The sequence below is a fragment of the Misgurnus anguillicaudatus genome, chromosome 19 (assembly GCF_027580225.2).
Source record: "Misgurnus anguillicaudatus chromosome 19, ASM2758022v2, whole genome shotgun sequence".
NCBI classification, from domain to species: domain Eukaryota; kingdom Metazoa; phylum Chordata; class Actinopteri; order Cypriniformes; family Cobitidae; genus Misgurnus; species Misgurnus anguillicaudatus.
In genome coordinates this window covers 40,040,296-40,112,384 of record NC_073355.2, presented here as the reverse complement: position 1 = coordinate 40,112,384, position 72,089 = coordinate 40,040,296, and the positions used below count along the sequence as shown (strand labels likewise).

The window sequence follows — 72,089 nt, the reverse complement described above, 5'->3', positions numbered from 1 at the left end:
GAACACCACTGCTTCGTTCTCATTGGTAGTCACTTCCGAAATGTGCTCAACATGTGCATAAAGTTAAACTTTTCTTAACTTTCTCGCGTCGCTGGACACACCCATACGGTTGCCAACGGTCACTGCTGCCGGAAGTCCCCAGGTTTCTATTGAAACGAATGAGATTGCGTCGCTCTGCTACTGCTGGCTGTCTGAATGGGGCGTTAATTAAAGAGATGGGCGACACACAGTGATAACATTGGTAGACACAAATTTGACCCCTCAAACGCGGCTGGTGTGAACCCACAGTCCTAGGACAGCTAAGAGGCTGAATAACAACAGGAGAACCTGGCATGCCAGTCTGCGCAGTGGGCGCGACCTTAGGCCTTCCTGGTGTGAATGATGTAAGAGACCACCGACATATTGTCTAATCTAACCAGTAAAACATGGCCTTGTAAACACAATTTTTAGTGACCAGCAATATAATAGCTTTTACAATCAGTCTGTTATCAAACAGTTCAAGTAAACCCTTAGAAATTAAAAAGAATGCAATGCAGTCAAGCTTTTCTCATGTAATGGAAGCGTTTTGTTCAGCATTTAGTGCAAATATTTGTATATTTAGCCTGCCGAGAAGAGCCGTGTATTTCATTGCATTTCGCTGCTTTGTTTACATGTTCAATGACAAAGTTGAACAGAATGGGGACCAGTAGGTATATTATAACTTCGGTTTGATTAATCCCAGTTTACTGAAGTTCAGGCGCGAAAGCGAATTGTGATCGCAAATTGCGTCAGAGCGTGGTTCAAATGGCCAGACATTAATTGCACAACCACTCGTTAGTGATGGGCGATTTTTAAACACTGCTTCATGAAGCATAAAAACATTTACACAATTTTTTCCCCGAATCAGTTCAGTTTCAAACTGGCCAAGTCACCTGATTTTGACAAATGAGGCTTCGTTACGTCATAAGTGTTTCGAAATGTCTTGGTTCACCACTAGGGGGAGTTGATCACAAATGACCAGTGTCTAAAGGCGCTTTTCCATTGCATAGTACCCCACGGTTTGGTTTGGGTCAGGTCGGGTCAGCTTAACTCATTTTGGCTTGGTTAGCTTTTCCATCGAGTTTAGTAACACTTCGCAGTGGGAGGGATTATAGGCGTGTCGTTATATTTGCACTGCCTACTGCTGTGACATCATATAAGTGAGATGTTGTTGTAATACATCCCCATACATTCATTTAACGTTATTTCTCAGTCCACCATAAATAAATGTTTACACATCACGTTTATCACTACCTCTGTCTCACATGACAGTTTCTGTACAAACACTCGTGGCGTCAGTCGACGCGCTTCGCTGAGCCTTATTTAAGTTGCATTTAAGCATATACAGTATGCGGACGTGCGCGTCGCGAATGTTCCACCACAGACTGCAAGTCTGGAAAAAACTGGTTAGGGGTTCCTGATTCTCAACCTGTGGATGTTTTTCATCGCTAAAATTGGAGTTTGGGAACTTATAGCAGATGACAACATGTTTGCTCGAGACAGCGCAAGCTAGCATGAGAGTAAAGCTAATCTTTGACATTATAGCAATGACGCTGGCAGTAACGATTCTCTCAGACTATTCGGTGATCTACGTGATCTGTTTTTGTGTCACATTTTGGTATCCAGAACCCCAACCGAGGTGGTACTAAAAAAAGTACACCCAGTGGAAAAGCCCCCAAAAGTAAGCTAACCCAACCCAAACCAAACCGTGGGGTACTAAACAATGGGAAAGCGCCATAATATGGTTAGGTGAACTCGAGTCAGTTTTACTATGCAAGTTCATAAAACATTCATACTTCTGACTGATAACGCTACCATTTTGCCTACTTTTTGTTTATAGACAGATTTAATGCAAACATGTGCATAATTAAAAGGGAGTTAGAGTGTTAATAATTTGCCCTCAATAAAACATAAAAAGAATACACTTTTACTTAATTAAGTTAAATAATAATTTTTTTGTAAAAACATGTTTTTAGAAAAACCTTTGCAATTATTTTGTATAAAGTGTCAAATGTTTGTGATCTTGTTGCTTTTACAGTGTTTTCACCAGCAGGTGGCGCCATTTTTAGGTGTTTTGAACACTTCAAACACTGAATAATATTTCAAAGGAAATGATTCAGTTGATTCGAAGCTTCGAAAAGCTTTGTTTCTCCCATCACTACCACTCGCCTTCATCTGCCTTCGTTAAAACCTTCTGATGTGCGCAGCAGGGTTACATGAATGTCTGAGCGGCACCAGCGATAGATCGAGAGCAATATGATAGGCATGTGAGAGGACTGTGTGTCATAGCGCTTCAAACAACTGCGAATAAAAAACACAGACTTAAGTGAAATTTATAGTCGTGTGTAAGTTCTAGGACGTAGCTACGCCATAGGCTATGCGTAGGCTGTCACATACCTCACCAAAAATTCACGTCCGTTCTATGTGGACCGCAAGCGCTGTAACTGGTCAACTAGTCAGGTTCACAGGCATTCCCGCTTGTGAGGTTAAGAACAAAGTTGAGGTATGATCCCTGCTGGAAAAAACAAAGACCAGCATATTTTGTGTTTTGGTGCTGGTATGCTGGTGATCACCAGCTAAACCAGCACCAGACCAGCATGGACTAGCATGGGAAATTTTCAGCAGGGATTTAACTTAAACTGCAACCAAAGTCACTGTTTATTTACCTCCATCTCTGCTGGTCTTCTCAAATCATACACAACAAGCTGCTGCTGCTTCTTTGTTTGTGGATTTAGCTAAGCTGCTACATCTTCTTCGGCGTTGTGCTGCTACTACTGTGGGTAACATGCATGTCGAGGCTTTGCCAGAGAACTTACACAGAGCTATAGTGAGCTCTTGAGTTACTGAACCACAACACAGTGCTGCACTCAGGAAACTATGTAAAACTGCCATCCAGAGGGACATTGCTGTATGTATGAATGAAGTAGTAAAACTTGTTTCACTACATTTCAGAAAATGAAACTGTATAATGCACTCCACACTACATTACTATGCCTACTTTACTGCATTGTGATGATGGTGATAAGAGGAGTTCAACATGTACTTTAAAAACCGTTCTTATTGTATTTTTATATTTGCCATATTCCTTCATTATGTTGGTTTATTCAAATTACATGTAGAGCTACATAACTCGTTGAACCACAACACACTGAACATTTGCCCACTTCAACTTTATAACACTGCCATCTAGTAGGACATTGCTGTAATATCTTGTTATAATATTTTTGTGGCTTAAAGGGATAGTTCGGCCAAAAATGATATTAAACCCATGATTTACTCACCCCCAAGCTGTCCGAGTTGCATATGTCCATCGTTTTTCAGACAAACACATTTTCGGATATTTTAGAATTTTTTTTTTCGATCTTTCAGTTGATTAAATGTGAAGTTACGGGTTCCATGACCTTCAAGTCCAAAAAAAGTGCGTCCATCCTTCACAAAATAAATCCAAACGTCTCCAGGATGATAAACAAAGGTCTTCTGAGGGTAATCCGCACAATGTTGTTGTAGAAATATACGTATTTAAAACTTTATTAACGTAAATAACTACCTTCCGGTTGCGCCGCCATCTTAGACTCCTCTGTATTCAGGAGAGAGTATTAGCATAGTGTACGCACTTTTCTTAGTGACGTACAAATTCGGAGGGCGGGGGCACAGAGCAGCAGCAGAGTAGTCTCCGTACGCTGCGTAAAGCTCTCATCCTGAATGCGGACGCGACTAAGATGGCGGCGCTACCAGAAGGTAGTTATTTACGTTAATAAAGTTCTAAATATGAATACCTCTACAACAACACCACGCGGATCACCCTCAGAAGACCTTTGTTTATCATCCTGGAGCCGTTTGGATTTATTTTGTAAAGGATGGATGCACATTTTTTGGACTCGAAGGTCGTGGACCCCGCAACCCCACATTTAATCAACTGAAAGATCTAAAACATTTTCTAAAATATCCGAAAATGTGTTTGTCTGAAAAACGATGGACATATGCAACTCGGACAGCTTGGGGGTGGGTAGATCATGAGTTTAATATCATTTTTGTCAGAACTATCCCTTTAATGAAGGAAATTGAATTGAATAACAAACAGACTTAAAATGCTTTTTGGTCCCCACACATGATAATTACCAGGTACACACACACACACACACACACACACACACACACACACACACACACACACACACACACACACACACACACACACACACACACACACACACACACACATTCTGGTTTCTATGTTTTGTGGGGACATTCCATAGACGTAATGCATTTTATTCTGTACAAACTGTATATTCTATTCCCCTTACCTACCCCATTCCCTAACCCCAACCATCACAGAAACCCTTTTACTATTTCACATTTTCAAGAAACATCATTCTGTTTGATTTATAAGCTTGTTTCCTCATAGGGACCCTCATTTTTGTCCCCACAAGGTCACAAAAATACTGGTATTCCTATCTTTGTGGGGACCAATTGTCCCCACAACGTGATAATTACCAGGCAGGTACACACACACACACACACACACACACACACACACACACACACACACACACACACACACACACACACACACACACACACACACACACACACACACACACACACACGCGCACACGAGGTGAAACCTCTAGTGTCCTGTATATGACATACTAATCAATGGTTGCCTACACTGTAAAAAAAATTTGCCTTCCTAACTCAAAATTTTCTAGTGACTGGTAACATTGACATTTTTAACTTGGGCCAATAGATTTTCTGTGAATGGAATTTTATCAATTGTGGCAACAATCTTTAAACATTAGCTCAATGGAAAATAACAGGTTGAGCCAATTGAAAATAAGAAACCACGTTTTTTGCCCAATTAACTTTTTAAAATTGTGGTAACATTCTTTTTTTAATTTACCCAATCTGAAAATGTATATTGGTAAAATTATATTGGTAAGGAACCATGCTGAATTGTTTATTTCCCGTTGTCCTAATAGAAAAAGAAACACACAAACTATTTTGTAACATTTTATTCATTTTTTATTTATTTGTAATACCTTAAAATTGTAAACATACAGAAATGGTCTGCATACAATTGCACAATAATTATTTTTAATAAAAAGTTTAGAAAATATATTTTACAAATATCTCCAAAAACACCTATATAAAAGTGGGGAGGGTTCCTCACCCAATGTTAATCACAATTTCACTTGAATTTAACATTCTCACACGAAGAAAAGAGCTTATGAAACTACTTTAAACACTTAAACATTTAAACAATGCCTCATAACAGTTTAACATTAAACACCTAAAACATTCTACAAATTGAAGTCATAAAGTCTCACAAATTTTCCAGCACAACCGGCTCACTGGAAATGAATCTTGACATGGATCAGCAACTGCTCAGTGTTTCACGAATTCCCATTTTCATGTCACGCGTGTAAATCACCAAAGCCTTGGTACTCTGTAAGAAGTAAAAAAGTCTCACTGAGTGTACATGTACCAAATGAAGCCAATGTAATAAATAAAATCAGATCAATATAGAATATCCTCAAAGTTTACACTTCTGAACATAGCAATATAGCTAATAGCAGACGTTTTTCTGTTCAACATTATGAAAATAAAACAGTTTTAATATAGAAGTACAGTTATTTTGGTATTGAAATTTTTTTTTATTACTATAGTTTCACTTAAAATATACTTTAGTGAGACTATGGTAAATGTGTGGTTATATGCTTATCCAACACAAACAATAGTAAAACTATGGTTAATTTTCTAAGAGATGAATTGTTCAAGCAAACCTATAGGTACTAATGTTAAGCTACTTCGTGTTGGTTTTATATTCGATTACTTACAGTACAGTCAACGCGCTGATTATTTAAACATCTCGTCCGTTTTGGGCGGTGTCCTTGCACTTATCTGAGACTTGCGCCGTTGAGTATAAACAGCAGCTTTACAACACCAGCTGATAGAGAGCGTCCTATTCATATCTACCCCTCGACGATTTCCTGATGCAAGATGACGACAGCAGTATGCGCGGCGCAGATCGATTGACACATGAGATCAATGTATCGCGAGAGTAATAAGCTTTTGAATGGCTCTCGCGGAACTTTGATGTCATAGGTTGATTTGTCTGCGCAGTGCTGCATACAGTCAAATACATGTAAAAAATGCGGCCGTTTCGTGAAGTCCAGGCCAAATACAGAAGCCCCCACACTCGTTATATATTCATTTATTTAAAAAACACGACAATTTCTCTCTAGAAAGGTGCAGGTTGCAAGCAGCCTTTCATGTCTATGTGTGCACGTGTGGGAGCGGCCCAGCGGCTCTTAATAAAAAAACGCACCTAAATCTCGAAAAAGCTAACAGTTTTCATACAAATATGTTATATAAGAAATACAAATATAATATACTCACTGTGAAAGTTGTAGTGACCTTGCCATTTCCTCACTAAATGAAGCGTTGCTCCGTGCGTTACACTGAGGAGAAAACATCATATGCTTTTTTTTGTATGCTGTAATTATTCAGATTTTCACTCAGTTTAACTAGACTTTAAATGACTTTAAAAATACTTAAAAATTACTTAAATGTAAATATTTAAGTACTTACCATAACTTTATTGTAGAAAATGTCGATCATCAACTCCCACGCATCCACACTGAAGCCAATGGACTCTATGCATGGCGGTGCTTGGCGTATTTCCGGTGAAATCTCAGGATGCTGGACTACTTCCGCCAGGCATAGAGCTCAATGATATTCAGGAACGTTGGTTGCCAAAATAGCCAAAATAACACTGCAAATTTTGTTGATGCTTGTTTAATTTACATAGAAATAACTTATACTTCACATTTAATACCATAATGACATTTAAACGTATGAAAGTATATTTTTATAGACGGGAGAACCGAACTTCTAGCCACCACTGGTGTGTGTCATAGTGTTTACAGCATTAGACTCAAGCATGACAACTTCTACACTGCTACCCTGTATCTGCATTAACACTAGTTTTAGATAGAAATTGCACTGATAACAGTGCTATTCATCTGTTGTTGATATACTTATGAATTTTGTATAATTGTTATCATCAGTACTAGCGAAGATAACATCTGTGGTTATACAAGCAAAATGTTAGAACAGTAAAAAACGTGTATTTTGCGCATTTATGTATGCTTTATTAATAACAAATGCAAAAGACAAATAGAAAATTCATATCAATGACAACAAGAATAACTTCAGAGAAAAATAAAACACACACACAACAAACTAAATACACGGGGTATTAAAATAAACAAACAGCACAAGAAATAAACAAATAATGGAATAGATTTCTTAAATGGACTTTACCATAGTCAATAGTTCTTTTTGCATTGTTATTTATATCCTATAAAGTTCCAAGATATAACTCAAAAATATCCAAGTAAAAATGTTTTGACAATCGACGTGAATATACAAAAAAAAAAAGGTATTAAACGTCACATTTAATATCAGTCCTGCTGCAGTTCGTGTTGCTTTTTCCTAATATATCAGTGAGATTTCATTTACGTCTTTTAATTTACCTGACACTTTAAGATAACATTACAAAGACATTAATCCTGAATCATAAAAACAGCACAATGTAAGCTCTGCTAGTATGATGAACATATCATAATGATTACAGAGATAAGACGACTTGCAACCTTTCTCGAGTTTGCACATCTGGACAATTCTTCACACATCACAGGTTGTAAATTTGGGTAAATCCAGCAAACAACGAGTACATTTAGCGATTCTGCCGTCACTCCGCTTTAAATCTCCCGTACCGGAAACTAAAGAGCGGCTTTGAGTCAAACGCGGAAGTTAAGCGTGCATAGAGTCCATTAAATTCAGGTGCATTCCCATACGCTTTTCTGGCTGAACTATGTTCAGTCAACTCAGATTTTTCATTTGACACGATAAATTGGCTGAGCAGAGTTTAATATGTTCTGTGAATATAAATTTTAGTTTTAAGCCAATTCTTTATGTTTTAATTACCACAATGCATATTTTTGTTTGGGGAGAATTTTTTGAAAGCAATATGTTGCGTCAATACTTAACTTTCAGTTTCCAAAATTTTTTAAAATATAAATTTTTTACAGTGTATGTGAAAATCACTAAATTAATTTGTGCCCGTGTCACAATCACTACACATGCAAATTATTTGTAACCAAACCGTTCATGAGCTCCATTCACTTAGTATACTTTTTCCTGCTATGGAAGTGAATGGAGCTCATGATCAGTTTGGTTATGACCAAACAAAATGTTTATTTATGTTTGTATATGATATCAATTTCCCCAAATTTCCAAATAATTCCCATTAATTCCTGTAAATTCCCATAAATTCCCATCAAGTTTCCAATTTGTAAGATTTTCAAAATTCCCCAGATTAAGTTCCCATGGAAAGTATCCGGAAATGTACTGGAAACTTTCTGGCCCTTTGCAACCCTAAACATAACAAAGTATTGTACTGTAGCAGTAACATTAATGCAAAACATCAAATATAATACAACCCCAAAACAGAAAAAGTTGGGACACTGTAGAAATTGTGAGTAAAAAAGGAATGGAATAATTTACAAATCTCATAAACTTATATTTTATTCACAGTAGAATATAGATACCATATCAAATGTTGAAAGTAAGATATTTTGAAATGTCATGCCAAATATTGGCTCATTTTGGATTTCATGAGAGCCACACCCTCCAAAAAAAGTTGGGACAGGCAGCAACAAGAGGCCAGAAAACTCAAATGTACATACAAGGAACAGCTGAAAGACCAATTTGCAACTTATTAGGTCAATTGGCAACATGATTGGGTATAAAAAGAGCCTCTCAGAATGGCAGTGTCTCTCAGAGGTCAAGATGGGCTGAGAATCACCAATTCCCCCAATGCTGCAGCGAAAAAAAGTTTTCTAAGTTTCTCAGAGAAAAATTGCAAAGAGTTTGAAGTTATCATCATCTACAGTGCATAATACCATTCAAAGATTCAGAGAATCTGGAACAATCTCTGTGCATAAGGGTCAAAGCTGGAAAACCATACTGGATGCCCTTGATCTTCGGGCCCTTAGACGGCACTGCATCACATACAGGAATGCTACTGTAATGGAAATCATAACATGGGCTCTGGAATACGTCCAGAAAACATTGTCAGTGAACACAATCCACCGTGTCATTCGCAGTTGCCAGCTAAAACTCTATAGGTCAAAAAAGAAGCCATATCTAAACATGATCCAGAAGCACAGGCGTTTTCCCTGGGCAAGGGTCATTTAAAATGGACTTTGGCAAAGTGGAAAACTGTTCTGTGGTCCAACGAATTAAAATTTTTCAAGTTCTTTTTGAAAAACTTGGGATGCCATTTCATCCGGACTAAAGAGGACAATGACAACCCAAGTTGTTATTAGCGCTCTTTTCAGAAGCCTGCATCTCTGATGGTTTGGGGTTGCATGAGTACGTGTGGCATGGGCAGCTTACACATCTGGAAAGGCACCATCAATGCTGAAAGGTTTATCCAAGTTCTAGATACATATGATCCCATTCAGACGTCGTCTCTTTCAGGGAAGACCTTGCATTTTCCAACATGACAATCCCAGACCACATACTGCATCAATTACAATGTCAAGACTGCATAGATGAAGGATCTAAGTACTGAAATGGCCAGCCTGCAGTCCAGATCTGTCACCCACAGAAAACATTCGCCGGATCATAAAGAGGAAGATGTGACAAAGAAGACCTAAGACAGTTGAGCAACTAGAAGCCTGTAATAGACAAGAATGGGACAACATTCCTATTCCTAAACATTGGTCCTCCTCCAGCTGTTCCTTATATGTACATTTAACTTTTCTGGCCTCTTATTGCTACCTGTCCCAACTTTTTTTGGAATGTGTAGCTCTCATAAAATCCAAAATGAGCCAATATTTGGCATGACATTTCAAAATGTATCACTTTCAACATTTGATTTGTTATTTATATTCTACTGTGAATAAAATATAAGTTTATGAGATTTGTAAATTATTCCATTCCTTTTTTACGCACAATTTCTACTGTGTCCCAACTTTTTCTGTTTTGGGGTTGTAGTTAAACCGAGGCACAAACCTTTCTGCTGAAAACAATCTGTTATTTAACCTGTTTAAATGTTTATTTATAAATATCAGGGGCACAGTGGATCTCAGGCCAAAGCTGTGATGAATTCATTCCATCTGTCTTTTTAGATTTATTTATAATAATACCATAGTAACAAATTAACCATAGTTCAACAAAAAATGACTAATATGGTTATACAAATGGTTATACAACCATGTATATTGATTATAGTTCTACAAATCAACCTACCAAAAACCATGGTCATTATACTTGATATGCTACTATAATAAAACCATGGTTAATTAAGCGCAACACAATTATGGCAGGTATTAAAGTTACATGAGGATGAGAAAATGAAGGACTACTTGCCACATAATAATAAATAATTAGCCACAAAATATAGATTTTTAATATTTTATTAGCTAATTTATAACAAATGCAAATCTGACAAAGTTGTGTATGCAGCAAAACAACAGATATGCAACAGACGTATTAAGCTGCTAATTTGACATATAATAATAATAATAATAATAATAATAAAAAAACTGAAAACAGTTCTTATTCAAGGTCCTTAAAGCTGCAACTTTTGTTTCTCTATTACCATCTCTGTTTAAAACATGAAGTTGAAGGTTACTTTATTTTCTGTCTGCTGAAACTGAATGAAGTCAAACATTCCTTGCAGAATTGTACCTGACAGCTCAATTGTTATAAGCGTACCAGCAACAGTTTGTTCAAAGTTAAATGAACTTTAAACATTACCAAGTCTTTGTCTTTACAGAATAAAACTATAAAATACCAGCCTCATACAAAGCATTCTGGGAACCAGAAATCCTCATCAACCTTTTTCTGTTTTTTTTTTCTTTCAGATTTTGGTTCTCAGAATGCTTTGCATGAGGCTGTTATTTAAAAGTTTTATTCTGTAAAGACAAAGACTTAATGTTTTTTAATGTTCATTTAACTTTTAAAAAAAACCGTTGTCAGTAAATAGCATAAATTTAAATCTACAGTAAGTTACTGGCAAACAACTGCCCAATACTTATTGCATGACGACAAAAGGTACTGAAGGTACCTGTTTTTTCATTTAGCCTTGTTGTACTGAGAATTTTATTTAATATTTTAGTTTGTATTAGTTAGTTAACCCATGTGATATCACATCATTAAAATCTGTTTATTGGCGGTTGTCTTGAAAATATTTGGCTCGAGAGAATATCACAGTATAAATGTGGAAATATTTTGTGTTGATATTATCTTGTTTATCTGTTGCTGGATTTGCATTTAAAAATTACAGCCTTTGAAAAGCATTTTAAACAACCTGGATTATTTCAGCGTTTAAATTGCTAACGTATTGTTGTTATCTGTGCACGTCCGTGCATTAGTTTAGTATGGTGGAGTCTGTACACATTGGTAGAGTATGCACACATTTTATTTATATATAATGTTGTGTTATGGAGCTGATCATATTGAGAATGTTTTTCTTGTAAGGTCATAGGAAATTTTCGTGAAACGCCGCCACTGAGAAAGACTGACATTGTGATATATCTGGGGCTTTGCTAATACCATTGCACAGTTTAAAGTACTTTTTAGACCAGAGCTCTTTAACACAAACACAGTGTTACACCAGGCACCCTTCTTTATTTCAGTGACTTTAAATTTCTCATATGGGGGAATCAACACCTCTTTCTCATAACTTAACATAGAGTATTCTGACACATCAGCACCTTGACAAGTCAGAATTTCAAAACAAGATTTAGTTCCAAAACGTTTTGCTATTTCACGATCAACAGAGGAGGACGCAAATGAGCCAAAACGAATCTTTTTTTTCAGAACATTCTCATTAAGCTTAACACTGGTACCACGATAAGTTAATTTACATCCCTGTTGTGTTTTCTTTAGAATCTCTATCGCTTCTGTCAACAAAAAGTGAAGTGAATACCATCTGTATGTCTTTTTTTCGTATTTTTGTTTACCAGTTCTAACATCAAGATTGAACTCTTTATATAGCCCATGATTTTTTGTAGGTTTAGAGTAACTGTACATATAAATTGCAATTAAGTGGTACATTTTTAATTTATGTTTAATATTTAGTTTTGCAGGCATTTCTTCTATACTGTTTAACAAAGCTTTTCCAAATTTAGATATGTCAGCAGAAATGTCTTTGCGTAGATATTCACTTCTCACCAGAGATTCCATTTCCTTTTCACAACCATAATACCAGTCATCAACTGAATCCAGTGCCATATCCAGTTTATATGTCTGTCCATCAACAGGCACTCTGTCATCCTATAGCAAGAAGAAATAATTACTTCAGATCATCAGTAATCATGATTGTACAGTAATATACACACATAATCCAATCTTACCTGTCCTAGGACAACTTTACTGGTGACAATGAGAATAAGAGCTGCAGTGGTCAACATCCTGATGTAGTCTGAATCCTCAGATGCACAACAAATGGAAATCAGGTATGCATAAAGTAAAGTGATGATCCTGCAGGACTAAAAATACAACATGTTACAAAGGCAAAGCAATCAAGACCACAGCAATTGCTTAAAAATCCACGTGAAACTTACTTAAAAAAGTGCAATTGCTTAATTTATTAAATGTATACTTTACAGACATCCTTTATGAGATGATAACATTTAGAGTAGCAAACCTTTTCAGATGTTAAGAGCTTCAGGTGATTTTTGTTCCAGTTTCAAAGTTAAGTGTCAAGGTCTCAGGTGCTTGAACAGAGAGTGGCAGTGGAAAAGAAACTATGAGTGTTTTATACTTAAGAAAGAAGTAGGCGGGTCAAAGGTTTCTAAGCTAAGAAAACCTCCCCATTTCTAAGGGGGCATTTCACAAGACTTTTTAAAGATGTAAAATAAATCTTTGGTGTCCCCAGAGTACATATGTGAAGTTTTAGCTAAAAAATATATCCTAAGCACTGAAAATAAAGCAATTTATTTTACAGTATGTGTACTTACCTTGTACATATATGGTAAATATGTTGTACTTACAGACAAATGTGTGGTACTTACTTTTGAATATCTACATGGTAATTAAATGGTCTCATTACTGTACTTACCAGTGGCACATACTTGGTAGTTATTATGTAACTCTAGGTAAGTACTGGGTAATAGCAGATACAGTACATACTTATAGTGTAGGTATACTGTAACTAACAGGAAACACTATTGTACTTACAAATGAACGTACAATAAAAGTTATAGACAACTAGGGTTGCCAACTTTTTTCTCACTGTGATATACGCCAAAATGTCCTAGTAAAGTTGAAAATGATTAAATTCTTCAGATTGATGCGTTTTAGGCAGGTCTGGATCAGCGATCTCTTCAGAATTGAGACCAAACTTTGTAACTATGCCGATCTTATACAAACAGCTAAGTAACAGACTATATAAAAAAACAAACAGAAAATCGTATTATTTGACACTGTTAAACGTGTACTGAATGTGCTGGGGATCTGTGATTGGATAAAAGGTGTCGTGATCAGCACTGCTGTGTCACGGCTAGTCCGTGACATGTTTTATGTTTCGCACTTATCCGTTTCACCTGGACTCTCATGGACTAATTACGCCAACACACCACACGTGTTGTTTGTTTGATTGTGTTTGTATTTATACGCCTTTGTTCCGTCAGCCTGCGCCGGATGATTGTCATTACTACCCTGTCTGTTCCCTGTGTCACATTTTGGATGTTCCTATGTTTGCTTACCTGTACTCCTCGTGTTTTGTTCCAGTTTTATTATTAAATGTTATTTATTTGTCCGAACTCTGCGTTTGTGTCCTCCCTCCACTCCCGCGTCGTGACATGCTGCTGCTGACATCAAAGTACCGCGAGAGCATTTCGATAGGGGCTTCTGTAGGATTTCTCGAATCCCTCTCGCGGGATTTTAATGTTATCTGCCTGTCGCTGTGGCGCCACATGAAGTCAAGCCTGTTGTATCAGTCACTGGTTAGATCAAGCATAGCAGTCAAAAAACGGGACGCGGGATGTCCCGTACGGGACAAATAAATTAGACGGATGTCCCAGCTAATCCGGGAGAGTTGGCAACCCTATAGACAACAATGCATCTTATTTTATGGTTTTACTAGTTAATATAACTAACAGTGGCATATGTATACCATGCTATATCTTGCTTTATGTATAGGTGGTAGATCCTATGTAATAACTTTGTAAAATGCAGCACTTTATTTTACTGTCCTCTTTCCATGTAGTAATATGGACATACTAGTGAATGTACCCAGTAGTTAATGCGTCCGGTATTCAATGGTTGGAGTTGCCTCACAGTGGCATATGCATACTATGCTATAATTTAGGTGGTAGGTCCTATGTAATAACTGTGTAAAATGCAAAACTTTATTTTACAGTCCTGTTTCTATGCAGTTACTATGGACCTACTAGTGAATGTACCCAGTAAGTAACGCATATGATATTTAATGCTTGGGTTTAAAGAGTACAATAAAGGACAAAGATATTGAGTAAAAAATGGCACATCAGTGATGTTTGTTGTTAGTTATAATATACATACACTATAAGTACCTTTCATTTACTTACACTGACCTGTAAGTACTACACACTTACCATGTATATAGAATTTGTAAGTACAATAATGTTTCTCATTAGTTCAGTAGACATACACTATATGTGCTGATCATGAACGTACACTGGTCTGTATGTACTACACACTTACCATGTACATACAATTTGTAAGTACAGTAGTGTTTTATATCAGTTGCAGTATACCTACACTATAAGTATGTATCTGGTATTACCCCGTACTTATCTAAAGTTAAATAATAAATACCAAGAATATACCACTGGTAAGTACAGTAATCATACCATTTAATTACCGTGTAGATCAGTGTTCCCCAAATTTTACCCTGGAGGGCCGGAGCACTACGGAGTTTAGGTTTAACCCTAATGAAACTTACCCACCTCTGATTTTCTAGTGATCATGAAGACCTTGATTAGCTTGCTTAGGTGTGTTCGATTAGGGTTAGAGCTAATCTCTGCCGTGCTCCGGCCGTCCAGGGTAAGATTTGGGGAACCCAGGTGTAGACACATTTACCACACATTTACCATATATGTACAAGGTAAGTACACGTACTGTAAAATAAAGTGCTACCGTTAAGGATATTATATTTTGGGTGTGTCCTTTAAAATGCACATGAGCTGATGAAATGCAAACACCGATCACCATAATGTTGGTTTGTTGAAATTGAAACTCAATTGTGCTGTCAATTATTCTCTCTCTCATGTGTGCATTGGGCTAAGGGGGTCTGTCCATCTTGTATTCCACTCTGAGAATTTGCTTACCCTACCTTGATGTTGAAATTTTGTCAAATTTATGTTGAAAACTGTGCCTTGGTGGAATCCACAGCCATATTAACAAGATGTTCAAGTGAAACCACAAATGAACATTATTCTCAGAAAGCAAATAATGACAATGAGTATGCTGAGTATCATAATGAGTATGGTGTGAATGTTCTTCACACATTGACCATAGAAGGCAAAGGTGTTTAAAGCTGTTTTCTTCTGTTACATTTTTTGTATTTTTTTTACATCTTTCATCTGTTTTAATAATCTGGTTATTCTGTTTCCACAGCCTTTTCACTAAAATGCTGAACATTCAATACTAAATCAGTGAAGTTTGAATCTTGACAGTATTAGTTTACTGCAAGGTTCGTGGTTATCTGGTTATCATGGCTCTGTTGGTAACCCCTGGTGGTAGAGATCATTGCCACACCATTTGACTGCACAGAGCAATGGCGACAACCATTTACACATATCAGTGTCCTCTTACACAAATTTTTTTTCAAACAATATTTAAATCGCAGATATTTATTTAAATTCTAGGAGATGAGAACATATACAATCCCATGTTGAGGACTTTGTATGCCATCAGCCAATCAGAGCTCTCATGTTGTATAAATAAATGCTGCATGGCAATGTGCATTTATCTCTACACTCCGGTGATGTACGTTCCTAGAAGTTGTAAGATTTCCAGTAATTTACTGGTAATCGCTATGTGTAAATTGAGAATAAGGATAATGGCATTTAGAATGGACAATGTCAGAACGCGACAGTTTCTTGCCAATCATAATGTTTTGATACAGATGACTACAGGCACTGTTTATGGACGCTTCCATACGCACGCTGCTTAAAAGTTGACGTTAACGACACCTGAAGTTAACGTCCACAACTCTTTACAAAAGTTGTTTAAAACAGCTTACCATCTATTTGCCTAAAAAGACGCAGGTTCCGTTTGAAGTCGCCTAATGCAATGTTGTTTGGTCACGAGCAACTTCGCTACTGTCAGTGTTTGCCACAGAAGTGAAAACAACAAAATGCGGACCGTGGATATGAAATCATACTCGCCATCGTTTACAAATACAACACTGAACTTGTCACGTGGCAGTTTAGAGGTAACTTCCGCTTTCTCACCGAGTTTACCGGTATTTTGGTACTGATGTGTGAATGATAATTTACTGGTAAAAAGACAGAACGTCACTGCAAGTTTGAACAGCACATTTTTGTATTTACTGGTAAATTTATTTTGGTAAATTTATGGTAATTTACCAAAATTACTGTGTGAAAGAGGTTATAGTCCATTTGCATGTTACAGTATCAAGGAAAAAGCCAAATAAGAAGCAGTTTTTTGTTTGAATTGTTAAATATAGCTCCTCACCATGCTCCATCTTTGTTTTTACTAATTCCAGTTTTTTTTTACCTGATGGGAGGAGTTTCTAGCAGACCAATGCTGCGTAAGGTTTGTGTCTATTGTATGACGCAGAAGTATACATTGTGCTGTAGGATTCACATGTATGCGTAGGCTACCTAGTACAACGGCGCAGAAGTATAAATTGTGCTGTAGGCTAGAGCATACATCCGGCGCAGAAGTATAAATTGGGCTGTAGAATACACATTTATGCGTAGGCTACCTAGTACAACTGATGCAGAAGTATAAATTGGGCTGTAGGATTTACATTTATGCGTAGGATGCCTAGTTTAACTGACGCAGAAGTATAAATTGGGCTGTATGATTAACATTAATGCGTAGGCTACCTAGAATAACCGACGCAGAAGTATTTGAGCTGTAGGATTCACACTTATGCATAGGTTACCAAGTACAACCGACACAGAAGTATAAATTGGGCTGTAGGATTCACATTTATGCATAGGCTACCTAGTACAACCAACGCAGAAGTATAAATTGGGCTGTAGGATTCACATTTATGCATAGGCTACCTAGTATAATCGATGAAGAAGTATAAATTGGGCTGTAGGATCCACATTTATGCGCAGGATACCTAGTATAACTGACACAGAAGTATAAATTGGGCTGTAGGATTAACATTTATGCATAGGCTACCTGGTATAACTGACGCAGAAGTATTTGGGCTGTAGGATTCACATTTATGCAAAGGCTACCTAGTACAACCAACGCAGAAGTATAAGTTAGACTGTAGGATTCGCATTTATGCATAGGCTACCTAGTACAACTGACGCAGAAGTATAAATTAGACTTTAGGATTCGCATTTATGCATAGGATACCTAGTACAACCGACGCAGAAGTATAAATTAGACTGTAGGATTCGCATTTATGCATAGGCTACCTAGTACAACTGACGCAGAAGTATAAATTAGACTGTAGGATTCGCATTTATGCATAGGATACCTAGTACAACCGACGCAGAGGTATAAATTAGACTGTAGGATTCGCATTTTTTTTTTTTTTTTTTTTATTTGGTTTATTTGCACAGATACAAAAATATATACAATAAAAACAAAATACAATCCATATATTGTGCAGGGAGAGGCAAAAAACCCAAAGGGCTTATTTAAAGCCTCCACCTAAACAAAACAACAACAAAACTAAACAAAATATAAAATTAAAAAAAGAATAATAATAATAAACATCAAAACTATATAGAGTAGATAAAATACATAAAACCTCAATAAACAAAAACACAATTACAAATCAGCAATAAAATTATTCTTTATACATCTTTTATAACTTTTTAAAGAAGAACATTTTTCTGCTAAATGAAATAAATTATTCCACAATTTAATACCCCTAAATCGTATAGAATATTGACCTCTACAAGTAAGAATTTTAGGGAAATGAAAATCTGCACATTGACGAGTTAAGTAACTGTGAACCTGTGAATTAACTTTAAAATACCCTGTAAATTGCTCTGGAATTTTACCTTCACCTGAATATATTTTATAAATAAAGACACAAATTTGAGAAATGTTGATATCATAAACAGTAAGAACTTGAAGTTTTTGAAATAGAGGAGCCGATGAGGTATATGAATTGGATCGGGTTGCAACCCTTACAAAACGTTTCTGAAGGGAAAAAATTTTATTAAGAGTGGTAGGAAAAGTGCTCGCCCAAACTATATTACAATATGAGAGATACGGATAAATTAAACTATAATAAAGAGTAAGAAGACACTCTGTCGTAATAAGATGCCTAACCCTCCTTATTATTCCAGTAGATTTATGCATTTTCCTACTTACATAATCAACTTGTTCCCTCCAACTCAAACTCTCGTCAACAAAAACTCCTAAAAACTTTACAGTTGACACTTGGGGCAACTCAATAGATTCAACTGTGATTTTTGCTAAGTCCTTAGGGTATAATTTTTTTCCACTAAAAATAATAAAATTAGATTTTTTTAAGTTTAGCGATAATTTATTTAAATTAAACCAATTAGCATAAGCAGTTAGGCCATCATTTACACTCTTAATCAATAAATTAAAATTTGAATGAGAAAAAATTAAGGTGGTATCATCTGCAAACATTATTGGGGTAAGAATATTTGAAACATTTGATAGATCATTTATATATATAAGAAATAGTAAGGGTCCAAGAATGGACCCCTGAGGAACCCCACAAAGTAATCTTGCTGTATTAGAATAGTAACCATTAACACAAACAAACTGTCTTCTATTAGAGATGTAATTTTTTAACCACTTATATGAAAAATCATGAAAGCCATATTTGTACAACTTTTCCAATAAAATATAATGATTAACTGTGTCAAACGCTTTTGACAAGTCAATAAAAATACTACAAGTGAATTCATGATTTTCAAGTGCAAGAGTAACATTGTCAATCAGGTGAAGCAGAGCCATATAAGTAGAATGGTTTTTTCGGAATCCATACTGATGTTTATAAAGAATAGAATTAGAATTTAAGTGACATAAAATCCTTTTATATACAATTTTTTCTAAGATTTTTGAAAAACATGGTAAAATAGATATAGGTCTATAGTTGTTAAAACATTGAGGATCATCTGCTTTAAACAGAGGAATAACTTTGGCTAATTTTAAATCTTCTGGTACTATGCCTGTTTTTAAAGAAAGAGAAAAGATATGAGCAAGCGGATGTAATATTAAGCCTTTCACCTGTTTGACAAGAAAAACAGAAATATTGTCATATCCAGCTGAAGATAACTTTAAATCATCAATTATTTCACTTATTTCATCAATCTCAGGTGATTTAAAGATCGAGATAACAGGAAAATTTCCTGATAAATAATCCAAAGGTTTGCCACTACCAACAGGAATATTATTAGCCAATGTTTGACCAATGTTAACAAAAAAATCATTAAATTTTTGAGCTATATCATATGGATTATTATAGGACCTGTCACCATCCACAAAATCTGAAGGTAGCTTTGAAGTAATCTTCTCTTTTTGCAGCACCTGATTTATAACTTTCCATGTTGTTTTAATATCATTTGAACACCTCTTAAATTTTTCACTAAAATATTGCTTTTTTGCACATCTAATAGACTGATTATATTTATTCCTATAAGATTTATAAACCCCTAAAGTGAGAGGTGTAGGATTTAAAACATATTTTTTATAGAGTTTGTTCTTAGTCCTCAACATCTTTTGTAAACTAACTGTATACCAAGGTTTTTTAAAATGATTGGTTTTCTTTACAGAGCTACTAACTGGAAAGCATTTATTAAAACTAGAGCTAATAATAGTCATAAATTGTTGATATGCTCTTTCAGCATCATGTTCTTCATACAGATTATCCCAGGAAGTACTAGCAATCAAATCTTTAAATTTAGAAATATCTACATTATTCATGATTCTCTTTTGCTGTATATCTTTTGAAAGTTTAACTCTGTTAACCCTAATTTCAGAATAATGAAATATGGGAAAATGATCGGATAAGTCTGAATATAAAACACCAGATTTAATTCCTTCGCTTATAGAATTAGTTAAGATATTATCAATCAATGTTACTGATTTTTCTGTAACTCTTGTAGGTTTATGAATTAGAGGAAAATTATAACTAGAATAAAGAATATTAAGAAAATCTGCAGTAGGGGTATCAGATTTATTTAAGAGATTTATGTTAAAATCTCCTAGAATATAACAGTATTTATGCTCATTATTTATCAAATCAAGTGAATTGGCCAAACTTTCATTAAAATCTTGTATACTAGAATCAGGTGGTCGGTAAATAACCCCAACAATGATGTTCTTTCCTCCAGAACCAGTAAAAAGCTTGACAAATAAAGATTCCACCTCATTTCTATCTGATTTTAAAGTGAGATCATCCCTAATTTTAAATTCATACTCTTCATAAATAAACAAAGAAACACTACCTCCCGATCTATTTTCTCTAACATAATGAACAGAATTATAATTAGACAAATTAAAAATGTGTTTAGAATTCGTAGTAAGCCATGTTTCAGATAAAGCAATAACAGAAAACTTAAGTTTTAATAAAAATAAATAGTGAATGAAATTGTCATAATTCCTAGAAAGACTTCTTATATTTAAATGAAAAGTAGAAAACATATTAGCCGGCAAAGATCTACATAATTCATTAAACTTCGTTTCGGTATAAAAAGTACAAAAATTTGAAGCACCCAATGATGAAAAAAAATTTGAGTCTGGGTCAACAAAAACGTTATAAGGATCAGATGTAGAAAAATCAAAAGGTTTAAAGGTCTCAGCTTCAAAATCAAGTTTGTTAGAATCAATAGTGTATTTAAAGAATAAACAGATATGTAATTACTAATAAAAGAATACTATAAGTGGTTATGTTATCAAATTTAATGAACCAAACTCTAAGCATTTGGCTTTCTTTGTGTTAGTTGATTTTGGAAAGGTGGATGAACAATAAGTTTGTCATATCTCAGATATGCAATATCACCTCTCTCACGGGCTGCCTTCATTGCTGGAAGTAGTTCTCTCCTTCTTTGTCGAATGGTTTCAGGAAAGTCTTCATTTATGAAGATGCCTGTGCCCTTTAAGTTCTTAGCTTTATCCAAAACTGCAAGTTTATCCTTCAGCCGCAAGAATCTAACAACAATGGGTCGGGGTTTCTCTAACAATGCCCTTTGATTCCCAACTCTATGAGCCCATTCCAGCTCTATTTTCCGCTGATCCAGCTGTAGATTTTCACTAAAAAGTTTTCTCACTTTTTCTTCAGATTCAGACACATATTCTCTTGTAGATTCTTTCAAGCCATCCACAACAATATTATGGCGTCTTGACTGACCCTCCAGATGTTCTGTCTTGTCTGAAGTTGTGATCAAACTTTTACCAATTGTATCCAGATCCTTCCTGGTTTCCTTACAATTTGTAGACCAAGTTTTACAGTTGCTTTTAAGATCATCAAGTTCTTTTTGAGTCATTTCTAGACTCACCTTAAAATCATAAACCTGCTTTGACAGGTCATCAATTCTCCTGTTTGAAGAATCAACTATGATTTGTACACAGGTTTTGAAGCTTTTTTCTTGTTGATCAAGCAAGGTTCTGTAGAAATCTTTTTGCTGTTCCAACAATTCACGTACTTGGGTCATGGTAACATAATCCTCAGTATTGTTGTTTGTTGCTTTAGGTGGCATGGCTTGGTCTTCAAGGCCTGTTAGGCCCAAAGCTCACCTACAGCCAAAAATCTTCCACAAAAGATTATTAAAGTCCACAATTTAGTAATTTAAACTTGATTTATCTCCTCTTAACACTCTCTTTAAAAAAAGAATGTCGTTTTGGACAGGATTCTTCGGATTATTGTTCGATTGAAAACCTTGCACAGCTCAGAAAAGCACGACAGCAGCCATTTTGTATGTAATGATCTTCAATGCATAGGCTACCTAGTACAACTGACGCAGAAGTATAAATTGGGCTGTAGGATTCGCATTTATGCATAGGCTACCTAGTACAACCGACGCTGAAGTATAAATTGGGTTGTAGGATTCACATTTATACGTAGGCTACCTAGTACAACCGACGCAGAAGAATTGTGCTGTAGGATCGAGTTTCGCCATAGCCCCCAGTTTGAGAACCACTACATTAATGTATTGATATCAGGGCAAACTGATGGCAGATCATTGATATATAGACTAAACAAAATCGGGCCAAGTATCGATACTTGTGGTACCCCTGCAGATAGATTAAGAACTAATGAACAATGGTTGTTTACAGAGACGTATTGAGTTCTACCAGTTAAATATGACTCAATCCATTTGATTGCAGAAGGGGAAAAATCTAAAGTAGATAGTTTGGCAATAAGTACCTGTTGGTTAAAGGCGCTCTAAGCGAATTCACGCATTTTAGACCATAAAACATTTTTTGTTACATACAGCAAACATCTCCTCACTATCTGCTTGCTGCTTGTCTGCTGATCAAACTGTAAAAAAACGCGATCTCTGTAGACAGCCCAGGCTCCACAAACTGCAATACAAACAAAGTGGCCAAACCTACAAACAGAAACCATAACAAAGTGTTCCAGCCAATAAACGACAAGAAGGATTTGAGTGTGGGGGTTGGGCGCGTTCATGAAAGCACGGAAGGGAGGGGGAGGAGTTAGCTACGCTCCGTTTGTTTGAAAACAGTTTAAACATCAACAAGAAGTGACATCACACAGATTCGCTCAGAGCGCCTTTAACTGTGTCGAAGGCTTTACGCAGGTCTACAACCAACAAAACTTCCCTTGTCAACCATTGCTAGGACAGTTTCTAAAAAGAGACAGTTAGCTGTTTCTGCAGAGTGATGGGCCCTGAAGCCAAACATCGAATGAAGAGTAATTCACTGTTATTAAGGAAAGAGACAAGCTGCTCTGATACACATTTTCAGCAACCTTGGAGACCACAGGTAAAATACTGATTGGGTGATAGTTAGATAAAATCAAAGGGTCATTTGACTTAAATATGGGAGATACAATTGCAGTCTTCCAAATAGTTGGAAATTTCCCTTTTAGTACTGACTGATTAAAGGGTTCATAGCGTGAAAATCAGACTTTTTCCATTTTTAAGTGCTATAATTGGGTCCCCAGTGCTTCTATCAACCTAGAAAATGTAATCAAGATTAACCCAGTAACTTTTTTTGGGTAAGCCATTTTCTGCAAGCGTGTGAAAAATTAGGTCGTTCAGAATTTGCCTGTTTTGTGAGGTAGGTAGTAAGGCGAATTACAATAATACCGCCCCCTTTATCTGCAATATCCAACCACAGCACTGCCATAGTGCAGAGAGAAAGAGAGAAAGGAAAAAGTACTTGACAGCACAATTGAGTTTCAATTACAACAAACCACCATCATTGTGATCAGTGTTTGCACTTCACTCGCTCATTTGCATTTTAAAGGATACACCCAAAAACGGCTCACTTTTGCTCAGGCCTACAAATGATCAATTTTTACATGCTATAATAAATTAGCTGTGGAGTATTTTGAGCTAAAACTTCACATACACACTCTGGGGACAGCAAAGATTTATTTTACATCTTAAAAATATGTCATAATATGACCCCTTTAACAATTTGTGTGATAGGGTAGGCTAGATGGTAATTCAGGGATTTACGGATTTTAGAATCCATTCCATAAATATCTATTGCTGTTGAGTATTTAAAAAAGTTAATAATTGCCCGAGTTTTTTTTTCAGAAATAGGTTGAATGATAAAAGATGGCTTACTTTTATCTATTTCAACAATATCTCCAGTTATTAGAGAAAAATTCTCAGCAATTTCATTCACAGCATTATTTAAATATTCATTAAAAGCTACAGCTATTTTGGATCTTGTATTAATTTACCATTCAAGTTCAGCTCTAACCAGTTTCTAAGCCTGTTGCTGATTCCCATCACATTCTTAATCTGTTCCCAGATCAGCTTTGTATTACCCTTTCCCTCATTAATGAGTTTTATAAAAAACTGGCTTTAGCTTTTCTGATCACTTTAATTGCTTGAATACGTAATGAAGCAAGCACAGGAAAGCTGTTAAAACAATGGCCATGTGCTCAACACAACATAACATGAAGACAACAAAATGTGTGATGATCCGACTGAGGACATGACAGTAAAGCTTGAGGATTAATGCCTCTGCAAAATTAGCTTAAAAAAGTGAATATGTTGCTCCTTGCAAAGAGGTATTTTCAGACCCCAACACATATCGTCATTTAAAAAGTTATTCTAGTGTGCTTTAGTTTGTGGTCAAGATGACAACCACAGCAACCTACTGTGTAGATAAAAGACATTCAAGTATTGTTACAAAAACATTGAAGCAAATATGCAACAGTGCAAATCAAAAAGGTGATAATGTGTAATGTAGGCTAAATGTTGATAGGTTAAATGGTCATAATTTCATAGTTTGTGGATTTATATCAGATATAATGTCATAAGAACAATCTTTGAATAAAGTGTCAAACAAAGTGTCAAAAAACATGCTAAGAGTGCAAATAAACAAGACGTAAAAGGGAAACCACAGATGAAGGTGGTTTTTCAAAAAGCTCATGGTGAGAATGAGTAAGCTGTGTATGGTGAGACATTAATAAGAATTGTAATAGGTTAGAAAGAAACGCATGTGTAAAAAGTACATGTTAACATGTAATACCTTTTTAATCGGTTACAATATTTTTTAAATTATTTTGTATTTTCTTAAAGGACAGCAAAACTGGTAATTTACCCTATGATAATCGCATGTTTTAAAATAAAAACTATATCATTGATTGTAGCACAGTCAAACTGCAGAATAAACAGGTTCACTCATAGTGTATGTAAAAATATTTCATATGCCATTAAAATCCATTACTGTTTACCAAAACCCAAAACAATACTTGCTTGGTTTCTGAAGAACAAAAAAGGTTTCTTAATCCATATAGTTATTTTATAACACTGTGACCTAATGTTAGTTGTTGTGCAGTTACATTAAACCTTTACAATGTTAAGGCTATTTTATAAAATAAATGGTCTTGGAACATTAATACTTTTTTGTGGGACAACTGCATATCTTTACTTGTACATTAAAGCAATAAGCCCCAAGAAGCAGTGGGTTACCAGTGCATTTTATAACAGCTAAGGGGGTTTTAGGCACTCCACTTTGCGTCGTGCCTAAAACCCCCTTAGCTGCTATAAAACGCACTGTAACCCCACTGTGTCACTGACAGAAGACAACGGAGACAGATATATATATATAAAATGCAACAAAGTTTATTGAATGATGAAGTAAATGCAGAAAGTTGGTAAATAATGATGATATCCAAGGGGAATCCACAGACACACAGACACACTAGGGAAGAGGTAATCCAGATGATGATGATGATGATGATGGTGCTCAGGAGAAGTTCTGAAAAGACACATAGGTTAGTGAGTCAGGTAATCACAGGAACAGTAGCGTACGTGTGACGAGACCGGATGGTGTCTGTGTGTTTGTGGCTGGTATTTGAAGTGAGGACTTGATGAGGGGTGACAGGTGCAGCTGATTAGTATTCGGGTGATTGTGATCTGTTCTGATGAGGGGTGTGCGTGGAAGGACCTGGCAAATCCGTGACAGTACCCCCCCCCCCCCCCCCGAGGGTCCGCTCCTGAGGACCCCTGGGCTCTAGGACGCCGAGGAGGACGGCCTCTGGGTCTGGGAGCTGGTTTGTCCGGATGAGCCTGATGGAAATCGTTGAGGAGTCCTGGGTCAAGGATGTCATCACGAGGAACCCAGGATCTCTCTTCTGGTCCATATCCCTCCCAGTCCACCAGGTATTCAAGCTGCCCACCTCACCGTCTGGAGTCTAGGAGCTGCCTGACGGTGTATATGGTCTCATCTTCATCCAGAGGGGGGGGCTTCTTCACCAGGTCCTGTGGGAGGAACAGAAGAAACGACAGGTGAGTAGAATGGTTTCAACTGTGATACATGAAAGACAGGGTGGATCCGGTAGTGTGCTGGAAGACGGAGTTGAAATGCTACCGGATTGACCTCCTTGATGATGGTGAATGGGCCAATGTACCTGGGACTCAGCTTTTTACAGGGTAGTCTGAGACGGATGTTTTGGGTAGACAACCAAACCTTGTTCCCAACTTGAAAGTTCGGTGTAGGGGCCCTTCTGGAATCTGCTTGTTGTTGATGACGGCGGATTGAAGGTGATGGTGAGCTGTGTCCCAGACCCTCTCGCTCTCTTGGAACCAGTGCTGCACTGATGGTACATCGGAGGGTTCCTTAGTCCAGGGAAACATGGGCGGCTGGTACCCGAGTACGCACTGGAAAGGGGTGAGACCTGTAGCCTGCTGGTGTAGAGAGTTCTGTGCGTACTCAGCCCAGGGTAGAAACTGGCTCCAAGAGTCCTGGTGGTTATGGCAGAAGGTTTGGAGGAAGCGACCCACTTCTTGGATCTTGCATTCCGTTTGTCCATTGGTTTGGGGGTGATAACCTGAGGAGAGACTCACAGTCACATCTAAGAGTTTAAAAAATTCCTTCCAGACTCTTGATATGAATTGAGGACCTCTGTCTGAGACAATGTCTTCTGGGAGGCCAAAATATCTGAAGACATGCTGAAACAGGAGTTCTGCAGATTCCATTGCTGTAGGTTAACCTTTTAGAGGTATTAATCGCAGCATTTTAGAAAAGCGATCTACCACAACGAAAATACAGGTATTACCTTGAGATGGGGGACGATTGGTGGCAAAATCCACTCCAAGATGTGATCATGGACGATGAGGGACAGGAAGAGGATGTAGTTTCCATGGGGCAGATGTCTTGGGGTTTTTGCCATTGCGCATTTCTTACACCCCCTCACGAACCTTCTGATGTCTTCTGCCATATTGGACCACCAGAAGCGATGTTTTAGCAGCGAGAGGGTTTGTTGAGCACCCGGGTGACCAGTACCAGCGGAGTTGTGAGCTTTGGTGATGAGTGATGTCCTATGTTGCAAGGGTACATACTTCATTCCTGGTGGACAGCCTGGCGTAACATTTGTAGTTTCAGGAATTTCATCTTCCTGACTCCAATCAATGGTACACACACATACCTTCTCTGGTAGGATGGTTTCAGGAGGAGAAAGGTCTTCATCTGCCATGTACAGTCTGGACAATGCCTCGGCTTTGCAATTCTTTGTACCTGGACGAGATGGAAACGAGTGAAGAAGAGAGCCCACCTGGCTTGTCTTGGATTTGACCTTTTTGCCTCACGGAGATTGAAGATTTTTGTGATCCGTCAACAACGTGAATGGATGATGTGCACCCTCGAGGCAGTGTCGCCACTCTTCGAGAGCCATTTTTATCGCCAATAACTCCCGGTCACCGATGTCATAATTCTTCTCCGCCGGGCTTAACTTGTGAGAGTAGTATGCACAAGGACGAACGTCAGATGTTTTTCCCTGCTGCTGGGACAAAACGGCTCCGACACCTGTTGATGAAGCATCCACTTCTACAATAAAAGGTTTGTTAGGATTTGGATGGATAAGAATGGGTGCTTCACAAAAGGTTTTCTTCATCAGTTGAAAAGCATTATGGGTATCATCAATCCAAGGCAAGACTTTGGGATTACCTTTTAAAGGAAGATGTCAGAGGATTCACAATGAGGCTGAAGTTCTTAATGAATCTCCAGTAAAAGTTTGCGAAACATAGGAATCTTTGCAGTTCTTTTACCGTCTTGGGTTGTGGCCAGGTTTTGATAGCTGCTACCTTTCCTTCGTCCATACTCACTCCATGACATGAGACATCATATCCAAGGAACTGAATTTCAGACTTGTGGAATTCACATTTTTCTGCTTTGACAAAGAGTGAGTGTTGGCGAAATCTTTGTAGAACTTCCTTTACATGTTGTACATGGATCTTGGGATCACTGGAATAGATTAAAATGTCATCAATGTAAACAATTACGAATCGATTAAGAAGGTCTCTGAAAATGGTATGCATAAAGTCTTGAAATACAGAAGGGGCGTTTACTAGACCATACGGCATGACCAAATATTCCCAGTGGCCAGTAGGGGTCACAAAAGTGGTCTTCCATTCATCACCAGCTCGAATTCTGACTAGATTGTATGCACTTCGTAGATCTAGTTTGGTGAAGATATTAGCTCCACAGAGTTGTTCTAGTGCAGTAGGAACGAGAGGAAGTGGGTAGCGAAACTTACGAGTGATGTTATTAAGTCCACGGTGGTCGATACAGGGTTGGAGAAAAAATTGTCACGAAGAAAAATGGGGAAGCAGCAGGGGAATTGGACGGTTGTATGTACCCTTGTTCCAAAGCCTCTGTGATGTACTTTTCCATGGCTTCCTGTTCTGGTATGGAGAGGGAATAAATTTTACCTTTCGGTACTGGTGCACCCGGGAGGAGGTTAATCGCACAGTCCCATGGCCGGTGAGGTGGTAGCCTCGAAGCTCTCTTGGGACAAAAGACGTTCGCGAAGTCCTTATATTCTGGAGGAATACATACAGAAACATTGTCATTAGGGCTTTCAATAGAGGTGCTGCATACCTGAGGTTTTCCAAGAGGATGATGAGGTTTTGGGATATTTGGGAATCATTGTGGGAAACAATGATCACTCCAGCGTTTAATTTCTCCTGTGTCCCAAGAGAGCTCCGGATGATGTTCAATCACCCATGGTCTTCCGAGAATCACATCCGCGGTGGAATTCTCCAGGACCAGAAATTTTATTTTCTCCTGATGCAGGATTCCCACTGTCAGAGTGATTTCTCCAGATCGTTGTCGAATGGATGAACGGTTAAGGGGTCTTCCGGTGACTGACTGTACCTTTAATTTTTGCTCGATGGATTCTTTCTTGATGTTGTACTGTCGGCATAACTGGGAAGAGATGAAGACCCTGTCGACCTTGAATTAAGGAGGGCGGACACTATAATGGAGACATTACGGTAGGATAATTTCACTTTGGTAGTTAGAGGATTGTAAATATGTTTTTCTGACTGAACCGTACTCAAAGCCCGGGGTGGACGGATGGAACATTCTGAGATGATCCTTTACTCGCACAGTATAAGCATAACCCTTCTTTAATGCGGCGTTGTCTCTCTGACAGTGGGATACGGGTGGAATCCAACTGCATCGGTTCTGGTCCTGGAGAGGACGGCTCTGGTGAGTGATAGAGTGCAAACTGAGGAAGATTACATGTAATCATACGATTTTCGGTTCGGATCGCTTTCTGGATAAAGCGTTCAAGCCCAATGCTATCAAAGGTCGCTAGTTGTAGATGAAGAGTTGCATTTAAACCGTTTCGGTAGGTGGTTATGAGTGCTCGTTGATCCCAACCACTAGCTGCCGCTAGCGTGCGAAAACGTAGAGAAAACTCTGCTGCCGATTCTTTACCTTGCTTTATATTGTAAAGTTCATCACAGACTGAGTTGTCACCTTCTGGAAATCCGAAAACTTCTCGAAAGTGTTCACTAAAGGCATGATAGGACGGATCCATTTTGTTCTCGGATGGAAACTGCCCAGTGAAGCGCTTTTCCGGTGGGTAGATACAAGATGAACGCTATTTTACTACGATCTGTGGGGAAACGATTTGGTTGCATCTCAAATATAAGTTCACATTGCAATATGAATCCCTTGCACTCAGTCACCTCACCAGAGAATGGATTCGGATGGGCCATGGGAACTGTGTTTACGGTAGCCTGAGGAGTTGCAGTGGTCTGGTGTGTCTGTAATAACTCGGTGCACAAGGCTCGTATAACTCGTATTTTTTTTTAGTTGCCACCCAGTTTTAGTTTAATGCCTTACAGAAAAATGATCTTCTTTAAATTAACATAAAATATTAAAAGAAAGAACAGACCATCCGCTTTCCAACAACAACAAAAAAAAAACGTTTCATCCTACCTTCATTTGTTCTCTTATCAGTTATCAGCTCTCAAATTTTCAGCTAAAAGCGGAGATAATTCCATTTTTGTGAAGAACATTTGTAAGAGATCAGATTCAGAGCCATCAAAATTTACACGTCACCCTAAATCCACCACAACGCTGTTGTTTCAAGTGAATGCGTCAGTGTTTAAGTTGGGTAAGATTGCCATCTAGTGGATAATAGCGGAAATATCCATTTAAACCAAACACAACTCAAAGAAAGTTTTCTTTTTATTGACGAAATGACTCAACAATATTTATTGACATTTATCTGGATATCGCCATCATTGTGCAAATGTAGAAAAATTTAACAATGATTAAAGACTGTGGTGTATATTTTATATAAATCAGTACGCAGCAACAGTGGCGCATTGATACTTGTAATGCGGTCTGAACCGTGGGTTTACCGGGGTATTTTATCACGGCTTAGAACGTGTTTCAACCAATCAGAATGAAGAACCAGAACGATTATGAAACAGCATGTCCATCATATTTCCAGAGAAGCTTGCGCAGCTCTAGTGTCCATGCCTAAAGAGGTGGTAACACTAGATTTTAAACATGCAAATATTTGTTGGACATTGCTGTGAATATGGCCAGAGACCGGTTCGTCAATACCACTTCGTTCATTTGTGTTTTTCAGTAGAGAGAAAGTTCACCATGTGACGTACCAGTTTTCTACTGATCACTTATCTCCACGGGTTCTTGAAGGGGACCTGAACTTTGTTACGCAGCGAACTCCGAAATATTAGGGCCTGTTAGCGGGACACAACAGCTGAGACCTATCACAAAATATATGGAGACAGATTTTGTTTTAGAGAATATTTTTTATTTTAGAAAATATGATGCGTTGATGCAGATTAAACTACCCAACAGTATATTAATATTTTATCACATCAAATCATATCATATCAAAACATCATTTTTAATAGTAAAACAGTGACAAGGACCTTGAATTAAAATGCACCCACTGTCACATGAGCATGCATTTCCCCACCTTTAAGCGTTCACAATAGAGTGCTGCAGGAATTACGTATTTCATAGATGAACACAAGTCTAAATGTGTTTACTAGAAATAAAAAGTATCAACATTTTGTTAAACACAAGGATGCTAATTTGGCCGCCTCCTTGTCATTTCTGGCTTATAACAAAACAGAATAATGCCTAAAAGCTGCTGTGTGACAAGATGTACAGCTAACAAGCCAAAAAACCCAGAAATAAGTTTTTATAAGCTGTCGAGCTGTAAAACCCAGCCTTTAAGGAGAAAAAAGTGGATCGACGACTACGTTCCCCTCTAGTGGGCGCAGTTCTACTAATAGGAGTACTATGAAAAGTTGGGGTCGACAGCTTATAAAAACTTATTTCTGTTTTTTTTTTGGCTTGTTAGCTGTACATCCTGTCACATAGGAACTTTTAGTCATTATTCTGTTTTTTTGTTATAAGCCAGAAATGACAAGGAGGGAGCCTCTCGCAATACAAAGTCAATGGAGATGGATTGTTTTCTCCCCAGTGAGCGTGCTTTTCAGATTATGACGCATTGCGATCTGCCTCTATCCAAAAGTTTTAAACATAAAAAAAATTTAACTAAAAAAAGTTTTTTAGATACATACAGTGTACACAAGGTAATAGCCACATGTTAATAAATAATTGACAGTATATAGCTTTTTCTACACCATTCTGCATCAGGATTGCAGGGGCATTTGTAGAAGGTCAGTGGCCTTATTTGGAAATATGTCATGATAAAGAAAAAAGCTTACAGAAAAGCTCAAATAAAAAAACCTTTTTTAGACCTATGGCTTTGAGACCATTGCTTTGCTGTGGTACATGTACAGTATTATATTTTTATAAAACAAATATATTTTGTGTATAAAATTTTTCATGGTTTGTGCTGAAAGTAAAGGGTGGGGTTAACAGAGTGAAAGTAAACCACAGACAAAGGCGGTGTTAAGTTTTACATCTTTTCTCAAAAAGCACATGGTGAGAATGAGTAGGTTTAAGGTGAGACTATTAATAAGAATCATAATACAGTAAAAGATTAGGCCTATGTGTAAAAAGTACATGTAAACATACATTTTAAACCTGTAATACCTTTCACCCTGATAGACATAGTTAGCATGTTTTTTTTAATATAAAAACATTCTTGTAGCACAGTCTAACTTTAGTATAAACAGGTATACCTCATACTGTAGGCGTGAGGGGGCATCAGAGCACCATTAATGTTGAATGTGATTTTAATGATAAAATGTGCTATTTAAAAATCACATTTGCCTTGTGTAATGTCTTCCTAAAGTGCATTTTATAGGCTTATTATTTAACAAAAAACCCAAGTGTGCATGTATTCCATCGTGACGTTAATAAACACACTGCAAGTGATTAGGCTTGTTCGACTTCGTGCGGCGCCGCTAGAACTGACAGACGGATGATGTCAAAGTGCCGCGAGAGCGAGACGAAATTACACTTATATGGAAAATAGCACTGCAAATTCTACAAACAATATTTTTTTATTAATTTAAACCAGGTTTTCTGGATAAAGCATGGTACTGCATGGCAAAGAAGTATGAGAAAACTACAACTACACATTACATCTTAGTTTAATAAGCACAAAACATCACTGATGTTTACTTATTATTTATAAAATACTGCAAAAACAGCATACTTGTTTTTCATGGAAACAATGAAATGCAAATTATATTTCCACACATCTAAAAAAAAACTATGCGGGAAATTACAGTCTTACCTTGCAGATGACCTCTGCATGCATTGCCAAGTCACCACATGCAGTCTCACACTCTCCTACGAGCAATTGGAAATATTTCAGCATGTGTGCAAGAATAAAGTTCACCACACTGTCCATTGTCTCTTTAAATCCAAAGCACTCTTAGTTTGCTGCATAATTTGCTCCTAATTCAGAATGCAATGATATGAAAAGAATACCGACATTTCAGGATCTTTTCTGAGCACCGCAGTTAAACCTTTCTCCTTTCCGACCATAGAAGGAGCTCCATCAGTAGTCACAGAAACAAGGTTTTTAAAATTGATGTTGATGCCTGGACCATGAAAAAAGTTTTATAGTGCAAAGTAAATGTCCTCTCCTCCAGCATTTCTTTCTGCAATTTTTTCCCCTTTGAGAAAACGTACCGAGACCATAAGCTGTACAATGTATGTGCCGTTGGTGCATTGATGAGACACACTGCTTTGCCCTTTACCTCAAGAAAAGCAAATTCAGATTCCCACGCAGGGTTAAATGTCCTAATGTCATTGTCCACTTTTCTTGTTTGGTCTCCATTAAAATATTACTAAGAGTTGAAAAAGTTCTGGGTATTGCTAATGAAGTAAACTGATTTGGGGCTTTTACAGAGTAGTCTTGCGATAGGTTGCATGAAAAGTATGCACATGTTATTTAAATTATATGAGAAAGTTATATGAGAAATATATGGATATAATATTGTTTTTGTCGTGATCAGTGTTGGTGGTAACGCATTACAAGCAGGGCAGGACTTAACAGGGTGGAGGCCCCTGGGCTTGAATAAATTTTGGGCCCTACACTATCAGAACGAAAGGTACAAAAGCTGTCACTGGGACGGTACCCTTTAAATGGGTCCTAATATTTACCATTTAGGTACAGATATAGGTACATTTGTACCCATTATATGCACTCTTTAGCTACAAAGGTGTACTATTTGAAAGGGTAACACCCCAGTGACAGCTTGTGTAAATTATCTTCTGAGAGTGCACATACAGTAAACAACCTAAAATAAAAAATATATCATAGAACTACATTTTAGGGAAGTTTCCCGACAGGGTTTAGATTAATCCAGCACTAGACCTATTGCTAGGTTATATTATGGCATTCAAGTAGTTTTTACAAACAAACCTTACAAAAAACATCACTGGTGTGCGTCTTGAGACAAAACAATGGCAATGATATATGTTAAGATACATCAGTGCAAGATGTGTTTAAATTAAGACAGATCAAACATGCATTTTAGTCTTGGACTAGGATAAGACCTGACTAGGAAACTGCCCCTATATCTCTATAGCAGAACATAAGCCCAGTCTAAAATTAAATCATGTATTTTAGGGATGTCACAATTCCAAATTAATCATGCACATTAAAAAATACCCCATAACAACATTTAAAATCATTGTGTTAGATGATATGAAGAGACTGATATGTTTTGATTAACATTCACCTTATTACACACCATATAAAGTATTTTGTGCATATAGCCTAAGTGGTGCAGTGAAAAGAAAAGATTTTAGGATGTTATTTATGACAAGACCATCATGTAATATTAGACACCAAAAACCAAAGTGGAGAAGATGATCATTAATTAATTTTTGCGTAATACATTAAAATCTTGAATGTAGATATAAAAATGAACACTTCAGAAGTTTAAACTGTGATTCTGTTAAGCACAAACAACATGCTGAAAGAGAAACTACAGGTAGGCTAGTGGATTATATCAAAAACCATCAGGACATCAACATGGCCATGATTTAGTGAATCCTCACCTCCAGATGAAGTAATATACTGGACGGATGATTTAAATGTTGACATAATCATATGTGCGTGGTTAACTTTCCGGATTTTGCTATGTTTCGTAGCTCTGCTCCACTCGTTCACAGTTTGGTTACAGTGTCGTGTGAGCTGCAGACTGCGAGCAGATTGGATTTCATTTGGCGCTACGCAGACCGCTTGGTGATGATGTCAAAGTACCGCGAGAGCGTTTAAAAAGCAGACTGCTCTGTGTGATTTCTTGAATCGCTCTCGCGGTACTCTGATGTCATATTTTTTGGCTGTTGTTGAACCACATGAATACACCCGTCTGCTTTACACTTTTGCGCCGTGATAATTTGATTTCATATAATGATCGGATCGCGCAGTGCCGCATGAAGTCAAATGTACCAAATATCAAATAGCCGACTGTATATGAGGTTCAACCCGCCAAAGTAGCAAGTGGAGCATGCGAATGGTGAGTGATTCAGATGTCAATTTATGAATGAAAGTTTCAAAGGTTTGTCACACACTGTTAAGTATTTTAACGCTTTTTTAAATGGGTATACGGAAATCCTTGACCTTTCCAGTGGGTATACTGCGTATACCTGCTGCGTATCACGTTAGATTACAAACAAACAAGAAAAAACAGAGTTACAAGACCTACTCTAGTAATCTTTTCAGCGCTTCATTTTCGCGTTGCTCTTTCTCGTTATCTGTAAAGCTCATTTATGACTCTCATTTCGCGTATTCGCTATTATACTAACTTAGCATCTATGGGTTTCAGAAGCAGTAAACTCAGCGCGTCATATTCAGCACCAAGATGACTGACATATATTAACGAATTAAATGCAGCACCAACCAATAGGCTGTAAAATAAAAAATGAAAACGACTGAACAAATCAAACGAACGCAAGCCGGCACGGAGGCTCCTATTGGCCGGGGCCCCTGGGCTCAAGCCCACTCAAGCCCAATGGTAAGTCCGGCCATGATTACAAGTAACGTGCATTACGTAATATTATTACTTTTATGAAGTAACGAGTAAAGTAACGCATTTCTTTATAAATGTACACATTAATATTTGAGTTACTTTTTAAAAAACATTTAATTAACATAGATTTACGTGCACGCCTGAGCATAGTTTCAGTCATTTTTACTGTGGAAATATGCAATTTCTGAGTGCAGAACATCTCAGTCATAAAGCCACCTGCAAGGCCTAAAAGATATCAAGCCTCAGCAAATTAAGAAAAAGTAACACAAAAGTAACTCAAAAGTAACATAAGCATTACTTTCCATGAAAGTAACTAAGTAACGCAATTAGTTACTTTTTTGGAGAGTAACTTAATATTGTAATGCATTACTTTTAAAAGTAACTTTCCCCAACACTGGTCGTGATCACATAATTTTAATAATAAAATTAAAGTTTTTTTTGTGTTAATGACTTATTAAGTGTGCTCCATTTTAAGCTGCGCAGACCGCTCGGCTAATGACGTAATAGTCCAGTGAGAGCAATTTGAGTCTGTGCGGCTGAGGACCACATCTTAAAAGGAAAGGGTCTGTAGAAAAGGCCCCAAAGTTATGCTAGAGTTGTTATTATTTATTCAATCATGCTTTATGTTTCATGTTTTCTGCCGTTTATTCAGTGCTTGTAACAGAGTAGGAAAGTGCGCACTGGTTTGTGTATTTTATCTGATGTCACGCAGTTAGTATGCAGTACGGTAGAGATAGATGTAGGACAGATGGACAAGAGTGTGTTTTTGGAGCTGAACCATAAAACAATAAAACCACATTCTATGCCTGTTCCCGAGAGATGGTGTTGTCTCTCTCCACAGGGGTCACTGATACCCAGGAACTGAACTGTAAATCTCCCCCTCTCCCCTCTCTCTTAAAGGTCTTGAGGCTGAAAATATACTAAACACATGTAAGATTGGATATATCATATGTTGTGATGATGGAAATATTGTTATGGCATGTTTGATATCTTTTTAAAGGTCATGGTGCGATGGGTAAAAAGAGGTCTAATTTCTTTAAGTCTAAGATAAGAGTATATTGGAGATTTAACTTTAAGACATATTCTCTGCTCCTCTAAGAGGCGTGTCTTTTTTAGGTAATCTTAAGTACAGATGGAGGGCGATCCCATTTGGTGATCTTTAGGGGCACGAGAAACTAAACTAGAATACCAGATTGACCATAACTCTCATTACATTGGTGTATATAAGAAACATTGGTAAAGGACTCAAGGAAGAATCTGCAATCAGAACTTCCCACACTACTGTGTGTCTATATTGCCAGGTATGACTTTGATTCTGTGACTTGTGTTTTATATTATGTTGATCATTTTGATTATTTGATTTAATGATGTGTTTGTTTTAATTCTATCTGATGATTTTGATTGGTTGATTTAAGTATAACCTGCCTGGCAAAATAAATTGTTACGTTTGAAATAATTCTGAGTTGTCAGTAATTCTTAATACACACACTATTTGTATCACTGAAAGTAAATGTGTATGCTTACACTTAAGTTGTCTCAGTTAGACTGGAGAATGCCTTGGTTTAAGTTAGATTGGATCTTCCTCAACTTAGACTTGAATGGAGAAACCTCAACATTTTATAACTGAAATGGAGAAACCTTAGTTAAAGTTAGACTGGAGAATGCCTTGGTTTAAGTTAGACTGGATCTTCCTCAACTTAGACTTGAATGGAGAAATCTCAACTTTTAACTAAATTGGAGAAACCACTTTTTAAGGCTGAATAAATTAAAACTTAAATTAGACTGGATATCCTCAATTTAAGTTTATAGTAATGTATTCACATTCTATATTTATATTATAATAACAAAATAATTATTGTTAAATTATGATCAGTAAATATTAATTAATTACAATTGGAGTCAGATTATAATTATTCACAGAGTCGAAGACTTAAACCCAAATTTTAGTAAATTAAACTAAATTCTAATAAATGAAGATAATTTCTTTCAGAAATACTGCGGAAGCGAGAACACAAAATCCCTTCGCCAGATCATTGGATACCTTCGTTGGACCAGTGGGTGGTTCCTTACAGCTTGGTGATCCCGACGTGATACGTCATACGCTGGAAAGAGTGACGTGTACACCAGAACGAGTGACGTGTACACCAGAACGAGTGTCCCCGGCGCGAGTGAGTGACGTCATACCAGCGCGACATCGCATCCAAAACAAACTCGCTGAGTATGAGGTTTGAGATACTTCTCTGTCTTCAGCTCTGTTGGTAAGTTGATTTTTCTTTGCCTTTTAGAAGTGTTGAGGGAAAGCATAAGTGCACCATTCAGACACATTTGTAGAACGGGTCGTGAATACCCAGTGATAGATCGGAGACCGTAGAAATCCGGTGGGGCTTAGAATATTAGACGACAACATGGCTTTTCAGGGAAATGATAGCGAGAGTGTAGATAAGGAAATAATGGATTCCCTTGCGTTGCAACTTAAATCGTTGTTAGTTCGACTGGACTCAAAAGAGGTAAAAATAACTTCTAGTAATGATGAACTTTTAGCTTGGTACGCCACGGAAGGACGGAAGTTACAAACGAAGCGCAAATTTAAGAAAATACCCGCGGCGATTGTTTATTTACTTCGCCGGAATGATCTCGCAGTTATAGCGGATGCAAAACAATCTTTAGCGGGTATCCGAAAGCTGGAGAAAACCCGATCGGATGAATTAAAAAAAACTCCGCGCTCAAGTCGAAGCGTCCGTCTATGATAAGCAAACTTGGGCAAGACAGGGCGATGCGTTTGAAGCACAGATCAAAAAACTCGAACATAAACTGCAACTGGATAAAAAGTATACCAAAGCACTCGAAGAGTGTTGTGATGGTGCAGGGTTTCATGTCGCTGCGGTCAGGGAGGCAATAATAAAATCTGTTAATGTAAACACACAAGATGATAGCGACGACGAGGATATTGCTTTAATGAAAAGTTCGGATGGTCAAGTAATAGAGCCAGAGACAGTGCAAATTAGACGAGAGCCTTCCCCGGAAGCTGCGTTCGAAGTTAGAGCTCACGAACGAAAAGGTCGTAGTCCAATAAGAACAAGAACTAGAACAGGTACAATCACTAAAAAATCAGTGAGAGTAGCAGTGCTCAAAACAATGACAAATGCGGACGATGAGATAACAACAATTAGCCGTCCGCTTACTTGTGAAGAATGCACTAAGCATAAGGAAGTTGTCGGTATGATGCCAAGGAAAGGCCCATTTCAGCCGTATTGGGATAATTTAATGCTACAAGCTTCAGTATATAATCTAGAACTTAGAGATGTGTGGCAAATAGCCCTTCTTACCTTACCCAATGAGCTTAAAGCAAAAATGCCTGAAAATTTAAGATCTGGAGAGATAATAGTTAAGAGGGAAGATGAAGAAGACACAGGTGTATATGGACGATTGAAGGAAGCATTGTTGGAGTTAAGAGGACCAACACATGCAGAATGGAATAGAATATTGGACATCAAACAGGGAGTGAAAGAGTCTTTTGAGGCATATGCAGAACGCTTATGGGTGTGTTATAAAGAACACTCTGGGTTAGAAAATGCAGAAAGAGACCAGGAAGTTTTATTGCAGCTTATAAAAAATAATGCAGGCAACCACATACAGCAGGCATTAAACCATGGGGCAGAGCCACCTGAGAATACCTATCGTGCACTGGTAGATTGGGCCTCTAAAATAGAAAGCAGGCTGAAGCAAAATAGGACACGTCCTGTAGCCACAACGCAATGGGCAGCAGAGGGTAAAGGGAGTTACCAACCTGACACAAAACCATATTTTCGATGTCAGTGGTGCAGGAGAAGCAATCATGCAAGCAGACAATGTTCAAGACATAGGTCTGTTAATCGACCACTAGTCTCCAAAAATGATGAGCAAACATACGAACGTTTAAAGCAAAAATTCGAGCAAATGACAGCTAAGCCAACTGACACACAAGCATCAGCTCCAATTAGTCGTCGTGAAGAATTGGCGGTTGGCATTCAAGTGGTGCTAGATAAATTTCTAAATGAACAATAGGGGTGCGTGGCCTCCGTTGCTGTAGGAAGCATAATAACTAGCGGAAACCGGATTAAAATAAGAGCTAACCTGGGAGGCCGGTTAGCCAATGTTCTTATCGACACCGGTGCTGCATGCTCCTGCACAAACCTTCCCTTTCCCCTTACTGCAGAAACGATTCAAATCAAAGGCATAGGCGATACCTTAATGATAGCATCCAAAACAAAACCTGTTTTAATCGACCTAGGTGTGACTGTTTTGAAAGAGCCATTCTGGTATTTGCCAAACAACAGTGAAGGGACTGTGATGGGGATGGATATTATGGGAAAGCATGGATTTGTAATTCATTGCTTTGAAAAACAGATTGAATTGCAAACGAACAAAGCAACAAAACAATGTTTGCCAGTAAACAAGGCAAAAATAATGTCCATCTCTAATACAGATCCTGTTCAGTTGTTGATTGACAAGCACAAAAACGTGTGGGCTACTCATGAACATGATTGTGGCTTAATTGATTTTGAAATTGGCATTGAAGGTGAACCACCTCCACCGCAAAAACAATATCGCATAAAGCCAGAAGCAGAAGCAGCTGTTCATGAGATAGTAAAACAACTTGAAATGAGGAAAATAGTTCGACGATGCAGTTCAACTACTAACTCTCCGTGTTTACCAGTGCCTAAACCTAATGGTAAATGGCGGTTATGCATTGATTATCAACGCCTTAATCGAGTAATACCCAAAGCTACAGCAATAGTGGCAAACCCATCCACTATATTGACACAAATTTCCACTAATGCCACATGGTTTACTGTACTTGATATCAAAAATGGGTTTTGGTCTATCAAAGTCAAGCGAGAAGACCAATGGAAATTGGCCTTTACAGTAAACCAAATACAATATTCCTGGCTTAGGATGCCGCAAGGAATGCATAACAGCCCTGCCATATTTCATAGAGCAGTCGCAGACGTGCTTGAACCCTTACTAGGGAATGGCCAAGTAGTGCACTATGTTGATGACATTCTCATCGCTACAGAAGGGTCACTTGAAAATCACTTAAATGTGGTAGATAAAGTTCTGCAAATGCTAGGCAAGGCAGGCTTTAAACTAAACAAGGAGAAGGCCCAAATTGCTCAAAAGGAAGTGCACTACTTAGGGTACACACTTACGCAAAATCACAGGGCATTGACAGAGGATAGAAGGAAATGCATCGCTGAACTGCCTCGTCCACACACTTTAAATGCGCTTCAAAAAGTGTTAGGAACTGCAAACTATCTCAGAGATTTCATACCAGATTTCGCAAAAACTGCCGCACCATTGTATGCTCTCTTGAAAGGTAAAACCAAACCGTCGGATGTCCTTGAATGGACAGATGAGCATGAACAAGCATTCACCAATTTAAAACAGCGTCTGTGTTCCGCACCTGCCCTGGGCTTACCCAACCCTGTAAAACCGTTCCATCTTCAAGTCGATGCGTACGAAGACACCTTAAGTGGAGTGGTAGCACAAGAACATGGGGGAAAATTGCGTCCAATTGCATATTACAGCAGGAAAAAATCTCCGGTTGAACAGGGGTTTGATCCATGCACACAACATGTACTGGCTGTTCACTGGATGATAAACACAACTGAGCCCATCGTTGGTTTTCAATCCATAATAATACATACAGTGCACACGCCAGTACAAATGTTGTTGCAAGGCAGAATAAAAGGGGTGTCATCTCAAAGACTTGCCAGATGGTTAACTGACATACAGTCACGGGACATAACAACCGAAAACACACGCATTTTACCACACATACTCGGGGACATAGATGGCCATCCGCACACATGTTTGCCTGAGAAAGAGGTACCCAGTCCTGTTTATGATCATGAGATCCCAGGTCAAACACAAGTATACATTGATGGATCCAGGTTTAAACAAAATTATCATTTCTATACTGGATGTGCGATATGGACACCTAGTTTCCCCGAGTCAAATGCGCAACGACAGGTGTTACTAAAATTACCATCAAACATGTCTGCTCAAGAGGCCGAGCTCATCGCATTACTTGAAGCCATTAAAGCGCATTCTGAGCCTGTGTGTATTCAAACCGATAGCCGATATGCATTCGGCGTCGTGCATGACTTTATGACACAGTGGCAAATGCGAAAATTTCTCACATCTGCAGGAACCCCTGTTAAACATTTCAATACGATAAGTGCAATATGGAACGCTGTAACGACACGTGAATCTCCCATTTCGGTCGTTAAAGTACGTGCACACATAAACAAAAACCCGAACGTGCATGAACAAAATAACAACATTGTAGATCAGCTGGCTAAATTAGCAGCTATCAAGGGTGACATTTGGGATGAAAAACCATATGTAGAAATAAGTGCAATTCAAACTACACCAATTGACCTTAAACAATATCAGCAAAGCTTGTGGGTTTCTGAGGGAGAACTAATGTCACATCTAAAGCAAGATCAGCTGATCACGGTCAATGAAGGCATGGTGTTGAGAGATGGCAAATATGTGGTTCCTGAAGCTTTACAAAAACCAATAATCAAATTGTATCATGATTATTCCCATGTGTCTTCTGAAAAAACATTGCAGTTGATAAGAAGGCAATTTTGGTGGCAAGGGATGACAGCTGACATTGACAGATGGTGTAGTACATGCATTGTGTGTGCCACAGTAAACCAGGGCAAGCCGGGTCGTACCAATTTGTGCAGGCCAGAACCACCGACAGGGCCCTGGGAGTCTTTGCAGTTGGATTTCATTGGTCCGCTGCCAAGTGCCAAGGGGGGATATCGTTATTGTCTGGTCATAATTGATAAATTTTCAAAATGGGTAGACGCTATACCTACAAGAAATAACACTGCAACTACCGTGGCACGGTTGTTAGCGAACCAAATCATCCCTCTCTGGGGAGCACCAATTCAAATTGAATCTGATCAAGGTACTCATTTCACTGGACAGATCATGAAAGACATGAATAAGATGCTAAACATTAAACAGAAGTTTCACATTCCATACAGGCCACAAAGTTCTGGTATGGTCGAGCGTGCAAACCGCTCAATCAAAGAGGCTATCACTAAACAGATAGTTCAACACCAAAACAAATGGATTGATGCTCTGCCCACAGTTTTAACTGTTTTGCGAGCAACACCATCTAAAGCTACAGGCATTAGTCCATATGAACTTATGACTGGAAGGGTGATGAAATTGCCTATTGATCCAGAAATCTCTCCAACAGATCTGGGCCATCTTATGGTTGCAACACAGCAGACTGTGCTAAAACAACTGCAGGAAAGACTGAAAGTATTGCAAACTCAGGCAGTGCTGAGACAACAACAGTCAGACCTGAGCAATGATGCACAGTTCAATCCAACATTTGAAACAAAATTTGCAGAAGGAGACATGGTGATGATAAGAGTCTTTGTAAAACTAAATGCATTTTCTCCTAGGTGGCACGGGCCTTATGAAATTAAAGCGACTTGTAATAGCGCTGTGGCCGTGTCCATCAAAGGAAAATTAAGATGGTATCACATGTCTCAATGCAAATTGTTCAAAGGATTGACAAATAAGTAATGTTGTCATTGTCTAAATGATTGACTATATCTCATTGTCTCTGTTTCAGGATGGTTACAGCAATTCCATGGAAACCGGATGCAAGGAAGGTGTCAGGGCCCACATGCATCAGCTTGGGCCAAAGGGTAATGCTCACACACACCCTGAAATGTGGGAGATGGGTATGGAAATATGCAAAGGGGCCATCCACATCATATATAACAATTTCGCCTAGAGAAATAGTTACATGGCCTCCCGGTATAATGCCGGAACCAAATTGCGCAACAAAAATTTGTTGTAAATTAGGTTCCAACTATTCTCCCATAGTGAACATTTCAGGTGACACCCCCGCACCTCTATATTCACACAATGTAACAGCCTGGTATCAACTTAAAATTGAGCCAGGAGCAAAAATTGGGAGTATGCGCACCCTATATGAAAAATCTAACAATGGTACAGATCCCAAAATTTGTTATGCTATAAAAGATTTAGAACCCACAGTATACAGATGCACACATACTGAAACACTCAACAGCACACATATGAGATTTGCAGATTACAAGTTCAACCTCACTTCATATATGTCGGATGATAATGACCCAAAAACTGTTATTTGGACTAGCCGAAAAGAAGGAACCTATTGTGTGGGTAAATGTGAGCCTGATGTAAATAGTTATACTAGCCCACAAAATTGTACATGGACTGTAAAGCATTGTTTTAATCTAACCACTTGTGGGTATAGTAAACCCAAGCAATGTCCAAAATTATATCCAATCCCTCCTGGTGGTTTTATTAAGGGAAATATTAATAAGACTCTGTTGCATGATGTTAATCTAGTCATGACTCATGTAACATATAATATTTCAAATATTTTGTCTGCTTATGTGAAACATTGTAGTAATGGTGATAAAACATATGCATGGCTACAGTCACGAATCGATGATTTAATTTCTGATTACAAAGGCAGACTAGCTGTCCGAATTCCACCTGTACGCTCTAAACGAGATCTGCTTGGAAATTTAGCAGGTCTCTTCGGCTCTGTTAATTCAATTGCCAACACTTATAAAATAACTGGACAATCACAATTTTCAACATGGTTGGCAAACCAGGTGGCCACTGGTTTTCAGCACCTCACCAATAGTAATGAAAACATTATCAAAGCGGTTAGATCTGAAGCGCAGGCGCTTCTATTGATCAGCCACACATTATTCAATCAGACCCGTACCATCGAACGTGACTTAGCCTGCAGATCATATGCTCAAGATTTATTTACTGTTGCTAGACAAGAAATTCTAGACTTGCGTCTTCTTAAAACACCTAGACATGCTTTAAATGATCTTATTGAGATTTTAGATTTACATAGGTGGTTTGCATCTGAAAAAATGAAGGACATTAAATATTCAGAGTTGTTATCCACTTTGATGTTATATACTGGAAATGAATGTGCTGGATGTATTGGGTTTTTTGTCAATTTTCCTTTAATACACCCAGATCAAATTTTTCAAAATTCCACAACTATACGTTCTATAGGCATGGTGGTAAAAAATCAGATTATTAAATGGGATCATTTAACAGGTTATATGACTTTGAAAAGAAATGAGACCTTATTTACCACTCGCACCTGTTGTCATGAAACTTCAAGTTATGTCATTTGTACTTGTAACACTTTACAACCATTCTCTCCTAATGATACTAAGCTTATTAATGTTCAGTCATTACATGGCCATGCAGATGCTGTACAGGTTTCGCAATCACAGTGGTGTGTCATCAGTGAGATGAATTCTTTCACCTACGGAGGTCTGACCTGTCCGTCAAACCATACCTTTTGTCTTGAGGTAACTGAGGACTTTTCAATGGGTCAGATAAATATCCTGGGGAGGATTCCACTTGACATAGATGTTTCTCCCTGGTGGGAGGACACCTTCTACGAACACAGCACACAGACTCTGACTGAAACAATGGAATTAGTCCAACAGACTATTCTACAGACTGAGTATCATCTCAATCAGGCACAGGTGGAAACAAACCTGGCCAAAGGAACAGCGAAGTTACTGTCAAGTTCATCTACACGGTCTGCACAGTATGTATACACCTGGTGGGACTGGGTGTTCCGTGGATGTGTGATTGGCAGTGGGTTTATTCTTATGTTTACCATACTTCAGTGTTGTTATTTCAGATATATGATTCGATCATTAAGGGAATCCAACAACAATGTGCTAACAAATGGCCCTTTACAGGTGCCTGCGTTTCACACACATTTACCTTACAAAAAAAAAAAAAAAAAAAAAAAAAAGGACTTAACAACATCCAAGGATGACCCCTTAGGAATCATTTTAAAATTTTCCCTATGGGGCCAAGGGGAGAAATTGTAGGACAGATGGACAAGAGTGTGTTTTTGGAGCTGAACCATAAAACAATAAAACCACATTCTATGCCTGTTCCCGAGAGATGGTGTTGTCTCTCTCCACAGGGGTCACTGATACCCAGGAACTGAACTGTAAATCTCCCCCTCTCCCATCCCTCTTAAAGGTCTTGTGGCTGAAAATATACTAAACACATGTAAGATTGGATATATCATATGTTGTGATGATGGAAATATTGTTATGGCATGTTTGATATCTTTTTAAAGGTCATGGTGCGATGGGTAAAAAGAGGTCTAATTTCTTTAAGTCTAAGATAAGAGTATATTGGAGATTTAACTTTAAGACATATTCTCTGCTCCTCTAAGAGGCGTGTCTTTTTTAGGTAATCGTAAGTACAGATGGAGGGCGATCCCATTTGGTGATCTTTAGGGGCACGAGAAACTAAACTAGAATACCAGATTGACCATAACTCTCATTTCATTGGTGTATATAAGGAACATTGGTAAAGGACTCAAGGAAGAATCTGCAATCAGAACTTCCCACACTACTGTGTGTCTATATTGCCAGGTATGACTTTGATTCTGTGATGTGTGTTTTATATTATGTTGATCATTTTGATTATTTGATTTAATGATGTGTTTGTTTTAATTCTATCTGATGATTTTGATTGGTTGATTTAAGTATAACCTGCCTGGCAAAATAAATTGTTACGTTTGAAATAATTCTGAGTTGTCAGTAATTCTTAATACACACACTATTTGTATCACTGAAAGTAAATGTGTATGCTTACACTTAAGTTGTCTCAGTTAAAGTTAGACTGGAGAATGCCTTGGTTTAAGTTAGATTGGATCTTCCTCAACTTAGACTTTAATGGAGAAACCTCAACTTTTTATAACTGAAATGGAGAAACCTTAGTTAAAGTTAGACTGGAGAATGCCTTGGTTTAAGTTAGACTGGATCTTCCTCAACTTAGACTTGAATGGAGAAATCTCAACTTTTAACTAAATTGGAGAAACCACTTTTTAAGGCTGAATAAATTAAAACTTAAATTAGACTGGATATCCTCAATTTAAGTTTATAGTAATGTTTTCACATTCTATATTTATATTATAATAACAAAATAATTATTGTTAAATTATGATCAGTAAATATTAATTAATTACAATTGGAGTCAGATTATAATTATTCACAGAGTTGAAGACTTAAACCCAAATTTTAGTAAATTAAACTAAATTCTAATAAATGAAGATAATTTCTTTCAGAAACACTGCGGAAAGCGAGAACACAAAATCCCTTCGCCAGATCATTGGATACCTTCGTTGGACCAATGGGTGGTTCCTTACATAGACGTTTGTTGTCACGCACTTAGTATGCAGTATGATAGAGATAGGCGTTCGTCATTACAGTTAATATTCAGTACTACAGAGATTGTCTGTCGGTTCGGACATAATGGCGGGTGTCATTTTTCCTCAGAGTGTGCGTGAATGTGAAAAGTAAGTAAAGTTATATCTGCTGCATTACTCGTGATATTGTATTTTTGGCGCTGTTATTTCTGTTATTTGATATGTTAATTAAGAGTTTTTAGGGGTCGCTACACGACCGTTGTGTTAATTATATCTACCTGATTCAATACGTCGGATCGAATATTTCATATCGGGTTGAGACATGTTTGCTTTATTTAACACTTGTTGTTATAAATGTTCATTAATGTGGCTGAGTAAAGTTTTATGTGGTGTTAAATATTATTATCTGGACTGCTATTAAGGCTTTAAAGTATGTTATAAATGACAGTATGTTATAGTTACGTTATTGGTAACTTAATGTATGGTAGATAATATTAGAAGTGTTTAAATCCTTTCTCTTTGCATACTTTTCTTAACTTTTAGAGATATATAGTCATATTTTCTGATTATTGTTTATTTTATATTATAATGTAGAGGGGAATGAGTATATGTATGTTTCCCTTATTCATTTGTATTTTGTTTCTCTCTTTATAGAAACCACACCCATATTCAAAATTGCATTTAAACTCGCTCAAAGGAGAATAAATAGAACATTAAGAGTATATCTCGGCTCTTTATTGCATACTCTGGAATATTTGGCCTTAAGGAGTGTTCTGGCCGACACACCTGTGTGAACCTGGTGATAAACCCAGAATTAGCACCTATACTGAGTGTTTACCCATTATCTCCACTACATTGATGGTCCTTCGAGCCGGATCACTGGGTTTACGTCAGAGATGGAATTACATCCAGAGTATGATGTTTGCGGTGCACGTCCCAAACGGCACATTCACCCACCTGTCCGCTATGCAGACTATGAGGTCGATTATAGAGGCTACAGCGGTGAGAGGTACAGACACCAATTAGAGAGTACTCACCAGGAGGGAAATGCCAGGATGACAACCCTCACCTCCCCTTATGACTCTCCCCTTCGCCCGCAGAGGCGGGATGCTATTCTTCAGGAGATGGACCTGAGCTATAGGTCAGAGAGCCAACAGCACAGCCAGGAGAATCAGCTAGCCCCCCAGCGGTTGCCAGATAGAGAGTTTAGGGAACAGCCACGAGATTACTCTACTCCTCTACCGTCATCGCTGCACCCCATACATACACAGGAGAAGAACCGAGTAGATTTAGATGACATTCGTCATGAAGGACACCTTCTGCAGCAGACACAGCGGCACATGGCATCAGATTTAGTAGAGCTAAGAGAATTGCGATCAGACATGAAACAGTTAATAGATGCTGTTCGCAACCTGCAGAGTCCAACCTCTATTCATACCAGAAAGCCAGAGTTAACGGTGATGTCGCCACTGACACATGTTGAAAAGGAACCTAAAGCTGAGGAAGAGGATGATTGGCCTGCACCACCACCATGGCCAGACCCAGAAATGGACAAGCTTATCCCTCGTGATCCGCCTATGGCACATTCGCTTATCAGTAGAATAGATGAGGTTCCAAAGATTAAGAAAGAAGCACTGTCAGCCCCAGCTCATGATCTGTCTGTGGGTCAGCCACAAGTTAATCACTCAGGACGTGGGGCCCTTCCTCCTGCCAGGCCATGGGAAGACACTGCATGTCATCCATCACCCTGGTTCAAGCCCGTTCAGTTGCCGCAGCAGTCACATGGATTACCTCCAGCTGAGCCTAAGTATACTACGGCTTATGGTGGTCAAAGAAATGAGCTTGGCTACAACCTAACGCCCCAACAGCGACCTCCAGGCATGGCATGGACACAGGCCCCGCCCTTTAGCTCACCTCAAGGTCATAACTACAGCGTCCCAGAGCCAAGTTACCGTGGGCCACGCCCAACAATCCGCAGCTTCTCAAGTCGGGACCCAAGTGAGTTCGCGCGGCTCAAGATCTCATTGGAGAACCTCTTACCACATGATGCATCTGAGCTGTTCAAATACCAAGTGTTGGTTGATCACCTGCAACTAGAAGAAGCCAGGTTAATAGCAGATGCTTACCTTAACTCCCCAACACCCTTCTCAGACACAATGGTTGCCCTAAATGACAAGTTCGGCCAGCCACATCAGATAGCGCTGAGGCGTATTGCTGCTGTGATGGACTCACCTGACATAAGGCGGGGAGACTTTGCTGCATTTGAGAAGTTTGCACTCCAGATACAGTCACTGGTTGGGATGCTGAAGACAATAGGCCACGAGGGTGAAGTGGAACTACAGTGTGGCTCACATGTTGCTCGTCTGCTGAGCAAGCTGCCGCCTGAACAGAGAGCAGAGTTTCGCCGCTGCATGTACCATCAGGGCACGCAAACCCACACATTAACTAATCTTTCCGATTGGTTGAAATACGAGTCTTGGTGCCAGGACTCTGAAGGACAGTTAGCTGTGAGAGGAGCTCGAGAGAAGCCGGTGTTCAGGCATGAAGGTAGGAAGAGTAAGCAGCCTACTACTGTCCTCCATGGTGTGAAGGACACTGCAAAGAGATCTGAGGCTCCAGTGCCAAGCAGCTCCTTTAAAGGAAACAAGAACAAGCCATATTGTCCATTCTGCAATGAGGAACACTACCTTAGCCAGTGTACAAAGGTATCCAGGTTAACAAAGGATCAGCTGACCGAATGGATAAAAAGTAACAAGAGGTGTTGGCGATGTGCACGGCCACATCAGGCGGCTCAGTGCAACTTAAGGAAACTATGCAGCCTCTGCCAAGGGAAACACCTCCAGGTTCTGCATGAGGTGAATAAGAGGTCACCCAAGGAGGCAGTGTCAACACCGGCAGCGGAGAGTGAAGGTATAAGGGGCACAACAGAGGTCCTGTATCTAGACAGACCTACTCAAGGCAGTCGGGTACTTCTGAAAGTTGTCAAAGTCCGCATTCACCATGGTGATAAATCAATTAACACCTATGCCATACTTGATGACGGTTCAGAGAGAACTATGCTGTTGTCAGATGCTGCAGAGAAGCTAGGGGTGCAGGGGACTCCAGAGGACCTACCACTACGCACAATTAGAGAGGAAGTGCAAACCCTCCATGGTGCATCAGTGTCGTTCTTCATTTCTTCGCTATCAAAGCCAAAGACCAAGTACAAGATTATAGGTGCATTTACCAGTGGTCGTATTGGACTAGCGGCTCATACTTACCCCATGGAGCAACTCCGAAACACCTATAAGCATCTCACTGGCCTTCCCATACAGACTTTAATGAATGTCAAACCCCTGCTTCTCATTGGAAGTGACCACCCCCATCTTGTCACTCCCATTGAACCTGTCAGATTGGGACCTCCAGGTGGACCTGCTGCCATCCGCACCAGACTAGGCTGGACTCTGCAGGGCCCAGCGAGTCTAGTCCGTCACCTCGCCCAACCACAGCAGTGTCTATTTACAACAGTAACACCCCAGATGAGCGAGCTGATGAAACACGTTGAGAGATTATGGCAGGTCGACACTGTTCCGTTCAGAAGCGAGAAACTAGTTACTCGTTCAAGGCAGGACCAAGAGGCTATCAGTATCCTGGAGACCAAAACCATCAGGGTAGAGGTTGATGGCATTCTCCGTTACGCCACCCCGCTGCTCCGCCGGAAAGACATGCCGCTCTTACAGGCTACCAAAGAAGCCGTCATGCCCAGTTTACGGAGTGTAGAGAGGCGACTTGCCAAAGATCCTGCAAAGGCAGAAGCCTACAGAGTGGAGATGCAGAAGCTTATAAATGCGGGTTTTGTCATCAAGTGTGAACCGAAAGCTTCAGACAAGGAAGGTTGTGAGGAATGGTATATCCCTCACCATATGGTGAATCATAATGGCAAGAATAGGCTGGTGTTTAACTGCTCCTATCAGTGTCGAGGGCAGAACCTCAATGATTATCTACTGCCTGGGCCAACCTTAGGAGCATCACTTCTGGGAGTTCTGCTAAGATTCCGAGAGCATGCAGTTGCGGTTAGTGGAGACATCAGAGGCATGTTCCACCAAATTCGCCTCCTCCCAGAGGATCGTGCTCTGCTCAGATTTCTTTGGCGTGACATCAGTCAAGAAGGACCTCCTGCAGTGTATGAGTGGCAGGTGCTACCATTTGGTACAACATGTAGCCCTTGCTGCGCCACATTCGCCTTACAACGCCATGTCTCTGACAACAGCCAGCCAGATGAAGATGTGAGGACATCAGTTCAGAAATGCTTTTATGTGGATAACTGCCTACAGAGTGTTCCCACAATTGCTGAGGCGAGGCATCTGGTTGACAAACTGCGAGCCCTTCTTGCGTCTGCAGGCTTCGATCTACGTCAGTGGGCAAGCAATGAACCAGGTGTAATAAGTCATCTACCAAAAGAAAGCTGCTCTGCTGGTGTTGATCTATGGCTGGTTCAGAACAAGACAGATACCCCAGAATCTACTCTAGGGCTAAGCTGGCTCTTTCACACTGATGTTCTTGGTTATAAGCATCGTCATGTGGAGTACGGTGTCCTCACGATGCGTAATATCTACAAGGTGCTGGCGAGTCAGTACGACCCCTTGGGCTTCATCCTACCCTACACCACCAGGGCTAAGATAATCGTCCGACACCTTTGGGACAAACACAGGGGATGGGATGATCCACTACTACCGCAGGAGCTTCTGCAACAGTGGAAAGACTGGGAGGAAGAATTACAAGTCTTACCTCAAGTCACCCTGCCCCGACCGTACTTGTCGAAGTTTGTGGACATCTCCGGGCTTCAGAGAGAGGTGCATGTATTTTGCGACGCCTCAGAAGAGGCTTATGGTTCGGTGGCTTATCTGCGAACCACTGACAGACACGGTGAAGTGTATCTGTCATTCCTGATGGCCCGTTCCAGAGTTGCACCTAAGCGGTTTCACTCTATGCCCCGATTGGAACTCTGTGCTGCCCTTACTGGTGCACAGCTCTCACAGGTGCTGAAGAGAGAACTTACCATCCACATTGATCGGACAACCCTATGGTCAGATTCCACAACGGTGTTGACATGGCTGAAGTCTGAATCCTGCCGGTTCAAGGTCTTTGTTGGCACCCGCGTGGCCGAGATACAGGAGCTGACAGACGGGCATGTCTGGAGATATGTTGATACCGCCAGAAACCCTGCTGATGATGTAACACGGGGAAAGAAGCTGCAAGAGCTTGTTCATCCAAATAGATGGAGCCTGGGACCTGCCTTCCTCCTGACCAGTCCAGACTCATGGCCAGAGGACCCCACTGTTGACCAAACAGAAGATACCTCAGAGCTGCGTAAGTCTATCTTCTGTGGGGTCGCTGCTGTTGTATCCAGCCAGTTAACTTTGGACCTGGCCCAATATGGCTCGTGGAAGGAGCTTTTGGAAGGGACAGTGCAGGAGCTGCATGGGGCGGCCAATTCTAATGATAAGCCTACAGCTGAAGACTACCGACAGGCTGAACAGTTAATACTTCAGAGAGCTCAGAGGGATAGTTTTCAGCAGGAGTACAGCCTCCTGAAAGCTGGTAAACCTGTTCCCAGCAGCAGTCGACTTCGCACGCTGTCTCCTGAGCTGGATGAAAAGGGAGAGCTCATTCGTGTTGGAGGACGACTCCGTCGAGCAGAAGACCTGGAACTGACCACTCTTCATCCAGTCATCTTAGACCCAGGTCATCGAGTGACAACGCTTTTGATTCAAGACTTTGATAATCGCCTCCGTCACCCAGGCCCAGAACGGGTGTTTGCTGAGCTTCGACGCTCCTTTTGGATCCTGCGAGGGCGTGAGGCCATCCGGCGTTACCAGTATAACTGCGCTGACTGTCGGCGATGGAGGGCAAAACCTGCAGTACCGAAGATGGCAGACCTGCCATCAGCCCGTCTGCGTTTTTTCAAGCCTGCCTTCTATTCTACGGGCATGGACTGCTTTGGGCCATTTGAGATTAAAGTGGGCCGGCGCCGTGAGAAGAGATGGGGGATCATTTTCAAGTGCCTCACAACCAGGGCAGTGCACTTGGATCTCCTAACCTCTATCGATACGGATGCTTTTCTGATGTCCCTTCGTCGGTTTATTGCCCGTAGAGGAACGCCCACAGAACTGTTCTCCGATCAGGGGACGAATTTCAAGGGAGGTGAGCGAGAACTTCGTGAGACCTTCCTTGGAATGTCTGAAGAACTACAACATCTCCTTGCACCACAGAAGATCTCCTTCCACTTTAACCCCCCAGCAGCTCCACACTTCGGAGGGGTGTGGGAGAGGGAGATCCGCTCAGTTAAGAGTGCACTCTATGCCACAGTTGGTGCTCAGCCCGTTCCAGAAGAAGTGCTTCGGACCGTACTTACTGAGGTTGAAGGGATCCTTAATAGTAAGCCCTTGGGTTATGTGTCTTCAGATGCCAGGGACCCAGATCCAGTGACTCCCAGTGTTCTTCTTATGGGGCGGCCTGATGGTTCACTACCTCAGGTAGTCTACCCCGAAAGTGAGCTCATCTGTCGCCGCCGTTGGAGACACTCCCAAATTTTGGCTGATCACTTTTGGGCCCGTTTTATCCGACTCTATGTGCCGAGTTTGCAAGCTCGCCAGAAGTGGCAGACTACACCAGCTGATATTGCAGGGGACTGTGTAGTGATGATTGCTGATCCACATCTTCCGAGGGCCCTCTGGCCCATTGGGAAAGTAGTCAAGACCTATCCCAGCCCTGATGGGCACATCAGGTCCGCTGATGTAAAGGTGAAGGAGAAAATCTACACCCGGCCAGTTGCCAGGCTGGTTGTCCTCCCTGCACTCCCTTCTGGAGAAGAAGACGGTTCCACTCCTGCTACTACGCCCCAGTCATAGAACTTTGTTGCCTTTAGTGATGAGCAAATGTATCACATACATTTGGGGGCGGCTGTAGAAAAGGCCCCAAAGTTATGCTAGAGTTGTTATTATTTATTCAATCATGCTTTATGTTTCATGTTTTCTGCCGTTTATTCAGTGCTTGTAACAGAGTAGGAAAGTGCGCACTGGTTTGTGTATTTTATCTGATGTCACACAGTTAGTATGCAGTACGGTAGAGATAGACGTTCGTTGTCACGCACTTAGTATGCAGTATGATAGAGATAGGCGTTCGTCATTACAGTTAATATTCAGTACTACAGAGATTGTCTGTCGGTTCGGACATAATGGTGGGTGTCATTTTTCCTCAGAGTGTGCGTGAATGTGAAAAGTAAGTAAAGTTATATCTGCTGCATTACTCGTGATATTGTATTTTTGGCGCTGTTATTTCTGTTATTTGATATGTTAATTAAGAGTTTTTAAGGGTCGCTACACGACCGTTGTGTTAATTATATCTACCTGATTCAATACGTCGGATCAAATATTTCATATCGGGTTGAGACATGTTTGCTTTATTTAACACTTGTTGTTATAAATGTTCATTATTGTGGCTGAGTAAAGTTTTATGTGGTGTTAAATATTATTATCTGGACTGCTATTAAGGCTTTAAAGTATGTTATAAATGACAGTATGTTATAGTTACGTTATTGGTAACTTAATGTATGGTAGATAATATTAGAAGTGTTTAAATCCTTTCTCTTTGCATACTTTTCTTAAGTTTTAGAGATATATAGTCATATTTTCTGATTATTGTTTATTTTATATTATAATGTAGAGGGGAATGAGTATATGTATGTTTCCCTTATTCATTTGTATTTTGTTTCTCTCTTTATAGAAACCACACCCATATTCAAAATTGCATTTAAACTCGCTCAAAGGAGAATAAATAGAACATTAAGAGTATATCTCGGCTCTTTATTGCATACTCTGGAATATTTGGCCTTAAGGAGTGTTCTGGCCGACACACCTGTGTGAACCTGGTGATAAACCCAGAATTAGCACCTATACTGAGTGTTTACCCATTATCTCCACTACAGGGTCAGATGCGGCCCGCCGGTTGAGAACCTTGGCACTATTCAATGCCAATTTGAATCTTGACTTAGAGGTACATCTAATCATTTAAAGAGTTGGGGTTTCAATGAGTTAATATAACTGATTTGTTATTTCAAAAGAATAACAAACCTTACTTTTTTCTTTTTTTTGTGGCTTTATGAAGGAAATAGAATTGGATAATTGTTATTTGTTTATGAATTGTCATGCTCAAAAGGGTTCTGTAAAACTGGGAATAGTAATACAATGTAGGGTGACTTTAAAAAAAAAAAACGTTTTATGCAAAATCCGATATCCAGTGTGTTATTCTGTCATCTGTTCTCCCTTTTTTCCCAAACTGTGACAAACACCAGTCCTTATTCTCTGCAGAATGCAATAAATCCGCTCAACAAATCACAGCGCACCATTCCACTCATTGTAAACAAACAAACAAAAACAAAATAAAACTTGATGGCATTGATAAACCTGTGGTGGTTTTCTGTGACAGGAAAGAAAAACCTTTGCAATTATTTTGTAAAAAGGGCCAAATGTTTGGACTGTGCTCTTGTTGCTTTTACAGTGTTTTCACCAGCAGGTGGCGCAATATTTAGGTGTTTCGGGCGCTGCGAAACAGTAAATAATTTTTAGAAGGAAATGGTTCAGTTGATTCGAAGCTTCTAAAAGCTTTGTTTCTCCCATCACTAACACTCGCCTTCATCTGCCTTCGTAAAAACCTTCTGATGTGCGCATCAGGGTTATGTGAATGTCTGCACAAGCAATAGATCGAGATCAATATGATAGGCATGTGAGAGGGCTGTGTGTCATCACGCAAACGACTTAGAATAAAAACACAGACTTAAGTGTAATTTATAGTCGTGTGTAAGTTCTAGGCCGTGGCTACGCCGTTGGCTATGGGTAGGCTGTCACGTACCTCGACAAAAATGTAACAACACGTCCATTATACACGGACCGCAGGGCTCGACATTAAGGCTTGTCCGCTTGTCCGCTTGTCCGGGACAAGTGATTTTTTTGTAGGACAAGTGTAAGAGAAAATTAGTTGTCCGACAGGACAAGTTAAATTTCAATCAATGTTACTTCACGTTATGTGCCGTTAACGACAGAGCAGAACGCGCAGCGCAAACACAGAGCGGAATATTGAACAGAGAGCGCAGCACGCCGACACACACGTTTACATGTACTGTTATTGTTACTAAAGAAGCTGTGCGCGCATTAAACCTGATCGCCGAACACGGAGGGGCGGGAGTCGCGGAGAGTGATGTTTCAGGCTCCGGCGTGCATATAAATGACTTCACAGTGTGTCAAAAAAGCAGATTTAAGTCCGTATTTTTTCTCTTCTAACGTTCGGTAAAACACACAATAGGCTTAAAATCTTGTTTAAGAGTCTGTTTTATAACGAGAATCTCTCTTTCAGCGCGCCTATGTGTGTGTGTGGTGCGCGACAGCTGATTTGAATCTGACAGAGTTCGTCACTGTACATTAAAAATCCCACATTACAGCATAAATGCTAGGTTTAAGATTGATTTGATATGTAACAGATAATCTAGATACATTTATTCTAATACGTTTTTTAAAACATGGTAATGCTTTAATGTTTTGCTTTAGTGTTTTAATGTCAGACAATCATTGAAAAATCATCTATTATTTTGCTTAATTTGCTAGTCCGGGTTTGGTTGAAGGCTACAGTTTGTCCGGTTAGAACAAGTATGTCTCACTCAAAGTATTCAAATCGTTGACTTTATTAAATGTGCATAGATGTGTGGTTAGTATAATGCACGCACACGCACAGTCCACAAAACCTCCCATGATTTGAATCAATCCTGCTTATTTAAACTATAACTATTTACACTATTCAGCCGATCTCCTTTCCCGTTATCATTCACCTGCTCTATTCTCCGACACTGTGCAGACTCTCTAGCGGTACGTTTTGGAACAGTCCATTTCATACTTAATAACAGGGGTGACCGGATTAGTCCATTTATTAAAGGTGACACTTTTCTACTATCATTAAAATGTGGGAAAAATAAAGAGAAAGGCAGCAGATATAGCATCATTCTTCAGAAAGAGTAGCAAGAAGCAGCCATATGATTTGATTAAATTATTTGATTATGATTATTTGATTAAATGGTTTAAAAAAACATGAGGTTGAATTATGACTATAAATTGTATGTTAATCTCAATTCATTTTAATTAAAATGAAAGTATTGTAGCAATTGTATGTTATACATTATTCTTATTAACACAACTATTATACTTAAAAGTATTTTAAGTTTGGATGATGGAGATTTTATGCGCCACCCCAGAGTAACTGCTGGCCCCTGCCTGGCCACCCCTATGAAAAATCCCTTGCTCCGCCACTGATTAGCAAAACACAAAAAATACATGATATTATAAATCTTTACCCGGACAAGTGACTTTTGTGCATGGACAAGTGAAACACAAATTTACTTGTCCGAAGGACAAGTTGCTCAAAAAGTTAATGTCAAGCCCTGGACCGCAAGCGTTGTAACTGGTCAACTAGTCAGGTTCATAGGAATTTCCGCTTGTGATGGTAAGAACAAAGATAGGCCAAGTTGAGGTGATCCCTGCAAAAACAGCATATTTTGTGTTTTGGTGCTGGTATGCTGGTGACCACCAGCTAAACCAGCACCAAACCATCATGGACCAGCATGGGAATTTTTCAGCAGGGATTTAACTTAAACTGCAACAAAAGTCGTTGTTTATTTACCTCCATCACTGCTGGCCTTCTCAAATCATACACAACAAGCTGCTGCTTCTTCTTATGCGGTTGTGCTGCTACTGTGGGTTACATGCATGTCGAGGCTATGCACAGAACTATAATGAGCTCTTTAGTCACTGAACCACAACACATTTCTGCACTCAGGAAATTATGTAAAACTGCCATTTAGAGGGACATTGCTGTATGTATGAATGCAAGTTCACTACATTTCAGAAAATGAAACTGTATAATGCACTCCACACTACATTACTATGCCTACTGTATACTGCATAGTGATGATTGTGATGAGAGGAGTTCAACATGTAGGCTACCTTATAACCGTTCTTAATGTATTCATATATGTGCCATATTCCTCCTTTATGTTGGTGTATTCAAATTACATTGAGTGGAGAGCTACATGACTGTATTCGTCAAACCACAACACACTGCACATTTGCCCACTTCAACTTTGTAACATTGCCATCTAGTGGGACATTGCTGTAATTTCAATGATAGACATGGATAGACAGTGTTGTGCCTGAACAAGTTCATTGAACGAAAGTTCATGAACTAGTTCATATTTTGGGCGAACGTGAACTGAACGTACTGTATTACTGCCTGATGAACGCAAGGCGAACTCGTTCATTCCGGGGCCTGTGAACGGCACGCTCTCTCACTTTAACGTCATTCAGTAGGGTGCCAGATTTCTATAGAGTCTTCCAGGCGAAAACCCGTCTAAAACACACTGTAAACAGGCCTTAATGTGTAGCGGAAAAAACACCCAATCTGGCAACACCGCCACCAGGCTGCATGCGTCATCAAAACAACACTGACTGGACGCTGCAATCACTCATATAATTTAACATTAAATAACAAAGGCTGCTTACGCATATTCTGGATCTTGAAATAGACTTTGACTAAGCTCACGCTATTTAAAGTGCACGTGCGGTGTGCAATACCTGTGATTTGTCCAACACGCAACGCCTCGCAGCGCTTCTCGCCCGATGTGCGACCCCCTTGAATCACCCGGCTAGCCTTTCAAGGTATGCGCAAGCAAATACAAAAATTAAAAGATGGGCAATGCTCGTAAACCCTGGTTGGATAAGGGTTTAAAGTTGGATATGAAGATGAAATCTGACACATTTAGCTTCAGTGTTAAAACTGATAAAATAATTCCTGTCTGTGGTTCTATATGGGCTATGATGGCAATATTTTAAAAAAATTATATGGGGAAAAAGAACTATAAATTAGTTCATTTTTGGAACTGTGAACTAGTTCAAAATTTGGAAATATGAACTATGAACTGAACTAGTTCATTTTAAAATTTGTGAACTGTGAACTGAACTAGTTCATGTAGAGAGTGAACTTTCCCAACACTGTGGATAGAATTATAAACAACTTAATAATAATCCACAAAATGTTGATTTAAAATATTTTATTAGCTCATTGGTTACAAATTTAAACCTGAACAGAGACAGTAAAGTGAAACATTAAACATGTAAGAGGTACGTATCTGTCAAAAGGAGTTTTAACAGTTATTGTGTCACCACCATAGACTGTAAAACCACTGACCAATCAGAATCAAGTGCACTTATTTGGAGTGAATCAAAACCTTTCTTAAAAGTTGTCTTAAAACCAATACCTGTTCTTGTCTTAGGATAACTTTAAAAAACTTTTTTGATCCACTTTAACTAGTATATTTCAGAGAGCCGTGTCATAAGAATCACATTAGAATATAGGCAAAATGCAGTTATTAATATGCTTTTAGATTATTTGTAAAGTTTTCCATTTGGAAAACTTGTATTTAAAACATTTTAGACAAGAAAAAAATGAAGAATGAAGTTGTGTAGGCTGATCAGTCAGAGATAATTGTGATTTTGATATGCACAGTTTAAGTTACTTTTTATCCCAGAGCTTTCAAACACAAACACAGTGTTACACCAGACACCTTTCTGACCTCTCTTCTTTTTATCAGTGACTTTAAATGTCTCATATGGGGGAATCAGCACCTCTTTCTTATTAGGTACATTAACCCTCAAACGCTCCTCGTTTTCTGTTTACACTTCTGGCCCTTGGGGTCTATATGACCCCAAAATTGAAAGCATAATTGTAAGAAAAATATACATTTTCAATAATACAAATAATATATATATTTTTTGTTTACTTCTCATCTATACAATAAAGCTGTGTTTTGAGAGATTTGAAGTAGTTTTGTACCTGTTTACCACTAAAATCCTCAACTACACAATTGGCTTTCCTGAAAAATATCAAATTTTTACGAAAATTCACATAAATTATTATCTAAATTTGATTTAAATTGTTTTTAGATATTAATATAGGTGTGAGGTGTTGAATTCAGGCATCGGTTTTTAGAAAAAAACATAAGAGAATTACAGTGTAGGAATTAAATCATTTAGACCGGCAGATTCCCATAGAGACCCATTCATTTTCCTGGATATGGACAACTGCTCAAATCATTACTTTTGTGATACATTTTGTTAATTTATGTTTATATAAACATTAGAAAGGATATTAAAAATAAATATCATGTCAAATAGTAATTTTTTATAGCTTTTGATGCATTTTGAAATGTCAGTTTTTACAAAATGCCATATAAATTTGACTGAGTGTAAGTGTGTGTGTGTGTGTGTGTGTATGTGTGTGTGTGTGCATGTGTATGTGTATGTGTGTGTGTGTATGTATGTGTGTGTGCGTGCGTGAGCGTGTTTGTGAGTGTACATGTGTGTGCATTATGTCACACCCCTTTATGTGTTATTTTCTGCATTTGTGACTGATTTTATTTGCCAAATTCCACACAAATGCTCTCTGTGGCAGTCATACCTGTGTGTGTTTGTGTGTGTGTGTATTTGTGTGTGTTTGTGTGAGCATGTACTTTTTGCATTGCTTTGGGGACAAGTACCAGGCCTTCATTTCTATGTCAAAATTTTCAGATTTATGTTGGATTTATTGATATTTATTTTTTGACAAATGGAAAAAAGTAACATTTTTTGCATTTCCCATTCACTTTCAATTGGGGTCATATTGACCCCAAGGGACAGATTGATACATTTTTTTTACATACCTTTAGAACAACCGAATCAAGCCCAGTTTTTTTGTGCATGTAAAGATAGATTATTTAGGAAAAGTCACAAAGTTTTACATCTCTGAGATGAAGGGAACCTTTTTTGTTAACCAATGAAATGTCGTTTGGGGTCATATTGACCCCAAGGACCGATTGAGGGTTAAGAATTTTGACACATCAGCACCTTTCCAGTTCAAAATTTCATTGCTACTTTAGATGTAAGTGAGATGAACACAATTGAACCAAAACAAATCTCTTTGTTCAGAACATTATCATCAATGATAAGTTTGGTACCACGATAAGTTGACTTGCATCCCTTTTGTGTTTTCTTTAGAGTCTGTTTAGCTTTGTATATCTTGTGTTTGTGTTTCCGCCACAGAAAATGCAGTCGAGCAGACAATTCAAGGCTAGCTTGTGCGTTATGACGTCAGAAAAACGTCTGAGGAAAATTTGAGTTAACTAAAAGCAAGATTTTGAGTAGTTGTGAATTTCTAGGTGTTTAAGTGGAAAGAGTGTATAATAATGAGTTGCAATTCGTAAAGCAGATAAACAGAGTAAACTGAATGAAATAGTTATAGTAATAGTAGTTATAGCAAACACCCATATTCACTTTTTACAATGTAGTTAACTGCAATGCTCTTGGTTATCTGGTTATCATGACTCTGTAAACCCCTCCTGGTTAAGTTCATAACTACACAATCTGGCTGCACAAAAACATCTTGAATCATTTATAATTATTCACATAGAAATCAGTATATTTTAACAAATTATATTTTATTGAGCAATATTTTAATCCCAGATATTTAATTAAATCGTTTTAGTTATTTTAATAATCATTGATTAGGACTGTGTGCATACTCTACATGTGGTCTGTTCTGCTATCAGCCAATCAAAGATGACATGAGATAAGTTTCCTGTACAATTAATAGACATTTGATTTTAATTTATAAAGACTTAGAGATTCTTCAGGATCTAAATTTGTTTTATTTTTCTACAGGATCATAACCAAAACCCAAACTCACATCAGACACTGAAGGATCTGTACTGACAGGTAACACAGTGACTTTGAAGTGTCACATTGATCAGTCTACTGGATGGTTCGTACTGTTATATAAAATGAAACCTTAGAAAAATACAGAAATAAAATCCAACATAACACAGCATTGAACTGTAGCAGTACTATTAATACAAAGCATCAAATATAATAATAAAATCGAGGAACTTTTTCCACTGAATACATACAGTACTGTTATTAAACCTGTTTACAGGGGCACAATGAATCTCAGGATACCCAAAGCTGTGATGAATCCATTTGATCTGTCTTGTTGGTTTTATTTAGGCTATAATATACTCTAAAAATGGCTGGGTTAATTTTGACCCATAATTGGTAAATATTGGACAAAACACATGCTGGAATAAGAATTCCCCAATTTTAACCCAGCTGTGTGTTCTGTCCAATATTTATGGATTATGGGTCAAAAATACAGCATGAGGTACATTCGAGAATTGGACCTGAGTGACAGCTCAACTAATTAAATCATTTTTTTAAGCGTACCACTGTGAAAGAAAGATGCGGAGCTCAATACAATCTTAAGAATTGGAGCTTTAACAAAAACATCATGATTGTTAGTACAATGACAGCAACATTCAATAAAAAAAGATAAATGAAAGAAGGTGTAAGAGCTAATCGAACAGAGAGACATTGTGATATATCTGTGGCTTAATTGAGACCATGGCACAGTTTAAGTCACTTCTAAATCCAGAGCTCTTCAACATGAACACAGTGTTACACCAGGCACTTTTCTTCTGATCTTTCTTCATGATAGCAGTGATTTTAAATGTCTCATATGGGGGAATCAGCACCTCTTTTTCACCAGGATTCCTGGAGTATTTTGACATATCAGCACCATAACAAGTTTGGATTTCAAAACAAGATTCTGTTCCGAATCCCATTGCAATTTTTTTTTTAGTAGAGGACGACGTAAATGAGCCAAAACGAATCTCTGTATTCAGAACATTCTCATTAAACGTATGGTTGGTACCACGATACGTTGTTATGCATTTCTTTTGTTTTTTCTTAAGAATCTGTATCGCTTCTCTCAACAAAAAGTGAAGTGAATTCCATGTGTATTTCTTGCCTTTGTAATCTTTTCTACCAAGCCTAACATCGCGATTAAACTCTTTATATATACTATCATCAGTGTATATATAGATTGCAACTAAATGGTAGTTTTTTAATTTATCTGGTCCAGGGATTCCTCCTGTACTATACGCCCAAACTTGCCCAAATTTATCCACGTTAGCACACATTTCTTTGAATAGAAATGTTGTTCTCACAGCCATTCTCATTTTGCTTTCACAACGATCATACATGTCATCGACTGAATCCAGTGCCATATCTAATGTATATTTCTTTCCTTCAACAGCCCGTCTGTTATCCTACAGCAATGAGAAATAATAACTTCAGATCATTAATAATCATGATTGTACATACAGTATACAGACTCATATTTCAATCTTACCCATCCTAGGACAACATTACTGGTGACAATGAGAAGAAGAGCTGCAGTGGTCAACATCCTGATTTAGTCTGAATCCTCAGATCCACAACGAATGAAGATCAGCGTTCTATGAATACAGTGAAGAAACTGCAGGACAACAAATACAACATTGTGTTACAAAGCCAAAAGCATACTTATAAGAAAATAATGAACACCCAAGGTGGTAATGCGGCACGACGAAGTGGAGTGCTGTTACACTGCGGGTGTGCATTATTTTCAAATAATTCAAAGGACTGGAGTCAATTATTCCGCTTATACCAAGGTTACCATAAACATTGCTCTGGTGCCTATTATTAAGACATTTGAAAAGTTAGGTGTGTGGTTATCGAAAAATAATGCATACCCATGGAACATTTCTCAACCAATCACAATACACCATTCAACTGACCAGTGGTATAATGGCGAATATCAAATCATATCTGTTAACAATCAATTTACCAACATAAATATTAACAGTTACAAACCTTTTCAGATGTTGAGAGCTTCAGAAGATTTTTTTTCCAGCAACAAGTTTCAAGTACAAGCGTACTTAAATATATAATGTTGAGGTCTTATATGCATGAACAAAGTGTGGCAGTGAGAAAGAAACTACAAGGGTTTTATACCAATAGAAAGTAGTAGGAGGGGCAAAGGTCTCTAAGCTATTGAATGTGAACATCTGCAGATAACATCTATATTTAAATTCTATATCACACCATTTTTATCTGTTTGTGTTGGGTGTGTGTAAGGCACAGATGGAGAAATAAACAATAATGTAAAAATGGTAAAAAATAAAAAATAAGTTCTCATACACCAAAACTCATAATCATTTATGATTTGCAAGGCAAAATATGGTAAAAAGCATTAAAAATAGCAGAGAAAATTGTAATCATTGGGTTAATAACTATTTTACAAGCTTAAACACATACGGTAAACTCATTTGTCCTGATATCGAAAAAGAGGGGCTTTTTAACCTCATAACAGGAAATGAACAAGCAATTGTTTCTGTTTCCACTTTGACACCTTTGTTTTAAAGCAAGACAACTGTTAAATCATAACACAGATAGAGATTAGGAGAGTTAAGATACTATCATCAGCTTTTACTTTGATAAACAGAATGAAAAGTTAAGCTTAACACAGCAACGGTCATTGAGTAGCCTATATTAAATTTTATTTCAGTTTACTTTATTTGTACATAGGGTATCTCACAAAAGGGAGTACACCCCTCACATTTCAGAAATTATTTTAGTATAGCCTCTGGATGGACAATACTATAGAAATAAAATGTCTTGAAATAAGTTTTTTCTTTAAACACTTAAAGGGACATTCCACTTTTTTGAACATATGCTCATTTTCCAGCTCCCCTAGAGTTAAACGTTTGATTTTTACCTTTTTTGGAATCCATTCAGCTGATATCCGGGTCTGGCGCTAGCACTTTTAGCTTAGCTTAGCATAATCCATTGAATCTGAATAGGCCATTGCCATTGCGCTTAAAAATAACCTAAGAGTTTGGATATTTTTCTATTTAAAGAGCCACAATGATCGAAAATCGAAACTAACCTTTATTGCAGTGTGTCATGTAGCTGTCCATCAATGTAAACAACGTGTAAAGTAGTTGAACCAAAAAGTGCACGATTAATAAAGTTATTGGCTTCTAAAGCAGGGAATCGACTCTGAATCGCTGAAACGAGTCGTTATAGGGAGTGAATCTTCTTCCTGATATTTGCCACGTCACACAATCGCATCCACGTCAAATGAGATACTAATCTCCGCCAACAGCCTTGCCCGCGGGAGAAACGAAAAACTATGACCCGCCCACAGCTAGTTAGTCTGTGTAAACATCAGCTCACGCTGTGTTTTCAGTTTGTGTTGTTTTCACTACCAAAGGAGACTTTTTCAAGAAGGGATATACTAAACGTGTCTGGTTGTGAAGAATCAGTGGTTAAAATTAATTTTTAATGGAGGGATTTAGACGTTTGGAAGATGGTTCAGTACCCACTTTATTTGGAACAACATGCGTCTCCTAACCACAACCTGTAAGTATGATTATAGCTACATACTTGCTTAAATGAGTGTAAAATGTCTATTAGTTGTTTTTATTGCTTGGATTAATGATGAATGATATCGTTGTTTAAACTCTAACTTATATACTGTCAGAGTCACGATAGCAAGCGGTTTTGCTATGAGCCGGTTAGTTTACATAAATGCTTAAATGAGTGTAAAATGTTAGTTTCAATCGTCGTTTGTATTGCTTGGATTAATGATGAATGATGTCTTTGTTTAAACTGTTCATTTACGGTCAGAGAGTCACGTTAGCAAACGGCTAGCGCATGCTCACTTACGGTTTTGCTATGACCCGGTTAGTTTACATAAATGCTTAAATGAGTGTAAAATGTTAGTTTCAATCGTCATTTTTATTGCTTGGATTAATGATGAAGGATGTGTATCGATGTTGACAATGTCTTCTCAGTAAATCATGTTAGCACGAGGTCAATACATGTTACACTATTGTTGGTCTGTGCCACTGATCTGTGGTCTGTGCGACTGATCTGTGCAAAGACACTCTGTCAGTTGACCAATCAGAGCAGAGTAGGCTACTGAAAGGTGGGGTTTAGGCAGACTGAGTGGTTGAACGGTTTCACACGAATCGTTTGGGGATCTCTGAGAAATGGGGTAATTTTAAATTTATATTTTTAGAAAATTACAGTGTTCTTTGACCTTGCATGCATTTAAACCTGTTGTCCGGGACTTATAAATAGTGATAGGATGCTTAAAATTGTCATCTTACTGGCTCTTTAAAACTTGACTCTTCTATAGTTACATTGGGTACTAAGACAGACGGAAAAATAGAAGTTGCAATTTTCTAGGCAGATATGGGACTATACTCTCATTCTGGCATAATAATCAAGGACTTTGCTGCTGTAACATGGGGTATAAGCAACCCCTATGTATTCAGGTGAAGCTTTGGAAGGTGAAGGGTTTCTGATGCATGCTGCAGACTGCAACAGCAATACCACAATATAGCTGCAAGCAGCGATGCCGGGGTCAAGCCGAAAAGGGCACAGAATGAAGTATTGGTTGATGACCGTCATGATTTAAGATTTAAGAAGTTTTCAGTAGATTAAGGCAAATATAGCCATTTTTCAAATCTTGAGTGCTGTGTAGAAACAATGGGTTTTGCCTCAGGTCATGTTTGTGATGACACCCACCAAATTTAATATACATATGATTAAGCAATGTTGAGATATAGCCTCAAATGACTTGACCACGAGGGGGCACTGCCCCGAAACAAAAGATGGTGCCTCAGGTCATGATTGTGATGACACCCACCAAATTTGATATACATACAATTAAGTAATGTTGATATATAGCCTCAAATGACTTGACCACTAGGAGGCACTGCACCGATACAATAGATGGTGCATCAGGTCATGATTGTGATGACACCCACCAAATTTGGTGTACATATGATTAAGCAATGTGGAGATATGGCCTCAAATGACTTGACCACTAGGTGGCACTGCACCGAAACAATAGATGATGCCTTGGGTCATAATTGTGATGACACCCACAAAATTTGATATACATATGATTAAGCAATGTTGAAATATAGCCTCAAATGACTTGACCACTGGGGGCACTGCACCGAAACAATATGGTGCCTCAGGTCATGATTGTGATGACAAATCCAAATTTGGTGTACATACGATAAAGTGATCTGGAGATAAAGCCTCAAAACTCTTAACCAGTAGGGGCACTGAAAAGTTTACAAGGGCTTTCAAAAAATGTCACTGATGAACTAGGTGGTGCTGTAACAAAACATTCCATACACCCTCAGTTCATGACATTTACAAGTTGTGAAACATCCACCTATTCATACAGTTTCAGCCACACAAGAGCCATCCAGCTCATCGGGAGCATTTGGGCTTAGATGTCTCACTCATGGACACCTCATCACTTGGTCAGGTGGAGCTGGGGTTTGAACCACCAACCTTCCGATTTGTGGACAACCTACACTAACCCCTGAACCACTGCCAATACACACATCAATGTGCAAAACCTTTGCGAATATATAGCCTCAAATCCATTTTCGTGCTCGCCATTATATTTGTTGATGTGCTATACAACAACTGACAAAAACTTTTTCTCTAGAGTCTAGATTGTGTGTACCAAATCCAAGCCAATCAAACGAACGCTGTAGGAGGAGTTTTGAAAAAGTTGGTATGCTTTGTTATTGAAAATGGCAGACAGAAAACGTTTTGATATCATTTGACTCGGCATGCCTCAAGGAATCTAACAATAGCACTTTCATGAATTTAGACTCAATTTTGCAGTAGTTATAAGCAAAAAAAAAATCACTTTTCAATGACTGTTATGACATATAACTCATGGACATTTTGACACTTGGTCAGGTGGAGCTGGGGTTTGAACCACCAACCTTCCGATTTGTAGACAACCACCACTAACCCCTGAACCACTGAACCACTGCCAATGTGCAAAACTTTTGCGAAGATATAGCCGCAAATCCATTGCGGCCTGCTCATCAACATGCTCAAACTAGGTGGCGCTGTACCGAAACTGTGCACGCACCCTCAGGTCATGACTGCCATCAAAACTACCAAATCTCATGTGAATATGTTTAACTTTGGCGAAGATACTGCCTCAAATCCGTTTGTTCCCACTCTGCGTAAAATTTGTTGACGCGGTGTACGGAAACGGATTGGCGAATCAACACGAATTCCATAACTTTTTGCCATGAGTGTCTCTAGATGCTACACACCCATTCTTTACGCAAATTGGACAAAAGCTCTAGGACGAGTTCGAAAAAGTAGGTTTTACAAACAATTCAAAATATCGAAATAATTAGCATGGCGGAAATGATGTCATATGGTGCAATCGAATTGGCATGAGCCAAGGAATCAGAAGAAACAAGAATTGCGTTTCTATGACGTACGGGTCAGCAGTTATAACCAAAAATGTAAGTGAAAATTTGGACTGTTGGTGGCGCTATCGGGTTTGACATAGACACTCCAAATTTGGTGTGGGGACTATTTGGAATGTCCTCTTTGAGTGTGCCAAATTTCATAACTTTCCTACAAAAACAGTTAAAATTCAAAATGGCCGACCCCCAAAATGGTCGACAGAAAACCTTTTGGTATCGTTTGACTCGGCATGCCTCAAGGAATCTAACACTAGCACTTTTATAATTTTAGACTCAAGTTTGCAGTAGTTATAAGCAAAAATAGCCATTTTTCAAATCTCGTGAACACTAGGTGGCGCTGTGACGAAACTGGGCATGGACCCTCAGGTCGTGACTGCCATCAAAACTACCAAGTTTCGTATGAATACGCTTAACTTTGGTGAAGATACAGCCTCAAATCCGTTTTTTCGCGCTCTACGTAAAATTCATTGACGCGTTATACGGTAACGGATTGGTGAATCAACACGAATTCCATAACTTTTTGCCATGAGTGTCTATAGATCCTACACACACATTCTTTAAGCAAATTGGACAAAAGCTCTAGGACGAGTTCGAAAAAGTAGGTTTTACAAACAATTCAAAATATCGAAATAATTAGCATAACGGAAATGACGTCATATGGTGCAATCGAATCGGCATGAGCCAAGGAATCAGAAGAAACAAGAATTGCGTTTCTATGACGTACGGGTCAGCAGTTATAACCAAAAATGTAAGTGAAAATTTGGACTGTTGGTGGCGCTATTGGGTTTGACATAGACACTCCAAATGTGGTGTGGTGACTATTTGGAATGTCCTCTATGAGTGTGCCAAATTTCATAACTTTCCTACGTACGGTTCTCTGGGCTGCCATAGACGCAATGGCGGAAGAAGAAGAATAATAGATAAATATAGCTGCAAGCAGCGATGCCGGGGTCAAGCTAAAAAGGGCACAGAATGAAGTATTGGTTGATGACCGTAATGATTTAAGATTTAAGAAGTTTTCAGTAGATTAAGGCAAATATAGCCATTTTTCAAATCTTGAGTGCTGTGTAGAAACAATGGGTTTTGACCAGTGATGCCGGTAACGCGTTACTTAGTAACGCGTTACTCTAATTTTACCACTTTTTTTAGTAACGAGTAATCTAACGCGTTAATATTTCCAAACCAGTAATCAGATTAAAGTTACTTATCCAAGTCACTGTGCGTTACTATTTTTGAAATTTTCCTTAGTAAAATATATATTTTCTTGTATATTTCTTCTTGCGTCTCGGGAAGTGAAGTCAGGTGTGCGACAAGTCACGTTTTCAGCACGAGGACAATTCAGGTCACGTGTAAGCGACACAAACGTAAACAACGTACAATGGAGAGAGAAGAGAGATGCAGCTACAAAAACACTACGTCAATTAAAAAAAAAAACACAATTTGGAGTCGCGGCACGGCGCAGACAGTCAAACAGAGCAAGTCCCACCCGGTGATGCGAAGCAGTGTGCAGGAGTTCATCCACTACCCAAACAACAAAAGCTGGACTTCAGTGCAAAACCAGTAAGTGTGGGAGAGTTGAAGAACGAAAGTAACAAAGCGATTTTCTCCGAGCCCTGATAATAACATCTGCATATCACTATGACAGCATATTAGCACATAACCTCTGAAAGAGTTGACAAATATCGCGTTATTTACTCACCGATTTCGACGTGTAGATCCAGAACTGTGTTTTCAACCATCATAAGTAAATTCCAAAAGCGGTCTTTTTTTCTTACAACGCGTTGTTTTTCTCGTTTCATGTGTTACAATACTGATAAATCTACAAGGTATTTAGTATATAACATCCTGAAGACTTCTCAGTTTTTCAAAATAAAAGTAAGTCGAGTTTATAGAGTAAGTAGATCCTGTCGGGTCAAAAGTAACACTTGTTAGTTTTGTCCCGCTGCTAATACTGTGTATAATATGGTAAAAAATTGATATTATTCTAATTTGATTTAATTTTATTTTCATAGTGTTCAAACTATTGAATTTTTTTTAGTCTCAGCAATTTAAGTTTGTACTGTTGGTTGCTTTTGAAACATTTGATAAAACTGAAATTTAAAATAAAAATGTAATTTAATTATTTTTTACAAAGATAAATGACAAAATAAGTTTGCAGTTACATAATAAAGAGGTCATAGTAATATATATTTAATAAAAACAACTGTAACACAAAAATCTATCATGTTTTGTGTTACTTTTGACCCACCTGTGTGTTACTTTCGTCCCTGCTGACAAGTAACAATTCACTACTCTTGTTTAAAGTGAAATTATACAGAAGTCGTTTTACATTTGTTCAAAATTCCAGCTGGTTTTGATAGACCACACTTGTGAGTTATTGACCACAACAAAAATATATCTCTGTCTAAAACATTAACTTTTAAAATTAAGTTTTTCTGAAAATGGCCCCTGCTCACCCCTATTTATGTCAAGAAAGACTCATATATATATATATTAGTTTTTTAAAACACAACAGTTCAACTTAAAATGTCAGGAGATGCATTGTTGACGTTACTGTTAAAAATGCACTTCCAATAAAGTGAGTGTTGGCAAAACCGGTTGTCATTTTTAATGTTGAGGCAGTGGGGGTGTTGGCAGCTACTGGAATGTAACTAACAAAGTAACTTGTAATCTAACTTAGTTACTTTTAAAATCAAGTAATCTGTAAAGTAACTTAGTTACTTTTTAAAGGAGTAATCAGTAATCAGTAATCAGATTACTTTTTCAAAGTAACTGTGGCATCACTGGTTTTGACTCAGGTCATGTTTGTGATGACACCCACCAAATTTAATATACATATGATTAAGCAATGTTAAGATATAGCCTCAAATGACTTGACCACTAGGGGGCACTGCATCCAAACAATAGATGGTTCCTCAGGTCATGATTGTGATGACATCCACCAAATTTGATATACATACGATTAAGCAATGTTGAGATATAGCCTCAAATGACTTGACCACGAGGGGGCACTGCCCCGAAACAAAAGATGGTGCCTCAGGTCATGATTGTGATGACACCCACCAAATTTGATATACATACAATTAAGCAATGTTGATATATAGCCTCAAATGACTTGACCACTAGAAGGCACTGCACCGATACAATAGATGGTGCATCAGGTCATGATTGTGATGACACCCACCAAATTTGGTGTACATATGATTAAGCAATGTGGAGATATGGCCTCAAATGACTTGACCACTAGGTGGCACTGCACCGAAACAATAGATGATGCCTTGGGTCATGATTGTGATGACACCCACAAAATTTGACATACATATGATTAAGCAATGTTGAAATATAGCCTCAAATGACTTGACCACTGGGGGCACTGCACCGAAACAATATGGTGCCTCAGGTCATGATTGTGATGACAAATCCAAATTTGGTGTACATACGATAAAGTGATCTGGAGATAAAGCCTCAAAACTCTGAACCAGTAGGGGGCACTGAAAAGTTTACAAGGGCTTTCAAAAAATGTCACTGATGAACTAGGTGGTGCTGTAACAAAACATTCCATACACCCTCAGTTCATGACATTTACAAGTTGTGAAACATTCACCTATTCATACAGTGTCAGCCACACAAGAGCCAACCAGCTCATCGGGAGCATTTGGGCTTAGATGTCTCACTCATGGACACCTCATCACTTTGTCAGGTGGAGCTGGGGTTTGAACCACCAACCTTCTGATTTGTGGACAACCTACACTAACCCCTGAACCACTGCCAATACACACATCAATGTGCAAAACCTTTGCGAAGATATAGCCTCAAATCCATTTTCGTGCTCGCCATTATATTTGTTGATGTGCTATACAACAACTGACAAAAACTTTTTCTC

The 72,089-nt window shown here is 38.6% G+C and overlaps 4 protein-coding genes and 1 long non-coding RNA gene across 5 annotated transcripts; 2 read left to right on the top strand and 3 right to left on the bottom strand.

Moving 5' to 3' along the window:
• Nucleotides 1-4,699: 4,699 nt before the first annotated feature.
• On the bottom strand, nucleotides 4,700-6,691 carry LOC141351135 (uncharacterized). The gene is made up of 3 exons (XR_012359368.1): nucleotides 6,610-6,691; nucleotides 6,418-6,479; nucleotides 4,700-5,464 (listed from the first exon to the last, which is right to left on the bottom strand). It is a non-coding gene; the product is annotated as an uncharacterized lncRNA (long non-coding RNA).
• A 3,895-nt stretch (nucleotides 6,692-10,586) lies between these two features.
• LOC129436568 (ecto-ADP-ribosyltransferase 5-like) lies at nucleotides 10,587-12,819 on the bottom strand. The gene is made up of 3 exons (XM_055194777.2): nucleotides 12,746-12,819; nucleotides 12,453-12,587; nucleotides 10,587-12,372 (listed from the first exon to the last, which is right to left on the bottom strand). The coding sequence occupies exons 2-3, from the start codon at nucleotides 12,507-12,509 to the stop codon at nucleotides 11,548-11,550; spliced, it is 882 nt and encodes a 293-aa protein (XP_055050752.2). The 5' UTR covers nucleotides 12,510-12,587; nucleotides 12,746-12,819; the 3' UTR covers nucleotides 10,587-11,547.
• A 24,621-nt stretch (nucleotides 12,820-37,440) lies between these two features.
• LOC141350849 (uncharacterized) lies at nucleotides 37,441-45,735 on the top strand. The gene is made up of 3 exons (XM_073856682.1): nucleotides 37,441-37,924; nucleotides 43,312-45,478; nucleotides 45,712-45,735. The coding sequence occupies exons 1-3, from the start codon at nucleotides 37,887-37,889 to the stop codon at nucleotides 45,733-45,735; spliced, it is 2,229 nt and encodes a 742-aa protein (XP_073712783.1). The 5' UTR covers nucleotides 37,441-37,886.
• A 1,218-nt stretch (nucleotides 45,736-46,953) lies between these two features.
• LOC129446098 (uncharacterized) lies at nucleotides 46,954-54,913 on the top strand. Its single transcript, XM_073856681.1, has 3 exons — nucleotides 46,954-47,097; nucleotides 47,602-54,207; nucleotides 54,712-54,913. Exon 2 carries the CDS (start codon nucleotides 47,844-47,846, stop codon nucleotides 53,835-53,837), a length of 5,994 nt encoding a protein of 1,997 aa, XP_073712782.1. The 5' UTR covers nucleotides 46,954-47,097; nucleotides 47,602-47,843; the 3' UTR covers nucleotides 53,838-54,207; nucleotides 54,712-54,913.
• A 6,728-nt stretch (nucleotides 54,914-61,641) lies between these two features.
• Nucleotides 61,642-63,847, bottom strand: LOC129436569 (erythroblast NAD(P)(+)--arginine ADP-ribosyltransferase-like). Its single transcript, XM_055194778.2, has 3 exons — nucleotides 63,750-63,847; nucleotides 63,247-63,372; nucleotides 61,642-63,163 (listed from the first exon to the last, which is right to left on the bottom strand). Exons 2-3 carry the CDS (start codon nucleotides 63,301-63,303, stop codon nucleotides 62,408-62,410), a joined length of 813 nt encoding a protein of 270 aa, XP_055050753.2. The 5' UTR covers nucleotides 63,304-63,372; nucleotides 63,750-63,847; the 3' UTR covers nucleotides 61,642-62,407.
• Nucleotides 63,848-72,089: the final 8,242 nt, after the last annotated feature.

What these genes read in the sequence shown, in the direction of transcription:
- LOC129436568 (XM_055194777.2), bottom strand. Translation starts at nt 12,509, where the DNA reads ATGTTGACCACTGCAGCTCTTATTCTCATTGTCACCAGTAAAGTTGTC. An exon ending in GTAAAGTTGTCCTAGGACAG is followed by an intron (nt 12,373 to 12,452) that starts GTAAGATTGGAT and finishes TTCTTGCTATAG; the next exon opens with GATGACAGAGTGCCTGTTGA.
- LOC141350849 (XM_073856682.1), top strand. Translation starts at nt 37,887, where the DNA reads ATGAGGTTTGAGATACTTCTCTGTCTTCAGCTCTGTTG. An exon ending in CTCTGTCTTCAGCTCTGTTG is followed by an intron (nt 37,925 to 43,311) that starts GTAAGTTGATTT and finishes TCTCTGTTTCAG; the next exon opens with GATGGTTACAGCAATTCCAT. An exon ending in TAACAAATGGCCCTTTACAG is followed by an intron (nt 45,479 to 45,711) that starts GTGCCTGCGTTT and finishes CTCTCTCCACAG; the next exon opens with GGGTCACTGATACCCAGGAA.
- LOC129446098 (XM_073856681.1), top strand. Translation starts at nt 47,844, where the DNA reads ATGGAATTACATCCAGAGTATGATGTTTGCGGTGCACGTCCCAAACGG.
- LOC129436569 (XM_055194778.2), bottom strand. Translation starts at nt 63,303, where the DNA reads ATGTTGACCACTGCAGCTCTTCTTCTCATTGTCACCAGTAATGTTGTC. An exon ending in GTAATGTTGTCCTAGGATGG is followed by an intron (nt 63,164 to 63,246) that starts GTAAGATTGAAA and finishes TCATTGCTGTAG; the next exon opens with GATAACAGACGGGCTGTTGA.